At 39.7% G+C, this 72,089-nt stretch overlaps 1 protein-coding gene across 7 annotated transcripts; it reads right to left on the bottom strand.

Annotated features, from left to right (window-relative positions):
• Positions 1-14,238: 14,238 nt before the first annotated feature.
• Positions 14,239-62,299, bottom strand: CD47 (CD47 molecule). 7 transcript variants are annotated; one of them, XR_009213138.1, is made up of 12 exons: positions 62,086-62,299; positions 51,223-51,576; positions 42,342-42,431; positions 31,737-31,844; positions 30,442-30,534; positions 29,325-29,417; positions 28,468-28,560; positions 26,509-26,555; positions 22,642-22,673; positions 21,303-21,327; positions 20,347-20,379; positions 14,239-18,400 (listed from the first exon to the last, which is right to left on the bottom strand). XR_009213138.1 is itself a non-coding variant. In XM_032150237.2 (11 exons), the coding sequence occupies exons 1-11, from the start codon at positions 62,129-62,131 to the stop codon at positions 18,396-18,398; spliced, it is 972 nt and encodes a 323-aa protein (XP_032006128.1). In that variant the 5' UTR covers positions 62,132-62,299; the 3' UTR covers positions 14,239-18,395. The 7 variants fall into 7 exon arrangements, 4 of the variants coding, with proteins under 4 accessions (XP_032006128.1, XP_058293524.1, XP_032006129.1 ...); XR_009213139.1 differs by lacking the exon at positions 20,347-20,379; XM_032150237.2 differs by lacking the exon at positions 26,509-26,555.
• Positions 62,300-72,089: the final 9,790 nt, after the last annotated feature.

Raw genomic sequence — 72,089 nt, 5'->3', positions numbered from 1 at the left:
CAAACTCACAGTGGCTACTCTGCTCCCTACCATTGTCTCTGACGAGTTGAGGTCCCCACGAGGTCTCCTCATACACATTGTTCTTCCCTGATTGCCTGTGAGGTACGTCTTTCCTTTCTTTCCTATCTGTATACACAGCATGAGTTTTCATAAGCTAGATGGGACATAACATGATTGATTAACTAGGGGACATGTGTAGACCCTCTTATGACCCATACAGAAGTAGAGTGTGTGGGCAGAGAGAAAGGCCTGTTGCGTAAGTGCCACAGCCTCTTTGTTGTGCTAAAAGCAATGGAAATGTCTAAGAAGTATTGTGATGGCCTGAGACATCATTCTTGAGCAAGAGCTAGATGGAATCACATGCCACATTTTTAAGTTTACAATTTCAGTGTTCTAGCTATATACTTAAAACTATAAACAATGCTTTTGTTATAGAGATTTCTGCAGTCCCCATGCCCCTCTTTTTTTTGTTAACTGAAACAAAAGTATGTATAATGCTGTTTTTGTTAAGGTAAGGTTGCCTGGGCACACCACCCTCACATCACTGCAGAACGCACTGAAATAGAGCCTGCCGTCATTTGGGCCAGCCCAATGGAATTGCTCTCTCTTGTAATCATAAGGACCTAAAACTGAACAGGTAACATACCCAACATCTCAGATTCATTATTTTTAATGTATTTTTTTTTGGTAGCTTTAGTATGAGACAGTCACATCAAAGGTGCTTGTTATGACCTAAGCAATCATCATCAATAGCTGATAACATCCAAAGAGAGAGAGAACCAGACATTACACACCTCCTGATTATAGTACAAAAGAATGCAAACTAAGTATGCACAACCTCCAGCTCCAAGTAGCAATGCCAAGGAAAACACAGGAGAAAAGGAAACATACTAAACAATGTTATTATGGGAACGCCATTAACCAAAGCCAACATGTGGGAGACCACCAGACAAGAAGATTTAGTTCCTTTAACAGCATCAACAACACAGCAAACGGGAAAAAGAGGATGGAGTTTTCATGCCTCAGGGATACTGAGGCAAATAAACTGTCAGTAAAGAAAAGAGAGCAAGGTAGAAAGAGGCTATTTATAGGATAATCAGGAAAATGTAAATACTAAATGAATATCCGATAATATTACAGAATTATTAATATTGGTTTTTAGGGAGCTGTGATGATTCTTAGGGAGGTGTCATGATGCTGTCATAGTTGCTTTTGAAAAGGGCACTCTTTGTCTTTCACAGATCCACACTGAAACCTTTACTGATGAAATGCTCTCTAACATCTGGGATTTCCTTCAAAATTATCCGGGGCAGACAGGGAGTGGGTAGGGGCAGAGGAAATAACACAGGACATAAGTTGAAAATACTGACGCTGAGTGAAGGGAGTTCATTGTAATACACTCCACACTTCGGTATATGTTTGAAATTTTGCCTAATAAAAAAAATTCAGTGTCTATTTTACAGATGTATTTGTCATTTCAACAAACATATACTGAAATCATGTTGCACATTAGGGATTGGAGACATATACACAAATTAGCATTCCGGCCAGACTGCTTATCATTACTTCTTATTTCCTGTTTGTAAGATGCCATTTGTCTGGGCAAGGTAGCACATGCCTGTAATCCCAACTCTTTGGGAGGCTGCAGTGGGACCATCACTAGAGGTCAGCACTTGGAGACCAGCCTGGGCAACATAGTGAGACATTATCTCTACAAAAAATAAAAATAAAAAAATTAGCCAGGTGTGGCATAACGTGCCTATAGACCCAGCTACTCAGGAGGCTGAGGTGGGAGGATCCCTTGAGCCCAGGAGTTCAAGGCTGCAGTGAGCTAAGAAGATGCCACTGCACTCCTCCCTGGGTGACAGAGCAAGACCCTGTCTCTATGAAATAATAAAATAAAATAAAATAAAATAACATGTCATTTAAGACACACAATTATATTAATTGCAGCTTTTGAAGTCTCCCGAAGGTCAACGCTCACTTGGAGTGGGAGAGGGGAAAAAAAGACCACCACATTAAAATTAAACATTGATTTTAAGACACATCCTAATTTCAGACTATCCAAACTATATATCTTGAGATCAAGGAAGAATGGTCATTCTTACTTTCTTTTGGATCTATAGTAAATATCTGGTTGTAAAGTCTCAGGGCATCCTAAGGGAAAATATTGTGTTCAGTGTAACTGTGGTTTTGATCCCATAGTTTTTTCTTTTTTTTTTTTTCTTCAGTGTGTCAGAATCTAGCTATCAAGTTGAAATAGGTTAATCTGATCTTATCACCAGCAGACGCATCTCAGTCATCTGGAAGAAAGTGCTGTTACAAGAAGTAACTCTGGGTATGCGCTTCAGGAATGCAGTTCTGGAAACCATGTTTGCAGCTGCTTTAAACTGTTTCCCAAGAGTCAAGGAAAATTCAACAATCTGAGACCAAAAAGGTATCTTCAGCACAGTCTTCCTTGGCACAGCCATGGAGAACAGAGCCAGGGCTTTGAGTCAGAGGAAGTGGTTTGAAACCTGCCTGTATTGGTTGCCAACCTGGTGACCTTGGGTATCCTTTTTATTCTCTGAGCCTTATATTCCCCCTGGATAAAATATATCTGATGAAACCTGCTGTTGCGTGTTCTGGGATTTAAATGAATAACACCATACCTAAAGCATCTGGTGCAGCGTTAGGACGTGTAGAAGCTTAAGTTGTTATTCTTCTTCTTAACATTTTCCTGGAAACCGGGTGAGGCTCCCTGAGCGTGTGACTTTTTAGCTCCGTCTGACGACTGGTCCCTGCAGTTAACTGATCATTCTACAAAGCAACCATTTGCTGAATTCATTGCCAAAGAATCGATACAGGTGATATCTGAGCCCAAGCTGCTATATCAAAATACTATCGACTGAGTGGCTTAAACCACAGACATTTATTTCTTACAGTTGTGGAGGCTGGGAAGCCCAAGATGAAAGTGCTGGCAGATCCTGTGTCTAGTGAGGGCTGTCTTCCTGGTTGGCAGATAGCCGTCTTCTTGCTGTATCCTCACAAGGTGGAGAGAGAGATCTCATGTTTCTTCATTTCTTTAATGAGTGCATTCATCCCATCATGAGGGCCCCACCCTCACCCTCATGACTTAATCTAACCCAGCCCCTACCTCCAAGTACCATGAGGGTTAGGGTTTCAGCATATGAATTGAGGGGAGGAAGACACAAACATTTAGTGTATAGCAGGTGAATTGGCTGCTTCCATCCTGGCTTGGAACTTCAGACATAGAAGCCTTGGGACTTTCTCAGGACTTTCTCCAGATCTGACTCATGCTCAGCAAACAAGCATCTCTGTGGATCATGTGACCTTAGCCAGGGATGTCGGTGAAACTGTGTGTTGGTCTAGGTACTTAGCCCATGCTAGGTGCTCATAGAATAGCTTTAGTGAGTGACTGTGACTGAAGAGGCATCCTGGGCTGTGCTTTTGCACCACCAGTGCCAATGCTATGCATTTGCTCTTTTTCTAGGATTTTTTTTTTATATTTTTTTTGAGATGGAATCTTGCTCTGTCTCCCAGGCTGGAGTGCAGTGGCACTGCAACCTCTGCCTCCCAGGTTCAAGCAATTCTCCTGCCTCAGTCTCCCAAGTAGCTGGGATTACAGATGTGCACTACCATGCCCTGCTAATTTTTGTATTTTTAGTACAGACGGGGTTTCACCATGTTGGCCAGGCTGGTCTTGAACTCCCGACCTTAGGTGATCCACCCACCTCGGCCTCCCAAAGTGCTGGGATTACAGGCATGAGCCACCGCGCCTGGCCTTTAGGATGTTTATATGCTCTCTATGCATCATGATATTTGCACCCTGGGGAGCTGTCTCAGTTCCACTTCTGAGCTGGGATGAGTATTTAGCTCCTTCCCCATCCCCTCCCTGATGGGAACTAGGCAACACTACAGAGCCAGAGGCAGAAAACGGGAGGGGTTCTCACCTGTCCTTGTCCATGAATAGCCAGTGCTCTGCTGAGGACTCCAGGAACCCACTCTTCATGATCAGCCTCAGTTGGCAGTGGCCATCTCCTCTGGCAGCAAGCACAAGTGGACTTCTCTTCCTGCCCACATCTGCTAGATGAGGCTGACCCTCTGGAGAGAGGCTGGGAGAAGCTAGCCAGCCTGTAACCAGTGGGCTAGTGTGTGTGCATATTGTATGCATGCTGGGGGACAGAAGAGGGTGTGGGGAAGGGCTCCTTGCTTTCCCCAGGTGAAGGAGCAAGGAAATGTTTCCTTCCCAACCTTCTTTCTAGACCAGCTAATACTCCAGTTTCACCCTTTGGGCAAGTCATTTATCTGTCTGAGTCTGAATTTCATCATGTATATGAAAGATGGAGAAGAACATTGTAGAAATTCATGTTATTAGTATTCCAAGCAAAAGAGCTAAATGTTGGTCTCTCAAATTCTTACCCCTTTGAAGACTGATGGATAAGATTCTTTAAGTTTGCTGCAGGTGATTAAGCATGCAAGGGCTAAAGACAGCAGAACTCTTGCCAAAGTAGCGTGCCACGGTAATTCCGCCATGACTTACGTAAGCGGAAATGGGTGGATAAATAGTTGCAGAGTATCTACAGATTTCCATCCTCCAAGTCTTCCAGGCAGAGGCTACAGAATAAAATACCCTTAAGAGCCAGGCAGGTAATGAGAATGAGTGGTGCATGCCGGGGGTTTGCATAGTAAATATTAGCACTATTCCTTGCTTCCACAAAGTCACTTTCTGCACTTGCTGGTAAAACACACAGTCCTCTGGGTATATGTTTTGTTTTCTCACATTTTGTAGATTCATGAGCACAGAGAAATATTTCTCCACTACAAGCAAAACACTAAAATATAGGCTGAAGTAGCAACAGTGGAAGGAGCCCTGGAGAATTGGGAAGCGTGTACTCCACCCAAAGAGCACCGAAGCTGTGCAACTCCAGCTCGCCGTTCAGGGAGGGGAGTAATGTGGGCCCAGTGTAGCCAGATCCTCTACTTCTTTATTTAAAAGAAGCTGGAAATCCAGATTTTTAAAAATGTAGAGTCTCCTGCTTTTGCTGTTTTTCTTTTTCTTCTTTTTCCCTTTTAATGGTGCACATGTATTTTTTAAAACTTTGTGCACACCAAATAAAACTCACCTGCTGGTGGCCTGTCTGCCTCTTACCTTCCACATAGCACACTGAATTTTGAAGGGTTCTCGCTGAATCGCTCCAAATCTGACATTCTTCGTAACCCTCCTCATGCAGCTGGGAGCTTTTGGAATCTTCACAAGCAAGAGGGCCGTGTCTTTGACCTTGATTTAGGCCTTGTGTCTTCAGGGCATGCCAAGGGGCCGGTGCAGGCTACACAGAGGTGTGATCTCCTTTTCTCAGCATAATTTCCTCCCTGGGGTCTTCATATCGCCCTAAGGCAGGAGCTGGGGAGCTGGCTCCTTCCGAAGGTCACTTTCTGGCCTTTGCCTGGGTGGAGATTAGAGAAGAAAGGTGATCCTGGAAACCTGACCAGCTTCCCGGGAGAGATGATAGGAGAGTAGCGCTGGGTGAGCCATTGAGACATCTGGGCCAAGTCCTTCATTTTACAGACAAACAAGCTGAGATGCAGGAAGCCACAGCATCTTATCTGGGCCCCCAGTTCATCAGCAACAGCTAAGGGGTGAGATCCCATGTTTCCCGCCCCACCACCCGAGGCTTCATCCACTGTGCTTTTTGGCCTCTGCCTCCACCAAGCACACTCAGACCCTCTCAGCCACCTCTGGAGTTTAGTTGGGATTTGAACGGACTGAATGATGGGACTTTAGTAGTAAGCCTGGGGACCTAGGTAAGGCCAGAGGAAAAGCTGAGGAAGGGAGAGGAAGAATCAGAAACACTCATTTTCCTCTGGCTGTGAGCAGAATTCACCTGAGATCCACCCGGAAAAGGGTCTGTTGCTTATTTTGTCCCTAGGGTCTGGGGTCGCCCATGTCCACAGAGCCTATCAGATCATGAGGGACAGACCTGGCAGTGGCATTTCCATGGCTCTCTACCTATTTTCACTGGCCTGTTGCTTGATATTCAAATGAGCACCTTTCTCACTGCCAGTGAAGGGGCTGCTCAGCTGTGGAAGGTATCCTGACAGGGAAAGCTTGGCTTAAAGAATTGCTTGTCCTGTGATTTCTGACCTATGATTTGCTATTTAATCCTAAGTAGCTATTTTTTTAATCAAAAGTTTCAAGTTTCTCCCAACACCACCCTTAAGAAATGGGGAAATCTATGGATTTAATTTTTTTTTGTTTTCCTGCTTATGATTGGGGGGGAAAATGTATAACATTTGTTGAGCTTCTAGTTATATTCCACTAGGTCATTTTATATACATTATTTTATGTAGTCCTCAAAACATTTCCAGAGCTAGGAATGGTGGCTCACACCTGTAATGCCAGCAGTTTGGGAGGCCAAGGCAGGAGGATTGCTAGAGCCCAGGAGTTTGAGGCCAGCATGGGCTACATAGTAAAACCCAGTCTTTATGTCTCTGCCAAAAGTTCTTTAAAAAATTAGCCAGTGTGCAGGTGCAAGCCTGTAGTCCCAGCTACTTGGGAGGCTGAGGCAGGAGGATTGCTTGAGCCCAGGAGATCAAGGCTGCAGTGAGTCGTGATCATGCTATTGCCCTCCAGCCTTGGTGACAGAGCACTACCCTGTTTTAGGAAAAAAAAAATTCAGAATGTATGTACTACTATTTTAAAAAATGCCCTATGTAATAAATGAGGGGATCAAGGTTCAGAGAAAGTAAGAAATTTACTAAATTTATATACCCCATCTTGGAGGGACTGTGTCTGATCCTGATTGTATTCTTAGGCCTTGCATAGTGCCCAGCACAGAAGAAATGCTCAATAAATAGCTTCTGATAATGTTATTTCCAGGGTAAGAGAGCCAGTAAATGATGAGCCTTTCATGAAAGATTTAAAAAAAAAAAAAAAACCTTGTGAGATGAAGAAAAGAAAGACATTTGTATCATTAACAGTGAAATAAGAAATTACTTTGATTTGTAGGCCATCGCGTCTTTCTTTCAAGGATTTGGCTTTATTTGGTGTGGTATCTCACTTGTCTTTTCACCAATCCTGGCAATATTCCCGACAAGTGAGAGGAAGTGAGACAAGAAATGATACAGTAAGTGCCAAGTATGCAACTCCAGGGTCCAGGGCCAGGCGTAGTCATTGCCTGCTTGGGCCCCACCTCCTTCCTGCACCCCTAGGGTCATCAAAGCACACTCTCTCTTCAGATTCTTCTGGAGACAGGGGTTTCTGCCTCTTACCCCATCCCCTTCACCTAGGAGAGAACTGTCACTAAACTCAGCAAAGAAGATTATCTCACCTTGGGTGTTTAGTTAATGGGGGTAAACACAAAACAGCTAAGGACATCGACTGCGGTAAGGTATTTAGACAAAGCAGATAGAAACAACCCCTGCCCCCCAATCTATCTTCCCCACATCTGACCTTTAATGTGTACTCAACAAATATAGTTGAAAAGAAGCAAAACCTTAAGTAAACGTTTTGCTGCACATTTATGTATTGCTTTTATTGTCAGAAAAAAAATAACACCACACTGATACTTTTAGCTATAGCTCTAGATACAAGAGCTTATATTAACCCGACATGGTATCTTTTCATCAGAATCACAGAGTAAGAGTTATAGAAGTGGCTTTACAGTCACAATTCTTCTAAAAGATTTCTATACTCCCACTGGAGATCTATAGACCTGTCCACTGCAGGACAATGGGAAGTTTGCACGAGACTCCTACACACACTCCTACCGCTACCCATCTTAAAAGCTTGTGTGAGACACGGAAGTCTTGATTAAATGCAGATGACAGTGTCCTGAGTTGATTTTTCTCATTTAACATTAGACTGTCTCGATTTAAGTAGCTCAGTAAGAAGTGAGACATAATTGGGTCTTGCTTTTAATTAAACATAGACATATATTTATTTATTTGCTAGTACCAGTGAGATACTGCTTAACTTTCATTAATGCTGTTGACTTTTTATCTCCTTAGAACAACATTCTTGTTAATCGTGCGGCTGCAATTGTCCTGTGTTTATCTTTCCGGCTCCACAGCTAATTCCAATGTAGAACCAATTTATTTATAGTTTTCACTGCTCAGAACATCCTAACCACTGAAAATTCATTGATAATGCCATAACTCAGAGTGTCCTTTTATTTCTGGGAGGAAGGAAGCAAGGGATTGGTTTGGAGGCAGAAACGAGAGGGAGGTGTCAATAAGATCCTTTTCATTTGGTAGCATAGAACGGCAATGTTCCTAATGAAGGGCACAGGCATACGCTTTCTGATAGAATCACGGTGCTGAGATTGGCTCTCTGAATCACTTTCAGTTCCCTCAGAGGCAGACGACAGCCTAAGAAAGAACTCTAGTATAGTTATTACATTTCTAAACACCAAACAAACATAAACAGGGAAGCATCTTTTAATGGAATGTGACATATTGATTCACCACACATCTCTGGCCAAGTTGGGAGTCAGGAGCTAAAATGCCCACATATTAGGACAGTTTAGGTTCCCTCTCTATGGAAAATATATACTTCTGTAAGCATTAAAGGCTTAATAGAAAACCATGCCTTAAAATGGACTTGGGGCCTTTAATCAGGCTCTCTTAAAGCAAGTTTCTGCGCTCCACTCGAAGGACTTAGGCCAGTTAGCCCTGCGTGGTGTTTTATTCCGCCTTGAACTGGGCACCAACCGTGGCCATATGAGTAGGTGGAGAAGAGGTAAATAGAAGCCACTTCCAATTCACAGCATGTCACCAGCTGCCTTTTCTGCGTTCCACAGCCACTCAGGAGGACTGATGGAACAAGGACTCTAATCATTTTAGAGAAGAGAGCAGGCTGATTACAGTATAAACCTAAGCCGTATCAAAACCCCCGACTGAAATACTTCCATTTGCTAAATAATATTTACTAGGTCTCAATATTTCCAACATCCATCTTCACTCCCAAATACTTGGATTTACTTTCTGCTGGTTATTAGCCTAAAGACAGCTCTAAGTTCTTAATCATATTCTTTCTGGTGTGATTGGAGAGCCGGCTCTTAACATATTTTCAGAGGTCTTGAGAATCTGTCACTGACATGAATAAATAAATGAATGAGCTGAGTGATGTTGGCAGGACGTGCGGGGTCCCAAAGCCTCTTCATGTGCTACAGGAGTGGGCTCCTTTCCTTCCACCTTCTTTGCATTCCAGGAAAGGGCAAATAGGATTACCCAATGCCAAATGTCACCTTCTGTCCTCTGCTTTCACTAAGGGAACCAGAGGGTGGCCTAACATGAATATTGTGCTTGGAATGAACATGTCTGCAACTTAGCTGCACTTGTTTTATTATTTTATATTCTTAGTCATTTTGTGTCCTGTTTTCTTTTTGCCAATAACCTAGCATAGGAAAATACATATTCCAGCATATGTTATGTTCATCGCTAGACTGTGTCATGGTAAGCTTTTTCCACCTAGGCCAAAGTATAATAAGAGGAAAAAGATAAACAGTTTACAGGTATTGAGAGCTTACATTGAGCCAGGCACCATGCTACCCACCTGACACGCTTTCTCTCATTTGATCTCCATTTTACACATGAAGACATTGAGGCACAGAGAAGTCAGGTTACATGCACAAGGTCACACAGGTGGGGAAGTGCAGGCTGGGGCACTTGGCTCTGTGCACATTGCCTCTCTTCTAAGTGCCTGCACTGACAGCCAGTGCTTTTCATCAGGTGCTCAGAAGAGACGAAACCTAGGAGCACAGGAAGCACCTCTACTCCATGGAAAAAGAAGCAATTATCAGAAAACATCGAAGCTTCTGTGGCTGTCTTTCAAGGGCAAGAATAAATGCGCTGAACTATCCTTGAAGGCACTAATAACTGGGCTGCTGAACACCACCACGGCGATTATTGTTTTCCGGGCTTACACTTGGCCGTTTTTTTCTCTTTTTTACTTTCAGGCTAATAATTAGATTTAAATCCCTGACAGGACTCTAACCATCACCTCAGGGGGTTCTAGATTTCTTTACTATTGCTTGCAAAGATTTCATTTTAAAAAAGCCCTTTGAAACTATAAGTAAGTTACACTAGCAACAGCTTTTTAAAAAATCTATTATCTTACTGAGTCTTTTGAAGAACACATGCTGCTCTCTCCCTCCTAACCTTGAGAGACCATCCCTTATTTTTATCTCCAATTTGAAGAATAAAAAATGCCCAGGAGGACGAGTGAAGGCAGACTCATAAAATGTGGTTTTCACCAGCACTGGTGTCACTGCCGGGTTGATTTGGACAGCCCTCGGAATGTGTTGAATCAGGAATTTCGTTTCGTTTTTTGATTACAAAAATTTTTTTCCTATATATAGTGAAAATTATTATGGTGGCTTTGCTTCTCAGGGGTGGGGGAGAAAGAACTGTTCTTTATATGAGTAAATGACGCTCTCGACCTCTGTGGCGGGTTGCTTTGAGCAAGGCAGTTAGAGGCGAGGTTTTGCAGAGCGCATTTTACCAACCAGGGCCCTGCTCTCCTCGGATGCCCATGCCGATGCGCGAGTGCACTCACCTGGCTGTGACCCTGGAACGCCGCTTTTCTCAGTGTGAAGACACCTGGCCCAAACAGGGCACTTTAAACCCTTTGAGGAACAAGATGGAGTCATATAAATAAGTAACTGGCTCAGGTGAGGACCCACTGGCAACCTGGCCTCATTAGCACTGTTAAAACAATGGAGTCGTCTCCCTGGAGGCTCTGTCACACACGAAACAGCTGTTCTGGGGCCTTTCTGTCACCTTATGACTGCTCTGGAGAATCCCAGTTGCTTCTCAGGAGAAGGCAGAGAGCCTGTTGGTCTCTGTACTGAGTCTGATCTAGCCACACAATGAAGAAAAACGATTCTACCCAGAGGCCCTAGGGTCAGCTGTGGGAAACTAGTCCAGCCAAGCCCTACAGTGAAGGTTTTTCTGGGAGAATGTATTTAATACTTTTCCAGAGACATAAAAATAATACAAGAATATTTCATTTTACTTGGCTGGGCGCAGTGGCTTACGCCTGTAATCCCAGCACTTGGGAGGCCCAGGCAGGTGGATCACCTGAGGTCAGGAGTTCAAGACCAGCCTGGCCAACATGGTGGAACTCGGTCTCTACTAAAAATGCAAAAATTAGCCGGGTGTGGTGGCAGGCGCCTGTAATCCCAGCTACTCGGGAGGCTGAGGCAGGAGAATCACTTGAACCTGGGAGGCAGAGGTTGCAGTGAGCTGAGATCCTGCTATTGCACTCCAGCCTGGGGGACAAGAGCGAGACTTCGTCTCAAAAAAAAAAAAAAATTTAATTTTACTGTAATGTTTTTGAAAAAACTAAAAAAAAAATTTTCAGTATAACTTCAAGGATAATTCTTTTAGGCAATTAATAAATGCCCCATCTTCTATCATCATCAACTTAAAGCAGGAAAGTTCCATAATTTTCTGACAACTTTCCTTGAGCAGAAATGAGAAAAACTGATTTTTGTGGATGCTTTCAAACATATTCCCACATGGGATCCATGGCAATCTTTTCTGTTCCATGGAATAATAGTTGTTAGCAGACAATTCCCACTGATAGCTAGGCATATAGCTAAAGACAGGAAGAGGCATGGGCTCTACTGAATCCATGATAATCAAATTAAAAAACCTAAGATATGTACCTAACCAATTCAATTGTGAGAAGTGAATACTTGATAGTATTGCAATAAAGAAAGGTTTACTCGGGTTACCAAATATATGCAACTTGCACAAGTGACACTTATAAACGTCACATTCCAAAAACGTTTGGTTGAGCTGTGGATGGAAACTCCCCAGAGAATAAGGAGCATTCTTAGAATGAGCTGCCTGGGAGGCAGGGGCTGGAGGCAGCCGCCACAGGGCTCTCATCCCATGTGGTAGGGCCACTAGTCCTGCAACTGCTGGAGGAGGAGGCTGCAATGGTAGGGAGAGCAAAGGTTCCAGTTGTTTCCAGTTAGCATGCCAGAGACATATTTCCCCACAGAATCTGTGACATATATGATGATTGGTAGAGACACAGTGGTCCCCTCTGCCCACAGTGCAGCTTAACTACAACACCCTCCACAAACAGTATTTTTAATAAAAATGAGTAAAACTTAAGAGAGCTCCACGAAAGACATATTCCATGCTTTGTTATTTTAATTATTATTTTTTGAGACAGGGTCTCGCTCTATCTCCCAGGCTGGAGTGCAGTGCTGTGATCATGGCTTCCTGCAGCCTATATCCAGGGCTCAAGCGATCCCTCCACCTCAGCCTCTCAAGCAACTGAGACTATGGGTACCCACAAGCACCTCCAGCTATTTTTTGTATTTTTTGTAGAAGCAGGATTTTGCCACATTGCCCAGGCTGGTCTCAAATTCCTGGCTTCAAGCAATCCACCCACCTCGGCCTCCCTAAGTGCTGGGATTATAGGTGTGAGGAAGTGTCTGGCTGGTGTTATAAACAATACATTTAAATTTTTCAAATAATCCACTTGTTTAGAAAGTCAAACCACTTACAGGCTGTTAGTTTAATCTTGAAGAATTTCTTAGGCAACCCAGAGGAAATTAGGAAGCAACATTATAGTTTTGTTTTTTATTAAGGGAGGCCTACGATCAGATAAGATTATTTTCAGTAGAGGCTTCCAGAAAGCCTGTCCATTAAGTGAGCAATGGTAGCAATCTTGCAGTCTGGCTTCAAAACTGACATAAGATTGCCATCTTTAGACTTACAAATCACTTCTCTCCAAACTGGACTTCTTACCAAGCATTTCTCATCATCCAGATTTGGAAAATATGCCTAGTCTTTCACAACTGGCTATCATCAGAGCTGAAAAGTTGCTGCCTGCTATTCAAGTGATTAAATAAATACTTGCTAAGTACATAGAGTTCTAATCATTAAGTCCATTACTCTATATTGTCATAGATACACAAAATAACCAGGCCAAGTATCCATAACTTAGGGGTAAATACCTCATTTCCCTCTGATTTGGTGAATGAGTACTTAGTATGAAGCTTACAAAAAATAAAGATTACTTCTAACATCAAACACTGCCAATTGTGCTTAAATCTCTGAGCTACTGGTAAAACCATGTCTTACCTGCATAGTGTTACCATACCCATTATTTTCTAAAGCTATCAAAGCTAAGGCCTTGAGGCAGAAAGTTGCTGCACCAAAATGAAATTCAGTTGCGTTTGGAAGCCTACCCCTCCGTGGGAGTTCAATCAGGTTGAGTACAGTTCTGTGCTGCACAGAGCAGCTTTCAGTGCAGGAGGCAGGCCATTAAATGCTTTCTGAACTCCATTAGTTACCCCTGCTGAGAGTGAAAAGTTCTCATAAGTGCATAAAATTTAAATTGCCTATGAGGTAAGGAACAAGATGGTATTTTGCTGCCAAATATTATTTTCCGTTCAAATGGTCTACGATCACACATATAATGCAGAATCATAGAGTACAGACCTGAAGGAATGAAGCGTTGACTAGGAATACTGTGCCCCAAATCAAATGACATCTCATCATCTGGAAAGACCCCCAGAGTTTGCTTCAGGTGAACTTCCCCTCCGCCTGGCACCTCCAGCCAGGTACATGTGCTCAGATGGAGCCCAGCACCTCCACTCCAGTCTAGACTAGGGACTCAGCGCCAGAGACGCTTGGCCTCAGTGACTGAAGGAGGCATGGCACGTGACCCAGTCAGAGCACCGAGGTGAGGTGCAACCCAGCGTGGACAGGAATATTAAGAGGGAGACATGCGCTCTTTTTCACCCCTCTACTCTCCCTGAACCTGGAAGAAAATGGGTTTGGGATTGCAGCTTGCCATTTTCCATCACAGGAACCTGGGAGGGTAAAGCCACACGAAGGACAGTAAAGCTGAGAGCTGGCAAGACATTGTGGCCTTATCACACTTTTTGGAGGCCCAGGATCCAGCTGTGTGTCTGAATTTTCAGGTTACGTTAGCCAATAGATCCCATTTTTCTTAGATTTAAGTTTTCTTTCACTTGTAATCAATAGTCCTAACTGATAATTAAAATGGAGAGCCATACATTTCAGTCTTGAAGAGACTTATCTCATTCTACAGGCAGAGACGGACACTGAGATCCAGGGAAGCAGCTTTCCCAGGTCCTCTGCTAGCTGGTAGTGTAGCCAGGACTAACACCCAGGTCTCCTGCTTTCTCATGTGACGTTTTCACTGCACCATGGAGAAAATTAAAAAATAATTATGAAACACATTGGACTGGTTTAAAACTTTTAATTAAAACTCTGCACTAATTAAAAGCTTATTGGGTATTATACTCAAAAATTCATAATTAATATTTTAAATCATTCTTTACATTGTTACCTAGAATATAAGCAACTTAAAAATACATTAACAAATTAAATTTTTCAGAAATGTGCTTGTGGTCTGCTGTAGCAGCAATAGAAATAGCCCAACAAAATAGCTTAAAATGTTTTATTAAGTATATATAATATTACAGGGTAATATTTACAAAGTTATTTTTTTTTAAATAAAAAAGTACCTTGGCAAAGATTGCAGATATTCAAAGCTTCAAACAGTGATAAATTGATTTAATACATATATAAAAAAAAAAAACCTTTAACGGTAACACAGCTGTAAAACAACTTTGGTCTTCAAATCACTGCAAAAAAATGGCTACTGACAAATAGCACACCTTTAATTGCTATGCAAAAAAGCTCCCAAGAGAGGATCTTGCACATAGCAACACTGGAGTTCTCTTCATTTAGAATGGTTAATAGATATTTATAAGATGTGGGATCTAATTCTCAACAATGGCTTTTTGTAAATAACGCTCCATTTAATAAAAACAAAATGTTTTCTTCTCTCACCAGCCATGATAACAACACTTTTAAGACTTAAGATGTTGTCTTACAGAGGAGCTTAGTACAAATGCTTTCTTTTTTTCCAAAAAGAGAAATTTATGAGAAAGCTGGTCTTCCACGATCATAATTAAGAACTGTCAAAGCTAAAGGCAGAAAAACTTCCTGGTCACTCACTGCTCATCTCTTCAAAGTTACCTGGATTATCCCTATTAGTCACTGAAAATGACCTAACAAAGGACCCCAGCAGGTGATGGCAGTTAGTAATTTTAAAATATGACACAAGTAAAACCGTTTATAAAAAAATCCCTCAACCAAATAAAATACAATAAAAGATAAACAGTTGCCCGACAATCATTTCTCCAGTTTCCAACAACAGGTAAATTAAGGAGTATGTGTTTCCATACATACACCACAGATCCCCCTTTTTGAATATCCATTTTAAGACAAGAGAAACCTAGAAGGTTGATTACAGCTTAATTTTTATTACTGAGATGGAGGAGTAAACTTATCGTGTTTTGAGCTTTGTTAGTGCAAATAACAATTTGGTGGTCACTTACTAAATTGACTATAGCATCCTGAAAAAAAGAAATATTTCCAATTATGGGATAGCCCTGTTATTTTAATTCTGACATTCTTAGGGATTTAAACAGAATGGACCTGGAGTTTCCAGGAGAAAAATAATCACCTTTGAAGGTTTTTAGAGCATGTGAAATTTGTCAAAAAAAAAAAAAAAAAAAGAAAGAAAGAAAACTCTTAAGCTCACCCTATTAAAAAGTGATAAATCTAAATACAGCCAACTCTCAATCATTTAACTTATGTACCTAGCTTCTGATGTATGCAAAACACTGCAGGAAGAGAGCGGAAGAAAGAAAAGCTCTAGCTATAGAAGGAATTTTAAAATCAAGGGAGAAGAGCAAGACCAAAAAACTAATAGAACTAAGCAGAGATGCATAAAGTACTATAGGAATGGTAAGTTAAGAGATAAAAGAGCAGCTACACAGATGAAGAGGAACTGCAAAGGAGAATGTTTTGAAGGAGAAGACAAATAGAATTTGGCAAAAGTAGCTGGAAAGGTTGTTGCAGAAAAGAACAAATGGTGTCACTGTGAGAACAGACAACAAATAAAACTGAATGGAAGAGTCAACAGCAGAAACTGGGATCAGGGAGTAAAAAGCGTATTATGGGACAAAACAGATACATGATGTGCAAAACACTGTCTGCAATTTAAATGTGATGTGATGGAATTTGGGAGCCACTACAAATCTGATTTAAAGAGAAGGAACTGGCCCAATGGTGCCCAAGCAGGAGGACTCCTGCTGCTGTGGTCCCTTATCCAGAGAAGCTGACAATTAGTGAGAGCAAGAGTTGGTTTCATCTGGCATTTCCCCCACTACCTCTGGTGGCATTGTCTAGGGCAGTGAATGCCTCAAAAGGCAGGCAGCATTAAAGAGAACACGATGGATGGATGAGATCCAAGAGTGAACCCCAAATAAATGAGAGTTTACTACATATTAAAAGGTAAAACTTTAGTTTATAAAAAATTTTACTATAAATATTTTCATACCTTTCCTAATAGGAGCTTGGATCTTTTTCAAGTCCATCTGCTTTTCCCTCCTTTCATCAAAACTGATTTTTAAAGTAACAAACTAGGTTAGCAAAATGTAAATATTTTCAGAAGGAAAAAGTGCTGCAGGAGCCATCAGATTTGTATAAAGGAATACAGCTCCCTCTGTATATGTTATTATTTCGGACAGCTACACAATCAAGGAAGAATATACATGTATGTATATATATACACACATATATATAGATACACGTGTATATAGATATACGTATATATTTGTGTATACATATTTTTTTTTCAAGAAGAGCTGTCTTGCTAGCATGTTCAGTTTTCTGAGAGGCCTCAGCAGGTCATAGATTTAGGTTTGCCATGGGCAAACTACTTGGTCCCAACATGAAATATGACAATTAATTTGGCATAAAAGAGGCACACGGGAACATCTGATGGACTAAGAAATAACTATTATTAATGCAACTACAAATATGAATATCTTATTACACAAACAGGAAGAATTACGTATTTTTACAGGGTATTGGTGAGCAGTCAAAAAGCGTGGCGAATTACCTAGAAGTTTTAAAAGTTTTAAGTGATCAAATATTTGCATCAAATATAATTCCACCCAATAAAGAACTTTGTATTTAAATGTTTTTACTAAAAGCACAAAATTAACCTTTGCTCTACTGTAGGTACTCCACCTTTGTCCATACAGAAGATGCATGTGCCTATCTCATACGTTTGCACATACAAACACACATCCACAAACAGGTAAAAAACGAGTGCTAAAAGTCTAAAAGTACTCCAGGCGATCACAACTGTCAGAACGTTAATTTTCTTCTAACCAGGATAGGAAATGTGGGTTTTGTTTACTTTTCAATCATAGGGGAAGGGGAGTACGAGGCAGGACTACAGGAGGAAGGTGATGAATGTTTATCATGCAACATAGATACAACAGTAATAAACCCCGATTCAAGGGCTGGCCTGTTGGCCTGATGGTGACACACATTTTGTTGCCATGCAGGAGACTCATAGTTCAAATTTCAATCTTGCTTTTTCATGCCCCAGATCAGAAAAGAAGTGAAGAAACACTGTAGATTTTTGCCTTCAAATCAGAGGAAGGGAATACATATGTTACAACCATAGCTATTTTTGCTGAAAAGTGTGAACACAGTGCTCTGAGAACAAGTCTGGCTCCTTCCTGCAACTGGTGCTACCGTGTCACTAGACCATGTTCAAAGAGGAGAAAAGGTGCTACATCTTGTACAGCAGAAGCAAGTAACAGGAGGACAAGACAGGGTTTCAAGGGGTTGTGTGAATAAAAGGAAAACATATCCATCAATAAAAGTACCCTAAATCTGGGAAGGACCTGTTACACTGTTTGTTGAAGGGGGAATGTGGGAATGGCAACCCCCAAGAATGAGGACCACTATCTCCATCAATATCACATCATACAGAGATCATACAAGATGCTCCCAACCAAATTCCTGCCTGAAGTGGCAGACACATCTCAGCTAATGCCATACTGCCATAACTGCCCAAAGCTGCTGTGAACCTGGGTTGGCAAAGGTTTGATGGAAGCCACTGGTTTTCATAGATATCTCTGGGTAATCACCAGGGCAGTGCTAAGTAGTTATCACCCTGAACCAATTTAAACTGGTTACCTAGAGGCCAGAGGCCCTAGGACCTGAAAGGCATCATTCTTGGAAATTGTCCATTCTACTATTGCCCCTAATTGATTAAAAATAACAACAAAAAACTGGATCTCAATTGGGCAAACAACATAGATCATAATTATTTTATTAACTAAATTACAGCTGCTTTGAATAAAAACTTAACTAACAATCACGTAAGGGTCTCATAGGTGACAACCAGTTACTTTTCTTGTTTCTTCTCCCCAACAGTGAATCATCAAGGCCATGGTGCTTAAACACAAGTGTATTCCTTTCACGTCTTACTACTCTCCAAATCGGAGTCCATCACTTCACTTCAGTTATTCTGGAAAATTGAAAAATGAACACATAATCACTATTTGTGTCTATTTTCTATCCATTAAAAAGTTGACGCATTAAAAAAAGTTTCAGATATATAGTATCTGAAAATTAAGAAAACAGATCTGCAAAGGTCAGAGACAGAAACCAGGCAAATCATTAGCCTTTTTAATTTCAGTAAGAAAAAGGCCAATGCCAAATTAAAGTAAAAAATCAACAGAGTCTGATAATCTCTGTTTGCTGGGTTGGCTGAGGAAAAGCCAAGAGATGTTGATTTTTCAAAGCAAAAGACGTTGATCCTAGAATAATATTCTATAATATTCACTTTGGATCTCCACCATTCATTTAATGTAAGTAAAATAAACATCTGATCAGCTGTAGGTGAAAGAGAAAAATGGTACTGACTCTGATCCCTAGGAAGCACCCTGAACCTCATTCATTGACAAGGCAGACATACTGTGAGCAATAAGCAGTTGTCAGTGGGAAGTACCCACCAGACAGACATTTTAAAAACAAATTCTGATCAGCTGAATATTAGCAAAATTAAGAGAATCTTGAAGATCATCGTAGATTTCATCACAAATATTCAAGGCAAAACTGTTTTACAATATTTCCTGATGCAGTAGTTTAAAAAAGTCACATCTTAAGAGAAATTAACAAAGGAAGAGGCACTCAAGATTCTTAGGTTGCTTTCCTGAAAATGGAGAAAAGTTTAGTTTCTTCATACAACTACAGAACAATGACACCACCAAAGAAAAGGAAAGGACATAGAAATTAAAAAAAAAATAGGACGTCAGAATGTAAACATGAACAAACCATGCCACAATTCCTGGAACAAACCATGCCATGCCACAGTTACTGGAACAAACCATGGCCACAATTCCTGGTACCAGTTCTTTTACGTTTTGTTATGTCTTTTAATTTATTCCTGTGAACTATAGTCTTTTTTAGAAGGGTAATGGCTTATATAACAAAACATACTTTTAAAGGCTGTGACACAAACATACAAAAGTAGGATCATTCTGTGACTCCATGTTGAATACACGTTGTTTTAAACTTTGTTCACCAATGCATGATTGGAATGTTTTTAATCTTATGCAAATATAGCTTCCTGAGTTAAATGCTGCACTTTGCTACAGAAGTGGGCAGGTAAGGTCACAGACTTTAAAACAGGAAAATATGAAGCAAACTATTTACATGACCGAGGAGTGATAATAAATATCAAAGGTAAGAAGATATTTTTGATAAGATAAAAACATAAACATAGTTACTAAATGCCAACAAAACTGAGGAATCATAATATGTTAAGGTAAAACCAAAATAAATGCTTGTAGCACTCAATATCTCAAACCTATGTATCTTTAAGAACAAATATATGTCTTTGAAATATTCTATAAAGATTAGAAGTTATTAGCCCAGAGTTCTTTTAAAAAAAAAAATAGAAGCAAAAGCTGAGGACGAAACATCTCTCTCTCTCTCAACCTCTATCTTTAATCATCTCCCAGAAGGTTAGAACCAAGCTCCTGATTGGAAAAGCAGAGATGTTAAGTCCCCATGGGTTAAATGCAACAAAATCACCAACACAAGCATAAAAGAAACGCTGTCAAAATTATAAAGATTAGTGCCAGATTATTTATGTGCCTTATAAAAGGCATTTTAAAGTTACAGTCACCAGACACTGAATCTGAAAAACGTTTTACAAAAAGTGGTAATTTCTCTTTGCTGGGAGCCATATGACTGGAGTCTGATTCGTGACACTCTACAGTTTTTACAGTAGTAGTTTTGCAATTTTTAGCAAAGTAGATTTAAGTTGTATACATCAAGAAATGTGAACCTTTATCATCTGACAGTGTCCCTTTTACTAAAACAGAGCCACATTTTCAAGAAGCTTTTTTGTTTTCCAATGTCCATGTTTTAATTGATCTATAATTATTAAGTGCATTTTATACTTACCATCATTCATCATTCCTTTTGATTCTTTGAATGCTAGGATTAGTAACAAGCCAAGCAGGCAGTTAGTGAGGTTCCACAATTGGAAATCATTTCTAAATAAATAAATATGCAATGATATGCTAACTAGTCTACAACTCTACAGCCAAATTAATTGTAAAGCTATCATTTTATTATGTAGCCTTTCTGTGGATCATACCCACAGCATTTACAAAGGAAACAGACTTAGTTGGGAAATCAGATCTAGGTTTACAAAGAAAGAAAATGAGATGTTTTGGTCTCACTCTGTGGCAATAGCCTGTATCTTTCTAAAATGTGTACATCAGAAATTGGAAGTAATTGGGATCCTTCTCTACTAGGGGGTGCCATGCTTCGTCTCAGCCAGTACCAAAAGGCAATGATCCCCTTGCCCAAATATCACTTGGTTAAGGTAAGCAGGTACTTAGACACAGAATAGTGCATTTTTCCCAGCCGTGAGTATATTATAAAAGTAATATTCATAATTTTTTATTTTTTTTGAGACGGAGTCTCACTCTGTCACCAGGCTGGAGTGCAGTGGCATGATCTCAACTCACTGCAACCTCCGCCTTCGAGGTTCAAGCAATTCTCCTGCCTCAGCCTCTTGAGTAGCTGAGACTGCAGGTACACACCACCATGCCCAGCTAATTTTTGTATTTTCAGTAGAGACAGGGTTTCAACATGTTGGCCAGGATGGTCTTGATCTCTTGACCTCGTGATCCGCCCGCCTCGGCCTCCCAAGGTGCTGGGATTACAGGCGTGAGCCACCGCGCCCAGCCCATAATTCTTGATGAATAATCAAGAGTAGAGATGCCAAGGAAAGAGAAAAAGAGGAGAAAAACCTAGATTCTTCCCAAGGCATAGACGGGGCATTCTAACTGTTTTGTGGGCCAGTTCAAATTATGATCTGGTAAGGGATTAAGAGTGAAATAACCACATACCATTAAGGGGTTCCTCTACGGCTTTCTGAAAAATATTTAAAATATATTTACATAATGTCATATTATTTTATAGTAAAACTTATATATGCTAATATTTAAATTATGTAGTAAGCAGTAAATCCTACAGTCAAAAAAAAAAAAAACAATGAAATAAGGCTGTAAATGTTAAAGCAAAGCTTGCCAAGTCTGGTTAATAGTTTAATAATAACTGTATTATTCTCTTAATATTATTTTTCTAAACAGAATATCCCACTTCACCACTCTCAGCTCAAGAAATTCTAGCTTCTAAAAATATGAAAGTACAAGCATAAATGGCAACAACAGAATAAATAATACAGTGAAGAGGTGGAAGCAAAACAGAATCATCTTTAAGTATCGCAAATTGAACTCAGTAACCAGGAAAGAAAACATGTTAGGATTTACAGGTCCAGTTAAGTTGCTGGCCTCTTGTGACCAACATAGCTATGGCACCAATCTTTCTAGAATATACCCCTGTGGTAGACACACATACCTGCCCCGCCTGCCCTTTAGGCACACTGAGGCTTATCAGACTTAGAAGCATATGTGACCTCTACCTCCGGCCACAGACAGAAGACTCCCTTTGGCATTCCAGATAAATCTATCATCACTCCATTACAGGAAGCTAAGTACAATATAATCCTTTCCAGAGTTTATCTCCACAAAATAGCTCTTGGGCCTGTCACTGTGATAAGTCTATGTTTATAAACATGCTTTTCTCTTCATTTATGCCCCCCTAAAATTACTCCTTTCTTGGAATTTTCTCAGATGGCTTAATAAAGCATCTAAGGTACAATGAAACCTTAAGCACAGTTTTAAGGAAAAAAATGTTTATAAAACATTTGTATGGCAGAGGGTCGAATCATAACTCCGAATAGAAGTTTTCAGCAATATTTACATTTATTTTATAGATAATTTTTAATGATGTCAATTTAGTATAGATTTCTCCTCATTTTTAAGCCTGAAATTGTCATTCAGTGTATGCACATCCAATGAATCCAACAGGTCGAGGTGATATATTGGAATCAGCTTCCTTCTGATTGCAGAGATAATATAGCCATTATTCCTACTTTCCAGTTCTGGGTGTGAGAAGTCAGTACAATCTTAATAAATCATTTATTCCATCCCATTAATATTAAAATGACCAAACACAGGTTTTAAAATAGAACTGGACCCATTCATGCAAAGGTCATGCAATGACTTCAACATTCTCTTAATTTGACGTGACACTAAACAGATAGCAAAATATCTCAATCACCAATTTCCTCAGTCTAATCCCTCAAATGATCATTCACAATTCACTTAATAAGCTTTAACTTACCCTAGGAGGTTGTATAGTCTTCTGATTGGAAGCTGATATAAATAACAAATAAGAATATAAATTTAATAAATGAAATAAACTAAGGCATTTGGTAATGTTTAATTTTAAGATAAAATCTTCAGGGCTAAAACTAAAGGTGCCAGAGATGTTAATGAAAGAGTTCCAGCTCTGACAGTCTATTCAAACATGCTGAATATTCTTGATTATATATACTGATTTGAAAAATGAAGCAAATAACCCACCTACATCAAATAGTAAACACATTCTCTCATTTGTTCATGCCATCTTTCCCCCAAATCAGCCACTTGTTACACTGGCTGGTGGGAAAATGCTGTCACCAACATACCCCACCATGGGCGCTCCATCCTCCCTCCTCTATCTACACAGGGTGTAGACAGAATGTGCCAGAATTTGTCCCCACTACTCCATCTCCCTTAGCTCACTGCTCCTGTTTCTTACAGCTCAGTCTCTTTCTCCACACCACTCCCTGGGTCTTTCCAGCTTCAAAGCTCCAAAGAGCTAACAAACTAAAGAAAATACTCAGATCGCTCTGAGTATTCCTCTATGTATTTCTTCTTAGCTTTCTGACTTGCCTTTTTCATTGCTTCCAAATGGATTCATTAATGAAGCTGAAGGAATACAGGACATGAGCAAAGTGATGAAAGGGAAAAGAATACCCTAGTTGGGTAGGGAAGGAGAACGCTTCCTTATAAAAAAACAAATGAGAAGGCCGGTGGTGGTGGCTCACACCTGTAATCCCAGCACTTTGGGAGGCAATCAATAGATTGCTTGAGCTCAGGCATTCAAGACCAGCCTGGGCAACATGATGAAACCCTGTCTCTACCAAAAATACAAAAATTAGCTGGCGTGGTGGTGCATGCCTGTGGTGCATGCCTGTGATGCATGTAGTCCCAGCTAGGTGGGAGGCTGAGGTGGGAGGATCTCCCTTGGCCTGGGAGGCAGAGGCTGCAGTGAGCTGGGGTCGTGCCACTGCACTCCAGCCTGGGCGACAGAGTGAGACTCCGTCTCAAAAAATAAAAAAAACCTGGGCCGGGCGCAGTGGCTCACGCTTGTAATCCCAGCACTTTGGGAGGCCGAGGCGGGTGGATCACGAGGTCAGGAGATCGAGACCACGGTGAAACCCCGTCTCTACTAAAAATACCAAAAAATTAGCCGGGCGTGGTGGCGGGCGCCTGTAGTCCCAGCTACTCGGAGAGGCTGAGGCAGGAGAATGGCGTGAACCCGGGGAGACTGCGCCACTGCACTCCAGCCTGGGCGACAGAGTGAGACTCCGTCTCATAAAAATAAAATAAAAAAAATAAAATAAAATTTAAAAAACCAAATAAATACAGAATAAGAATTCTACAGACGGAAAAGCATTGAACAGAAACATGTCATGAACCACTCAACAGGAGGGGGATCCTACTGAACAGAGAGGTCCATTCGGCTGGGACCTGGGCTGGACGACAGCACTGGATTTTCTCATCAGCAGATGGAGGCACGCCTCCAGGACTGCTCTGTGCTCCTTACTATTTATTTACCACCACTGCACACTCGCACTCTGTCAAGCTTCCGAAGCTGGCAGGGAAAAGGGTGGGTCCTGACCCAAGGAAAGCCAATCTGTGAGCCAGCCAAAAGCTGGTGAGTCTTTCTCAAACAGGAAAAATGGCAACAGACTGGACTGACAAGTTTCTCCCTGCCACTGGACTCTAAGGAGAAACAGAAAAAAGACCAGAAAGTTGGTGATGGGAAGGGAAAGTGAAAAAGAAACAGAAAGGAGACAAGGACGAGCTCAAAGCTGTAGGTAAGAAAAGCTGTCTGTGAGAAGGCATGAATAGGATAAAAAACAGGGGCATAAAGAAGAGGGTGAGCTAGCTGGCTAATAGGCAAAGAATCAAAGACAGAGGAACTCAGGAAGTATAACTGACAGGGGCATCACCTTACTCTTGCTGCTGAGAGGGCAACACGATGCTTCAGTTCTTTGATATGGAACGGATCCTTCCAATTCCTAGACTACATACTGTCCCACCCCTGTGAGGCCCAGTTATGTATCTGAGCTCATAGGAGTCCAGTTTCTGTTATTGCCATGGGCGGCTTTAAATAGGCCTCCCTCACTGTGGAGGAACCTGGCGGAGTGATTTCGTCCTTGTATCCAAACAAGAAGCCAACCTCTTTTTAAAGTAGAACAGGGTAAAATGGGTTGGGATGCACTACATTTAGCAGCCTCCCCAATAAACCAAGCAGAAATACAGAGCTTTATTTGGGAACATCAAGATAGTTACATGTATATACGACTGACTTCAATGAAACCATGCCTTATATCTATGTTCTACAAAGAAAAAGAGAACTAAACAGCTATCTAAATTTCTGATGGTAATATGAAAGGTCAGAGATAAGGTTTTAGAATTACATTTTTGAGCTCATAAATTTATTTATCAGAATAAACACTGCCAGGTGTAGTGGCACATGCCTGTAGTCCCAGCTACTTGGGAGGCTGAGGTGGGAGCATTGCTTGAGCCCAGGAGCTCGAGGCCAGCCTGGTCAACATAATAAGACCCTGTCTCTAAAAACAAAACAAAACAAAATAGAATATTGCTAACTGCCAAGTAACTCCTTTTCTTCCCTAATAATGTATAAATAATAGTTTCTAGTTCTAAATCTCATATCCAAGGGATGTCACATTTGGCTGGCCCATTCTGAAAAAAGAGATTTATGAAGAATGGTACTTCAAAGGGACATCAGTCAGTTGTGATCCCTCTAAATATTATAAAACCAAACAGTGTACAAGTTAATTTCACCTGAGTTAATTCTCTCCAATATGGATATAACCCATGTGACAAAAGAATTATTACGATTTCTGCTGCTACCATGAGCCTAAGACATTGACAGCCATATATATATTTTTTTTAACCACAAGCCTTAAGCATTGCCTATGAGCTTACTTGCAATGCTTCTTGATTTGTTCTTCTCTCCCTGAAACATCTGACTCCATGCCATAAATATATTTCCAGGGTTTAAATTTTTCAGAAACATTTTTTCTATTGATACCAAATTTACCTCTCCTTAAATTGAACAAGAAAATATCTGAATTTATACCTATACATAGATATAAATTCTATGTATATATTCTGCATCTGCATCATTCTAAAATATCTGGGATGTTCTGGTAAATATGGTTCTTACTGCTACCAGATTGATTTGTATCAAAACACTATATGCCCTTATATTGAACTAACTGGTAATGGCTTCAAAAATGAGAAAGTATCGACCCTTATAATTATATAAACGTTCTCTACAAACAACAAGCCCAACTTTAGTGAGTTTGGTTAGTTTCTTGTAATCTTTTCTATGCTTTCACATTAAGTTATTGTGCCCAGTCCTTTGTCTCATCTTATAAAATTAAAATGCTTCCAATAAAAGAAAAAAAAATACAACACAGTTTAAAAAGTTAAAAAATAGAAAGTCACTTTCACAGAAAGTTGTAGAAAGTGAAAGTGAAAGGCCTACTCTTTAAAATAGCAAATTAAGGCTACAAATTTAAAGTTGGAAATAATAAAAATTATAAAAGTTAAAAATCTCATGGTGACATTAACTTCTTCTTGAAGGGAAATCTTGGATTTTTAACTATCTGAGGATTTTATTGCATTTAAATCAAAACACAATCATTAGGCTTTTCTGAAACAGAACACGTGCAATGAGTAAAAATCATTTGGGAGACACTTAAAATTTTAACTTCCTAATATAAACGCTCAAATTTGCAACCTTAATGTTACACAGATTCAGATTTACACAGTCAGATTATATAAGCAAACCAAATTAATGTTCCTCCTAGTCTACTACGTTATCTAAAGAGCAACTTTCCTGTACCTTGTCTCTTCTTGCCTTTCAACTGACCGTAGGTGTCCCTCTGAACCCTGGCATCAGACATGTTGATTTAAAAAGTTAATTTAGGATACTATCAATAAAATTAGGACAATATCAATAAAATTGCACTAAATGTTAAACATATAGCATAAATTTTAGCATATAGTATACTTATATGCTAACCTATGACAAAGAAAAAATAATTTGGGGTACTTGTCAGGATTTAAGTCATTTTAATTTTAATGTCAGAACAGTGACAGGTACAGTACAGTGGTTTCACAGGCTTGGAGGAATGTAAGTGACAGAGAAGGCAGGACAGTGAGGTTAAGGAGGTGGCAGATAGACAATGCTTAGTTCCACTTGAGGCATTGTCACCAGACCTGCTGGCAACTGTACTGAAGATCATTCTATGCTAGATATGGAAGGCATGGGGTGGCATGGGAGTAAAAGGGAGGACAACCCAGATAGTGAGGAAAAAATAAGAGCGTGCTGCCCATCAGCCAAAATTATCTAATACTACTTCACCAGAGTTGTATGGATACTGCAAATCACACACTATTCTCAGGCATTTGTGGGGAGCAACAAAACCAGGAGTGTCATCTTCCAGAACCAGACACATGGTGATTGGAAGATGTAACAAAAATAGAATATGCACCAACATTCAAGATGTTCACTGTAGCTACCACATGAATTCCATTCTGCTTTAGATGTCTCCATTGTATTTTATGGCATTATGTGGTATAAGATTAGAAAATTTCATTGAGCAACAACTAAGACTTATGAACTCATATGCTAAGGACAGGTAGATTTTGGTTAAGCATTTAAATTATTTATCTAATAAGCATTAATTAAAGAAAGACACAGCATATACGACAGAATTGAATTCAATTAACAATCACCAAGAACCAAAGTTCAGAAATTAAGGTAAAAGTTTTTTGAAACTATTATGTGAGTCATATGAGAAATTATTTGACTATAACAATTCAAGTTTTGTATTAAGTTTTAGAAACACATACAGCAAAGTTTACCTAAAGCAAAGCAGAAACACTATATTTTTACTCCATTAATTTATAACTTTTGATTATTTTGATAGGTGGTTAAGAGTATGTTTTATTTCATAAAAAATATAGATTTTTTTAAAAAACGGAAACTAATATAAATTACATTATTGGGAACATCTTGAGCTTAGGTAAGATAACATTAGTTTCAGGCACAATTGAAAATATCTCCCTGTGTGCATATATCCCAATAAAAAATAAGAATTTATGCAGAAATGTTACTTGAAAATTGGCAGATTAAATATACAAGTTAGAAACAATGAAGTAAATTCTATACTTATTAATAATTGATTTTAAAAGGAGTAAAAGCCTAAATTTTGAAACTCAATATTTTCATTATATTGGTTTTAACTAGAACTGTTTTAAAGTCATGCATTAGAGGTAACTGCTCTTTAAATGAACAAAATTGATAGATTGTGAATTTTAATTCCTGTCTAGGGGTGTCTACATCTGCAAGAAAAAGAGCAAGTGACAAACAAACAGGTCTCTGCAGGAGACCTCTATCACAGAAACACTGGAACAATTAAAAATCCTATTCTATTACTTAAAATGGATCCTCAAAGATCTCTCCCCTTTTACTTAGCATAAAAAGATACACATTCTAATAGATAAAGCCATTTTCTTTTAAACTACTTTGAAAACCAAACTTTTCATTAATCCTATACGTCTTCTACCCTCTTTAATTACCCTCAAATCATTCCAATTGTATTTTCTGACTTTTGGTCCTAAACTGGAAGAACCAACTAAAAATCCTATGTCTTCTACCCTCTTTAATTATCCTCAAATCACTCCAATTGTATTTTCTCATTTTTGGTCCTAAACTGGAAGAACAAACTAAAAAGCATTTTCTAAGTGATATATCTGAAATTATTGGCATAGGTTAATGAAAATAAGATTGACTTACCCACAAATTTCATATAAACTAGTCCAAGTAATTGTGCTAGAGCTAAGATACTCAAACCTGAAATCAGAAGAGGGCCATGCATTGGTATACACGCTGTAAAAACAAATAAAATTCTGTATTAGAAGAGCATATGAAATAACTTATTAAAAAACAGTAATAATCCCAACTTTTAAGAGAGTTATTCTAATGATAAAAAAACAAAAATTATTCATACATGTTTATTAACCAGTAAACTGACTCAAAATTATTATAAGAACAAAGCCCTCCTTTGCATAACACATACCTTATCATATCAAGAAGTGGGAACTGGTGTTTCAAGTCTAAGGCTCCAACCAATTTGAGCCCAGTTATTTTAAAAGCTCTTCCACAAATACAGGCATATCAGTTTGGGTGCTAGAACAATCAGCCACCAAGCCATATACACAGCTAATATCTTTGTAGCAAGGAGGAAAGCACTATTACCACTGGGGTAAATTGGAAGTTTAAAAAGAAAAGCTCAGAATGCTAAATGCTGTCAAGTATATGAATAAACAAAAACTCTTATTTATTGGTGGTGATAATACAAAATGGTGCAGCTGTTTTGATACAGAGAGTTTGGCAGTTTATTACAACATACTCTTTACAGTCCCGTAATTGCACTCCTTGGTATTTGCCCAAATGGAATTGAAAACTTACGTCCACATAAAAATATGTATGTGAATGTACTTTCCAAATAATTTTGCCATGAACCAAAAACTGCACTAAAAAAAAAAAAATCAAGTCTATATATTTTTAAAAAGAGAGAAAGAAAAAGAAAAAGGAAGAAGAGCTCTGTCCAAGAGTAACCCGAATTAGGTCTACAGAAAGATGACTCTTACCCGCAATACAGAGACTCAGTCCAACAACAGCGAGGATATAGGCTATCACCTGAATAACCAATATGGCAATGACGAAGGAGGTTAATCCAATCGCTGGAGGAAGGAAAAGGATGTAACAGAAGCATGTCAAGAGTATTTAAAAGGCAATCACTTCCACTTGCATTTGGTATAATCAGGGATTTCCTAAGACCAAAGACTGACTCTGGAGTTCATTGTTTGATGGTAGATGTTAACTCAGTGATATAACCCTTCCACACAAGTAGTCAGCTCCAAATTCACACATTCAGCAGCCTTTAATTTTCACAGTCAGCTAAGCTGGACTGGAAGTTTTTACCCTAAATCTTAGAACAATGCTGCTTTTACCACACTTGTGCATTTTACAATATGAACGGCTATTATGAATGGCTTCCCCACATGCACACAGAATTGCTCTTGCTGAGGGAACCATTATGCAAATATGTGACTGTAAACATCATGCTCTCTATCTCTAGATCTGTCATTTTATAACAAACTAATACCTTTCCAATGTACAACGAGCCAGAGATAGGCTCTAAGACCAAGTGTTAAATGTGACTCTTTAATAGCAATAAATAAATATGGTAGTGATCTACTTTCAAAATGCAGTGAAAATGATACTGATTATAGTTTGGATATCCATACCATCTTTTAAAACTACAGTATTAAGGTTTGCTACTAATTAAAACAAATACGTGTCTACTATTTGTGATTCATAATTCCATTTTATAGAACCAGTCTTCTTAATGCAGAAGCAGAAGCTTAGCAAAAGAAGAGAAAGACTGTGTTTAACATCCACTTATAACTTCAAAAAACTGAAATTAGAATATGAAAATAATCATTAAGAAATTATATGGCATAATTTAAAATTATGCTGATTGGCATCAAATACATATGAAAATCACTTTTTACAAAAAAGCTAACCTAGTATAACCTTAAAATTAATATGAATGGGAAAATGTCACTAAGAATAGCATGAAAAATCTTTTAATAAACCTACTCTTATTGAGTTGTAAAAAAATTATATGAGTATTTTCACCAAAACTGCTGTTTTGTAAATGAAAAAGGTAGGCAAAATCATACTGTAACAACAAAAACTCACCTGTACTAAACACATAGTAGTGAAGTAATATTAATATCCCTGTAGAAGTCACAATTAAACCAAGGCCAGTAGCATTCTTTAATGAATATTCACCTGTCAATAAATAAAAACATTTAAAATATTTTCCTACATACTTTTTAAATGTACTAATCTAAATTCTGTGCTTGACAACTGTGAAAATTTAAAAAATATACGTTTCCCTGAAAACCTCGCACAAAATTAGTGACTATTTTTTTATTAAGACCAAACTTAAGACATCTAAATCTCAACATTTAAGTTTTAACATGCTGAAACCTTGAATTGGTTCTGCCTCCTTCTTAACTAGCTTACAGAATTCCAGATGAGAAACTGTGTATTCATCTTTTACCGTTCCCTTCATCTGCTGTATTCAGTATGTCCCAAAGTCAAATCAATTGTTCTTTCAAGTTGTCTTCTGAATTCACCTCCTTCTTCCCGCTGTCTTCACTAATTTCAGATACCAATAGAGCTGCCAAGCCCATGTTCCTAAATATTACACCTGTACTGCATTCTTCTCCAGAAACGATGGTGTGCTGTAGTTATTAGGTGGAGTCCCAGCCTTCCTTTGCTTTTCTTTACATGTGCTACACATCCTCATTTCCCACTCACATTCCCATCCTCCAAATGCAACTGCCAATTTCCACAGACTTGGTTCCCACATTCATTCCACTTTCATGTCTTGGCCAATGAAGTTTTCCTCTGTAGTGAGTTGAATGATGGCCCTAAAGTTATTTCTACCTCCTAATCCCTAAAACCTGTGAATATTACCTAATACAGCAAAAAAGTGAATACTGCATTATATGGCAAAAGATATGATGAAGTTAAGGATCTGAAAGGAGGAGCTTACCCTGGATTATATGAGTGGGCTCTAATTCCAATGACAAATGTGCTCATAAGAGAGAGGCTGACGGAGATTTAACAAAACACAGAGGCAAAGACATAGAGGAAGGAGGAGGCAATGTGACCAGAGAGGCAGAGGGTGGAGTTATGCTGCCGCAAACTAAGGAATGATAAACACTGTCATTCTTCAGCAAATTCCAGAAGCTAGAAGAGGCAAGAAATGGATTCTTCCATAGAGCCTTGAGAGGGAGTGTGGCCCTGATGACATCCTGATTTCAGACTTATGGCCTCCAGCGTGGAGAGGGAATTGCTATTGTTTAAGCCACCTGGTTTGTGGTCATCTGTTCCAACAGCCCTAGGAAACTAATGCAGGCCTCCTCACCTTGGAATGCACTCATCTACTTCCTGCGTTCCTGCCTAGGAACTGCACATCTTACCTGGGACGAAAAGAATGGCTCCAACAATGACAATGACAGTGATCATTAGTCCAGCAACAAGTAAAGCAATCGTTTTCTCATCCATACCACCGGATCTATATTTAAGTGCTTAAAAAAAGAAAAACAAAGAATTATATGAACTCAATCACAAGTGAAGCCATTTTAATAACTTACAAGGTACAGAGACAAACTCACAGAAGTACTATAATGTAATAACTTCTGAGGAACAACTCCTTCATATCATCAAGTCACCTCACATCTCCTTCATAAGCAAATGGATAACGTCACGGCAGTATAAATATGGATGGTAAATTTATAGGTGACACCTTATTTTCCTACACTAACAAATGAGGTTCTATACATCAGTCTTTCTCGGTTGATGTATTAGTAATAAATTGAGCTAGATAAGTTTTCTGGGGGGAGGGGGGACACTGCTCTGCATAATATAGAATGTTTAGGAGCATCCTTGGCCCCTACATACTAGATGCTAGTAACTAGATGCCAGTTATGTCAATCAAACTGTTTTCAGACATTGTCAATGCCCCTGAGGAGCAAAATCACTCCAACTGACAACACAACACTGATGTACATAATACTAATGGGAAATAACGGGTTAATTAACAATATTGAAAAAAAGAGAATTTTGTTCCACCTTATATAAAATTAGTAAACCATCTGGAAATCTAGTTATTTTAAATGACAGAATAAAACTGGGCAAATTACACCCTTGTGAAATCCTGATGAAGAAAAAAAGCTTAAATTGTTCAATTAAAATATTTTAATAAAAATAAACTGCAGACTCAACAGGATTCATCATACATGTTATTGTTTCTGCTGCTAGCTCTACCGTCAAGTATCTCTTATCTCCTCTGAAAGAAGAATGGAATGGATCAATCTGCAAATATTAGTTCTTTTACTATATATGAATCTTTTAAATTTTGGTTAATATTGAAGTTGATTTTTTCACCAAGGAAGTTGTTTAAGGCAACCCAAAAGCAAACTGAGTAGCAGAAAGAAACAGCGTGTGATTGAAATGCTGCTGTGTGTCATCCACATAGAGATATTCTCCATGACAGTAATCAATGGGTGACTGTCATGAAGGGGAAAATATTTTAAATGTTATATTTACCATTTAGTTTTTTTTCTTCTACAGTGACAAACATTAAATAAAGTAAAGGCAATAAATAAGCCCCTAAATGCTTGTGATAAAAATCTATGTTTAAGGTATATGACAGGTACCTAAATATTTTTGGAATTTCTATCTACCCATACTTTATAACCTCAATTTTAGTCTCTTTATGGGGAGATAAGTCCTAAGCAATAAATACCCAATTTATTAATGTGGATTTCAGTTACTCAGCTTCAACTGAGTAACTGAAATCCATATTAATCAGAGAAAAGAAACTCATATTAATCAGAAAACATCCTATGGCAAGTTCCCCAAGTTTTTATTTGATTTCATTACTTCCGCCCAGCCCTGGGACTTATGTGCCTAATACTCAGTCATAGCCTTGCCTTCTTATAAGGCACAGAGTTCTCATAACTTCCCTATTTTCTAGGCTCAAATGCTGGCTAGAATGAAACTGAGTGTATAAGTCACAAAAGGCACATACACAGAAAAAGGAACTTTCTCTAGACATATGTCACATTTTCCATTTTAATCCCATATATATTATTATCTAAATAGAGCTTGAAAGTTCTGCAAGGGGTTATAAAATAGAAGCTGTTTCAAATGCACCTCACAATCAATCAAACATTCATAAGAAACTCTTCCAGGTTTAAGTCAACGCACAAAAAAGCTACTAAGATCAAGCAACAAGAATTTGCCTTAGAGTACAGTATAATTTCATGGAAAAAGGTTGACTTATGTTCTTCTTCTATATTTTTTCTTTTACTTTTTTTTGAGACAGAGTCTCTTGCTCCATTACCCAGGCTGGAGTGCAGTGGCACAATCTCGGCTCACTGCAACCTCTGCCTCCCAGGTTCAAGTGATTCTCCTGCCTCAGCCTCCCGAGTAGCTGGGACTACAGGCATGTGCCACCAGGCCTGGCTAATTTTTGAATTCTTTTTTTTTTTCAGTAGAGACACGGTTTCACCATGTTGGCCAGGCTGATCTCGAGCACCTGACCTCATGATCCGCCTGCCTCGGCCTCCCAAAGTGCTGGGATTACAGGTGTGAGCCACCATGCCTGGCGACTTACATCCTTCTTAACAAAAATAAGAGTTTGAATCTCATATAAAATTTATCCTCTTTAGGCTTAGAAGAGCTGTTGTAGGAGAAAACAGTGCAAACAATAGCAACAAAAATAAAACACCACAAAATACTACCACAGACAAGGTTCCATCATAAAATGGTCTGTCTCCCTTTGAGTGTAAGTACACTATATATTGAAAGTAGTTTTGGTTCCTGTTGATTAGTTCAACTACTACTTATTTTCCAGGCCACCTTAAACTTTTCCCTAAATTAAGTAGCCATTTCCAACAAACACACACGTTGAGGATCCCAAGTGTGAAAAAATCTGAAATCCAAAACACTTCTGGTCCCAGGCATTTTGGATAATGGACACTCCACCTGTCTCTGTGGGGTCTGGGTCTACCAATGAAAGAGTATCTCCAGGTTTTCTTCAATGAATCTTCAGAAAGAGTTTCTTTTGGCTCATTTTCTTTGCTCACATGGCCACATTTCAGCAGGTACCACAGCAAATGTGGGGTAGGTATCTTGTTGCTAGCCCAGTTGTCAAACTTCTCAGTATAACAAAAGGGCAAGGAATTTGATATAATAGACGCCATAGAACCCAATAACCTCAAGGATCTCTTATTGATCTTTTCTTGTCCTTCAGTAAGTGGATTTATCCTTATTTATTGAATGTATCAAAACATTAAATGCAACAAAAAATAAATTCAAGTAATTCTCCACTTAGCATTAAGATAAAAATAACTTGTGTTCTTAACAGCAGGCTCTTATCAAATTTTCTAGTATGATTTTCAGAATGCTTGGCAAGGCAATCTATATAATTTTTGAAATCTGCGTGCTCTTAAGGATTCCCCTCAGCTACAACTACTGAAATCAATACACAAAATAAAGTACATGAGAAATAATAGTAATTACATGCTTAACAAAAAATTTATAACCTTAGTGCTCAGCCTGACACAGGAATATCAAGTATCAGAGGAGACAATATAACATTTTTGCGAACAAATTAGGCATTCTAAAATTTTATTTTATATGTTCTATAAAATAATTAGTAACCAAAAGCAGGCTGCTTCTCAGAAATCTGTTGGGTTGGTTCATTCATTTGTTCTACAAATATTTACTGTATACCTACAATGTACCAGCCCCTTTTGCTAGTCTAAATCAAGGAACAAGTAGAAGATTACTTTATTTGACAATAATTGATTGAGCACTATCAATCTATATGACTATCACTATTCTAAATGCTGACAGTGAACACAAAAAGCAAACACAAGGCCTGCCTCAAGGCCCTTACATTCCAATGGGTGAGCGTGTGTGTTTGAGGGGAGGGGGGTGTGAGTGATGAGTATGTTACTCCCAAAACTTCTTTCCCAGTTAAAGAGATGGTGAAGGCCTACTCTAGTCTAAGAAAATTCCTTTATGCATTTAATCTTTTGAATTCATGCAGATGAAGCAATGACATGTCCCTCTAGCCACCTGAAAAAACAGCTAATGTTATGAATGGACAAGAAGGTTTTCTGATTTTGTGACTGATAGACAGCACATACAAGATAAAATGCAGGTTGTGACTGATGAAATCTAATGAAATTACCAAGTCAACTTGGAGATAAAATCAAGTCTATCATATTAAGTTTCCATGACACCCCAAAGACTGGATTTGACACACCCATATAGGCTCACACAGACTGCAGTCCATCGAACAAAACCCAAAACCCAAGAATTTAATGCCTGCCCAAAGACATGACATTTGGAGTGATTGGTAAGTTAAGTAGAGAGACAGGAAGGCTTACCAGGCTGATGAGTATCAGACTAAGAATAAATCATAAAGAAAGACGGGTTTGATTTCATTCTTATAGTGCTGTTTTCTGATAACTCTAGGAAAGTAATTTTAGAATATTTTTGGTATCTGTTGAGCTGTAAATGAATATTGTTTTCAGTGCAGAATAAAGCACATCTGACACCTTCACACATAAAATTACAATTTCATTTTTTAAATTGTTTAAATTTAAATTACTATTTTTCAAATGTCTAATACACTTATTTAACACACACATGCATACACAAATGAAAGCTTCTGAAACTGGTACTGGAAAAAAATGAACATTAATACCAATTATAAACTGGTTACTTACAGAAGGCAAGTTAAATAATTTTATAATAAACTCCATACACTATCCAACTTGCTCTGATGAAACAATTTTGTCACAATGAATACTGACTAGACATCAGTCTATAGGACAGAGATAAAAGAGCCCAGGCTTTGTGCATCAAGTACTTTGAACATAAAAGATGAAAGAAGAGGATGTCCAACAGACCAAACTTCCTTTTTTTCATTATCAACTTTCCCTGCCTTGTGGATTTCACAATTTTAGAGTATATGGAGAAAGTTGTGATGTCTGGATTTGGAAAGGCTCAAGGGATTTCTACAAAAGAGTAAAATGCTGAGCTATAGATTTGTTCAATTCCTCCTACAATAAAATCAGCACTTAATCACATTATTTAATAACAGAATGTGATCATTATATGGACAGGACCAAGGGAAAGCACTGGGAGTTCAAGATTATTGAATAGAATTCACAGTAAGGGGCCAGGCACGGTGGCTCATGCCTGTAATCCCAGCACTTTGGGAGGCTGAGGCAGACGGATCACAAGGTCAGGAGTTCGAGACCAGCCTGGCCAATATGGTGAAACCCCGTCTCTACTAAAAATACAAAAATTACCCAGGCATGGTGGTGTGCACCAGTAGCCTGTAGCGACAGAAGAATCGCTTGAACCCGGGAGGCGGAGGTTGCAGTGAGCTGAGATCACGCCACTGCACTCCAGCCTGGGCGAGAGAGCGAGACTCCATCTCAAAAAAAAAAAAAAGAATTCACAGTAAACTTAATAACAAAGTCTTATTATCAGGGGCCATCAACCAGGTCACAGAATGATCCTTTGTGATAACATTTATTGTATATTTTACTTTCTTGGATGGAAATTTCCTAGTCCAAGACAGGATATGTCTTCACTTTTTCAGAATAATTTTTCTAATCTATGAAGAAATTTCCTGTTCCATTACTTATTTTAAATATGCTTTCATGGCCAAATTACTTTCATTATTAAGCTGTCCTCAAGTCAAAACTCAAGGACGTAGTAGGATCTCAAGGTAGTGTAATGATAACTTTTTTCCTTGAATTTTCTAACAATGATTTCTACAGGAACATCTACTCAAAGACATCTGAGCCGTAACCAAAATCTCTGGAGTAATTTTGAGCAGGGAGGGGAAAGTTGAAAAAAAAAATTAAAGATGCCTAGAATACACAGTTTTGAGTTTGGAATCAATTACAGCAGTCCTCACTTTGCACTATTCTGATATGAATTCCAGTTACCATGGTTTAATCAAATAAATCCCTCACAAACAGTCCAAATTTCAATTATCACAATATATTAACTGAGTAACTGCATAAAGTACAACTATACTGCTATTTCTTCAGTTCAAAAATAACTATGTAAATAGCAGATGCCCCATCATGATCAGTGATCAAGCATGTCACTTCTTTTGAAGACTGTCAGTGACTAGTCACTGTACATCTGATATTTAGGTCATGCACAGACAGCAAAGTATGGAGTTTTGTTACCTCCTTGTTTCCCAGTGATAAACCCATGTGACATTTTATAATGGATAAATCAAAAGAGGAAACTAGGCAAGAAAGATGAAAGAGTAAAGAAATAAAAACTGACAAATGCTAGGAGTGAAATTTGAATAGACCATAAATGGAGTAAGAGAAGAAATAGCTGATTGTGGGAATGTTGACATTACTGCAATGCAAGAAACTCTAGAGACGAAGCCAGAAGAACTCAGCGAAGGTGGACTTACTGATATAAATGAGGAAAGTGAGGAGGATGTAACAAAAAGAATAAAGATGTCCCAGAGGAAGTGACTGGCAATAAAATAAACTTTAAACATTCAAAAACATTAAAGGAATTCTTTCATGACATTGAGAGTGCAAAGGATAAAACGGTAGAAACTGATCCAAACTTAGAAAGGGGCATGACAATTCACCAAGCCATAGAGAAGATGCTTGCTCTGTATCCAAAGTCATGCAAGAAGAACACACAAGTGTTGTTCAAACTACTCTTGATAACACACTTTCATTCTCGATGTTTCTAATGATTTAATTTACCACATACTAAATACTAGCTTTACTATTTTTCATTTCCCAATGCCGTTGTTATTGATAATAACAGAGTTTTTAAGGTTTTAACAAAAAAAAATTTTAATGGTCATGGAACAATACAATAATAGTTTTTCCCATTCATCATGAAGATTGTTTTACAGAGTTTCAGCTTACATGGTCATGTTTATGGTCTTGCAGTTTTGTGCGAAGCCAGTATTGCCTGTATAAGACAAAGTTACAAAGGCAAAGAAAGAACAGATAGGCCTATCTCAAAGAATTTCAAAATGTTAGCCAGTTCTTTACATACGGTTGGATCTTAATCCTGCAGGAACTGGAGGACTAGGTGGACAGCACTTAAAATGCTATCAAAGAGTGAGAAAGAAGAATCCTGAAAATCAGCCAGGAACTTAATTGTCAGTAGAGTGGCAAACTGAGTTGGTGCAGTTTTCAGAACACAAACAAAGCGTCTGAAATGCAATACTATCAGTTAAGTCTTAGTGTTTGATTCTAGCGATCTCTGAGCTGTTTGCTAAGCATAGAGATTCTGCTTAAAAGTTCCTAAGTTACAGCTAAGCTAAAGATGAAGGTATTTAGGAACATTTCCCTGTAAGAGGCCTTTATCTTTGAAACATGGTCCAAGGCTCACCAAGTCCCGGGTGAGCTCTGGGAGTTTAAGAGTCTTCTCGGGCTTCTTCCTCAGTAGGACCAATGGCATCCTGAGACATCTTTTAAGACACAGCTCTGGTATAAAGAAACTCTTTCTCCTCAGAGTGAGCAAATGAGGGCATAACCTGCTGTCTTTACTGAAAGTTTAGCCTGGTAAAGGTCCAGGTTTGTCCTGGACGACAAAGACTCACATGCAGAGCTGGAAAAACCACTGAGAGAAATCCCCTGTAGCCAAGTACAGACCATAAATGGTAATCAGGAAAAGTTAAGCAGAACTAGAAATCTATAAAATAAAAGTCATGGGTCTGAGTTATTATGAGTGCTTTAGGAGATTTGCCATACGGGATTCTAAAAATTATACATCTAAGCAGGTGGAAAATAGAGGTGCTTTCTATTTCTATTTGGTGGAATGCTCAGGCCATCAACAGAGGCACTAACAGAACAGTTAGATTTGGATCCATGACTATCTCAAAGATGTGACAAGGCACAGGATGCACATACATTCATGTCTCCCTGGCTGCAGTGACTTAAATGTGGGTGCTACAAAGCCAGGGCAATATGCACATCACACCCACATTTCAGGCATGTAGCTCGGTGCCCAGCAATCGGTAGGCACTCCGTCACTAGGTATTTGCAGAATAAGTAAACAAATTAGGTCAACATTCTGCTCTCCTAATAAGTTTTAGCTACTCAGTATTATGTGCTTAGATATAGGTTCACCCTTCATGGAAATAAAATCCTCAAAATAAATGCAAAACGGGGAGGCAGTACAGTGCAGTGGTAAACAGTACTAGTTCACATCCCAGTGCTACCAGGAAACGGCTGGGTGATTGAGGGCAAATTGCCTAATCTATCTGTGCCTGTTTCTTATCTACAAAATGGGAATAACAACAGCGTCTATGCCCATAGAGTTCCTGGGAGAAATAAATGTCCTTTCAGATATAGAGTACTTTGCACAGAACCTGTCATGCAGAGCAAGAGCTCCACAAATGGTTAGCTACTATTATCACCAACACCTTTAAATGTGAGCACAGGCTGGGTGAATCATGTATAGACATACCTCTTCCATGCACATACACACACATCTACCTGTTTCAAGATGAGCCAAAACAAAAAATTCCCACCAAAATATTTCTTTTTTTTTTTTTTTTTGAGACGGAGTCTCGCGCTTTCACCCAGGCTGGAGTGCAGTGGCGCGATCTCCGCTCACTGCAAGCTCCGCCTCCCAGGTTCACGCCATTCTCCTGCCTCAGCCTCTCCGAGTAGCTGGGACTACAGGCGCCCGCCACCATGCCCGGCTAATTTTTTGTATTTTTAGTAGAGACGGGGTTTCACCGTGGTCTCGATCTCCTGACCTCGTGATCCGCCCGCCTCGGCCTCCCAAAGTGCTGGGATTACAAGCGTGAGCCACCGCGCCCGGCCCAAAATATTTCTTTAGGTTTATAAGCACGTTCCTTAAAATAAGACCAGTACAAAAAATATACAGAAGAACATTCCACCTTACTAACACAAAAATTACAATTACAATAAGATACTTTTTCACCCATCAAATTTGCAGAGATTTTAGAGTTATAATATCAGAATTATAACTGAGGTGAAAGACAGGTATTCTCATCTGCAATAGTAGTTGATACAAACGTTTCTGGAAAACATTTTGGCAGTATGTATCTAGAGTCTTAAAATATCTCTGCCATTTCCAGGCTTCATATCTTTAGCAGAGTTATTTTCATAGTATCAAAAAAAATTGGAAACATCCTTAAAATCCATCAAGATGAGAGTTAAGTAAATTATAGTGCATCCACGAAAGTAGAACACAGGCAGCTATAACAAGATTTCTGAAGACACGGGGGAAAATCAGAATGTACAAGCATATAAGCTGTACAAGTCCATTTATGGTTACCTTTTTTTAAAAAAAGATAACAAAAATGAATAGAAAAAGACAGAAAGGGAAATAGGAAATTCACTAGAATACACTAATAGTTTATTTCTAGGTTTGGGGACTACAGATGAGCTTTTTTTTTTTTTTTCAATAACTCCCTACTTTGTACGAGGTGTTCTAAAGTGATATGTATTACTTTTTTAAGTCAGAAAAAATATTGTAAAGCTTATTTTGTAAAAATACAGCCAACAGTGAACAAACTCACTCCTGGTTCATTTCACTAAAAATAATGTCACCAATGATAACGTCTGGATCAGCAAACATCCATCAAGCCAAACTAAAAAAATCGCACTATGTGAAATAATTTCATGGTCTTTTAAAAAGGCTGTTCCCTGCCCAAGTCATACGACTTAGCCCTTAAAGTCTGGCTCTGCCAATATGGTTAAAAGCTTTCCCTAATATCATTGATGCCAGAATAGGTCTTAATGCTACATCAGTCCTTTTCTTGATATAAAAAAACTAAGAAATTCTAAGAAAATTTCCAAAAGAAGTCTAGACACTATCTTGAAAGTAAAAGTTATAAAATGTCTTGACAATTGCCACTGCCACCCCTTTCTTCCCCCTTTTTTCCTTTCAGACAAAAGTTGAGAACATTTCTGAAATCACTAAGCATTTCCAGAATGCCCTACATTGAGAAAAGCACTTAAAACATATAACCAATCAGTCATCTCCCTTCCATGTTTATACATCACCATAGATACAGACAGCTTAAACTGCTGAGTAAAAGTAAAATTCATAAAATATACAACAGGGCAATCCACTGCAATAGTTTACTAGCTTTTGTGTGTTTAAAGGCTGCAGAATAAATTAAATAAGCAGTATTTATTCCTTGCCTATATAAATGTTTACTGGTCTTCAGGGTGCTACAAGGAAAGAAGGAATAAATCTTGTATTTAAAAAGCTTAAAAGTTTAGACTGTCACCTCAGAACTTCATTTTGTAAATTTTCTTTACCAAAATATGAAAATATGGTTGATTAAACATTAACCATAATGCATATTGCCTATTTGCCTAGTAATGACAATTCTATATTGTTGAAGCTAAATCTAATGCAGCATCAAGATCTGCCCTCAGAAGTCTGCTTATGTTACTATTATAGGAAAGCAAGATCAAAGAACATAACTCTCTGGTGGCTGCTTCTTTAGAGGTTGCAGAACTGCACGGAGAGGATGACAAAACATGGTTCCGACTGGACTTTTCCAAGGGTGCACACATGTACACAGAGAAAATCAAACTGGGAAAATAAAAAGAGGAGAATCTAAATGCTCCAAAGTATAACACCCTATCTTAAAACTAATGCAGGCTGTCACCATCTGTTTACCTAATAACATAATGTGTGTGTAGATGTTCTGTGAATATTAAAATGTGACATGAGTTTTAAGGTGTTGGTACTAATATTCCTACTATTCATTCGTAAGAGATTAAAAAAAACACCAAGTAAAAACAACCTGCTTAGGAATTAAAAGTGAACTGCAGCAAAATGCGGGCGACAACATATACTTCAAGGAGACTAGTAGTATTCAAATTACATACTCATATTTATCATAATAGCACTTTTCCTAGTACAACTTTAAATATTTCACTGATAATGTCTCATAGAAATAACTATATCATCACTGAAACATAAATGAAAAGTGAAATAATACTTACTTTTAATACCAAACTGTCCCCAGAACAGGAGTATAGCAAAAATTGGGAAAATAACAATGAGAATATTTTCATTTGGAGAAAACCATGAAACTGGGGAAGAAGAAAACAAAAGTCACAATTAATATTTACTATGACACTTTAAATTCTGCTAATGGTCTATAATACATGCTTTATTATGGAGATGGAAAAAAAATTAAAACTGTGGCCTTATTTTTACATGTATTTATTTATATATACACACATATACATAAAACAAATTACACATAATGTACTTATGTAAATTTTATTTGTGAATAAAAACTACACTTACTTAAGCATTTCTCAAATTTTTCTTATGTTTCATGGGAGGGGGTAGTGCAGTGCAGTGGCTGAGAACAAGGCTCTGTGGCCACACTGCCAGGGTTTGAACCCAACTCTAACTTAACACTCTATGGAACCATGACCACGTGTCAACACCTCTTTGTTCTTTGGTGTCCTCAACTGTTACACCAGTATAACACAGTACCTGTATCTTGAAGGACTGTTGTAACTATTAACAAAGTTAATAAAGTACATGCAAAGGGCTTAAAACAAAGCTTAGCACTCACCAAGTACTCAGTTAACTAAAATAAGTATGTACTCATGTGTTGAGTGGCTGGGTGTGTAAAGTCCCAAGAAGGTACCTTCAAGTAACAATGAAGTATTCCTGTAAAGACAGACTCAGGGAACCTAAGCGAGGAAGATGCACCACTGGGTACTCTCTTCTCACTGTGGTTAAAATGGAGAGAGATGTGCCCGGTTGGTCTTTTCTGAAACTCACTCTGCAATGATCCACGCATAATTAGGCTTCAGAAGGACTGTTTATATGTAAAGTAGGATGAGTGGCTTTAGGATATTAACGAAGCTGTTATTAAGTGGGACACATGTTACTTTTATCATAAAAATATATCCACATATCCTATATAAAGGAAATTAAGACTTCAAATAAGATTTGTGAGAACTTTTAAAAATTAAGTTTAATTGCATCTTATAAACCCCTAAGACCATAATTTTAGCTGTGAAATTTCTGCTCTAACAATAAAGCCAAGTAAATGTACTGAAAGTATTCCGGAGTTTGCCTGTACAAGGGGCTGTGTGGTTGGAAGAGTTCTTCTGAATACTGCCCTAAGCAAGCACTGGCATTCCTCTGAAATCAACACTTCTTTCGAATTCTACCATGCACTATCCCTCGGGTCAGCAGGTGAGGAATTTTCCAGCCTTTCACTCCATAATGATAGCCACATATTTCTTGTGTTAAGCTTATAATGCTATAATAAGTCCTGGTAAAATGCTTACATCAATCCCCAGAATGTAACAACATTATAAACTCTATTTTACAGATATTAGCTTTTCAGAATCTAGCATTTTGCTCTATATGTAATAGAGACTCCATATGTTTGCTGTTGATGGTTGCAATGGTCATAAGACAGTTTCGAGAGTGAATGGAAGACATTTTTTTTTATGCTTCTTTGGTTGTGGATCTCTACTGAGAGATGTTTTTGGATACTCTGAATCAATACCTTAATTTCCAACTGTATAACTGAATATCTTCTTATACCAAAGAAAAGTCACTTCAGTATAGCCTAAAACCCTACCAGGAAAAAATTTTGGAGATCATGCTTGGATTTTTGTATCTAATCCCCAATGGATTTGGTAAAGCTGTATGGTCTAATAGCCATGCTTAATCGATGTATTTTTCCTTATTTCCTCTGTGCTTTTGTTTTTAATTGTGTACCTCAACTCCTCAAATCCTCACAATTATCATGTGAGAAATTATTCATCCCTCCTTATAGTTGTAGAAACTGAGGAACGGTGAATTCAGGCTCTTCAGTTATCTTAACTGTTCATATTCCACAATGAATCCTGATATTTTCATCACCCCATCCCCCACTAAACTCCCCCTCTCATTTTCCTCATTTCAGTTGTGGTGACCATTTTCCTCATTTCAGTCATGGTGACCCCATAAACTTCAGTTGCTTGAGGCTAAAAACCTTGGAGTTATACCTGACTCCTTGATTTCTCCCACATCCCACTCTAGTTAAACAGCAAATCCTGCTGACTCTACCTTCAAAATATAGCCAATATCTGATCTCATAGTCAAGATGAGCTGACAATGAAATGTTCTTTCATTGGTCTCTGCCCCTATACACAAAAAAATTTTAGGATACATTAATAGAATATTAATATATTAATATTAATTTGAATATATTAACAAAAGTAAGAGGTGCATTCGACCCTGGTGTGACCACTCATTTTTCACTTATTCCACAAACATTTATTGAAAGCCCACCATGGGGAGGAACTCCTTTAGGCTTTTGAAGGCCAGCAGTGAACAATGCAGAGGACCCTGAGTGTGCAGAGTGGGAGAAGCTGAGGCAGTAAGGAAAGGCCTCTAGGGAGAGGAACGAAACTAAGCCTAGGATGGGAAGGAGCCTACATTGTGAAGACAGGGAGGAAGAGATGCCAAAGGAATGGCAACTTTGAGAAACCAAAGGATGGCCACAGTGACTGGAATTCAGTTACGAGATCAGATGGGAAGAGTTTGCTGGGGCAAGACCATGTAGAGTCTTAAAAGCTTGTTGGGAGAGTTTGGATTTTATTCTAAGAGCAATGACAAGCAGCTAGAAGGCTTTAAATAGGGAAGAAAAACAACCTGACTTATTTCAAATCTTCTTTGGCAGCCACATGGAGAATGGATTACAGGGAAGGAGGACCTGTCAGAAAGTTACAGCAGCAGTAATTTGGAAGGGAGAAGGGTGTGACCAACAAATGCAGTCCTGAGCTCAGTTTTACTCATCACATTTGAAGATCTAACAGGGAATTGCTCCAAAGGAAGATGACTAGAATGGGGATCCCGAAACCATGAGCAATGGCTAAAAGAACAGAGATTTTCATCACAGACAGGAATCAACTTGAGAGAAATACTATAGCCCTCCCAGTGAGTGAGAATAGTAGCAAGTTTTAGCTTGATTTAAGGAAGAACTGAAATTACCTGATAACAGACCAAGATCCTCTGGGAAGTAATAATGTCTCATCATGTCAAGCTTTCAGTAAAAAATCTGAATCGCCAGCTACTTAGGGTGTGATAGAAATAATTCGTAAATTAGATGATGAGATAGACTAGATGACTACTTGATGACTCCCAGATTCTACGTGAAATAAGAAATATGAGACATTTCAATGACAGAGAGGAAGATTACAGAACAAAAAATACTGTCTAAGTGATTCTTTTTTTTTTTTTTTTTTTTTTTTTGAGATGGAGTCTCATTCTGTTGCCCAGGCTAGAGTGCAGTGGTGTGGTCTCAGCTTACTGCAACCGCCACCTCCCGGGTTCAAGCAATTCTCCTGTCTCAGCCTCCCAAGTAGCTGGGATCATAGGCAGGCGCCACAATGCCCAGCTAATTTTTGTAATTTTGGTAGAGACAGGGTTTTATCATGTTGGCCAGGCTGGTCTCAATCTCCTGACCTCAGGTGATCCACCTGCCTCAGCCTCCCAAAGTGCTGGTATTACAGGCGTGGGCTGCCACACCTGGCCTAAGTGATTCTTAACTGGAACTTATCAGTTTGTCACTCTCCCTTCTCATTATTGTGCCAGGATTTTAAATTGTTCCCTGGTGTTGGGGGGGGCGGGGCACGCAATGGAGAAGGGCATCCAGGATTCTCTCAGTTTGAAATCACTGCTGCACATTTCTGCTGGATTTGAACTACAGTCACTGATGAACGTGTCCCTCCTCTCTCTAATTTGTTACAGTGGGAAAAGTTTGAGGATCATGGAATTAGATATTTAAGAACCAATTGAGATGCTGGGGGAAAAAAACAATGTTTTATATAAAGCCACTTATATGCCTATTAAGCTATTGATTTGTTATGGTGGTATTGTCAGATGACGTCAACTCTTGTTCCTCCAAGGGAGAGTGAGACATGATACTTCTTTCAGCTCTGAATTTCTATGCCACTAAGAACATAAATTAAGCTTAAAATGGACTAAGAAAAATGTCAGATATTTTTCCACCACAAGATTAATAAAGATAAGCCAAGGACATTCACATCCTTATTCTACCCAAGCTGTGGCTGACAACTGTGTCTATCACTCTCCTCCAATTCCTAGACAGGCAGAATGGCTTCCACGAAAACGAACTTCTTGCTAGTGGAAAGGCAAAGAAGTGATATTACAAGGGTGTAGTCTATGAATGAGTGTTTAATTTTTGCTTCCAAGCTTAAGTGTTATTAAAACCCAGGACCTCATTTGTCTTATCACTGTACAAAAATGAGACAACCTAAAAAAGTGAAGACACCATTCCTATCAACAAAATGTCTCCTTCAAACCCCCACAAACACAGGGAACACCAGGTTACACACACACACACACACACACACACATACACACCCCACAGTAACATTTACAATACTAAAATGCAAACCAAATTTTTACTTGATGTTTCAGGATTGTGATGGCTTTTTTGATGTGTCGACTTGCCGGGCTACAGTCCCATTATTTATTTAATCAAACCCAGAATTCTAAAATGGTCCCAAGACCCCTGCCCTAGCCATGCATCTTTTATAATTCCCTCCCCTTGTGTGTGGGAGACTGGGACTGTGAATGTATTGGATTTCATTTCCATGATTATATCACCCAGCAAAAGGGAGTTTGCTGAGGTAATTAAGATCCCAAATCAGCTGACTTTAAGAAAGAGAGATTATTTTTGAGGGAGAGAGAGCTGACCTAATCAAGTGGTCTCTTAAAAGGGTCTGGGTTCTTCCTGGCAAAATAAACTCAATATGTGAGAGGGATTCAACAAAAGGAAGATTCTCCTTTGCTGGCTTTAAATATGCAAGGGGCCATGGGGCAAGAAATGAGGGCAATCTCTAGGAGCTGCTAGAATTCCTTGGCAGATACTTAGCAAAGAAACAGGGACCCCAGTCTTACAATCACAAGGAATTGAATTCTCACAATTATGTCAGCCTAGAACAAGACCCCAAACTCCAAATGAAAGTATGCCCTGGGCAACACCTTGATTTTAGTCTTTTAAGACCTTGATCAGAGAACCCAGTCATGCCATGACCAGGCTTGCCACCTACAAAACTTTGAGCTAAAAAAATGGGTATTGTTTTAAGCTGCTGTATTTGTAGTTGTTATGCAGCACTAAAAACTAATACAAAGATCTTGCAATGCCTTCATGTCTTCATTATGAACAGATCATATATCCTGTTGATAATAATGGAATTGGCAACTCCGCGGAACTTGAACTGACCTTTCTAAACAAAATTCTAATAGCTTAGAGAAAAATAAACTTTAAGTTTTCAAGATTTTGTATTGCTAATAGAATGGAAATATTAATGACACATTTTATGATTACTATTATTTGCATTCAGTATCTAGTTATTTACAAGGTGTTTTCACATGAACCACATACTATGGTGGTAAAAATACTGGGTTTTGATGCCAAAGAGATCTAGGTTTAATTCCTGGCTATTACTCAGACCTTGAACAATACCTTGAATATCTTTTGCTTCCCTATTTGTTAAATGGTAAGACCACCATCTATCTCCTAGAGTTCTTGAGAGGATAACAGGACACGACTTACATAAAGTATGTGGCACATGTGCAAATAAATGTTAGGTCACTTCACTCTTCATATTTGTACTGCAACCACTTCCTTGAAATCAGCAATAATGTCTTATTCATCACGGAATCCGTGACGCCTAGCACGGTGCCTGACACATGGTAGGCACTTAGTAAAATTTTGTTAAGTAAGAGAGGTATTATTTATATCTCAAACATTTCCATGATGGTGATGGCATCTTTATTGTACTAAGAAAAATTTGAGGGCCAGATAGGTTGAGTTTCTTATCCAACTTTTCTTAAGCTATTAAACAGTGAAGTCTAGAAAACAGCTTTCTAAATTCAAGTCCAGTGCTCCTTCTAATGGACTATATGCCATACATAGGCACAGAGGTATATAAAACTACAACTTACAGTGTTTCCATGTATTCAGTCCTAGTCCTCCAAAAAATTTAAAAAGGCACAAAGAATGGTCACTATTATCTGCATTCTATTAAGTAGAATTCACTTCTCTATTGAGCAAATTGTTTTTCATTTATGCCTGTATTTGCAAAAATCACAACATAGTAAAAATGGTTTCTAATGCCTAAATCCTCAAAGTCCGTAACAAGTAAGTATTCTTATTAGAAATAAGCTTATACTCCATAGTAAGAGTCCTGCCCCATTTAACCTTTTTGTGCAGGTAAGTTTTTAACTGGTTTTTGTTTGTTTGTTTGTTATTTTTTTCAGTTAAAAATGGTTACAATATAGTGGCACCAGATACTGGTGAGGATGTGGAGAAACCAGATCACTCTTACATTGTTGATGGAAATGTAAAATGAAATAGCCACTCCGGAAAAGTCTGGCAGTTTCTTTAAAAACTAAGCATATACTTACCATACAGCCCAGTAACCATACTTCTGAGCATTTATCCCAGAGAAATGAAAACTGTGTCTACACAAGAACCTGTACACAATTGTTCATAACAGTTTCATTTGTAACAGCCCAAACTTGGAAACAACCAAAATGTCCTACTATAGGTAAGTGGTTAAACAAACTGTGATATATTCATACTATGGACTACTACTCAGCAAAAAAAAAAAAAAAGGAAAAAAAGGACTATTGATAGATGCAACAACTTGGATAGATCTCAAGGGCATTGTGCTGAGTGAAAAAGCCCTTCTCAAAAGGTCACATCCTGTATCATTCCATTTATATAGCATTGTTGAAATGACAAAATTATAGATATGGAGGACAAATGGGTGCTTGCCAGGTTAGGGACAGTGGGAGGTGGCGGTATGACTAGTAAGAATAAGCATGAGGGACATGTTTGTGATGATGGATAGGTCTATGTCCTGATTGTGTAGGTAGTTATGCAAATATACACGTGATAAAATGAGAGAGAACCATTAACACACACTGCAGTATTGTGAACTTCCTGATTTTCATATTTTGTCACATAAGAGGAAACCATTGGGGGGACTGGGTGAAGGGCACATGGAAGCTCTCTATCTTTGAATCGTCCTGTAAATCAATAATTATTTCAAAAAATTAAAATGGATGCAAAGCCAAATGTCTCAAACCTCTGGTAGAATTTTCTACGTTCTCTACAATAAAACAATACTTTTTCCTTTTAATGGCCCCCAAAATAAGTCTAGTTCTTATTTTTATAGGGTATTTTGAAAACAAAGATAAAACAACCTTTCAATCACATGAAAAATAATAAACTGTTTTTATCTCAGATCCTGGCATTCTTTTCTCTTCCATGTTCATTTTATCTTTTGGCCTTTCAAATCTCATATCTTGAGTTTTCCAGTTTACCTCTCAGTGATCTACATTACCCCCCAAAAGTTACTGTTCCCCCATATCTTATTCTTTAATTTCCACAAAATTGTACATTACCTTAGAAAAATTTCAACTAGGTATTAGATGATCTAACACCAGTTAGCTGCAGTGGATATGATTGACTGACTACACCCTTCCTGAAAGGTATACTTAACAACAACAAAAAAACCTCCTTTGCCCAAATTAATATCAATAGTAAAAGCTACAATGTAAGAGAGATTTCTGAGCAGAAAGACCTTTCAAATTCTCCTTGCCTACTCGGAGCCATCCCCTCCCCATTCCTCACTGCACACAAATCCCTCTCACAATGCTCCAGGCTAACTTCAACAACTTGATACCTTACTTCATAAAATAAACATCCCAGGAAAACAACTAACATTTACAACACACTTTGGTTTACAAAAAAAAAAAATTCACCTGGGATCTCATGTGATGCTCATTAGACTGTAGAATACATAAAAGCAAGTACAGGTGAATAGTAAATTGCTGAACAGGGTATAGCCGCTATAACTCAGACCTCCTTATTCTCAATCCTAAGTAATGTCCAAACATTTCATCAAACCAAACACCCCATTCCTAATCTGGTAGCAGATTATTTTATAAAAGCTAGGCAAATAGTTGATCCAACTGAACAGAACTGAACCTATCTAGAGTTAAGGTTCTCAAAATGTGGTTAAGCCATGATCCGTAATATGACAGGTTATTCTAAATAGAGATTTCACAACAGGAAGAACGTACTCATATGGGGTTGAGGAACTCAGCTAGCACAGCAGGAAATAGCAAAGAGAGGAGACTACTTACTTCAGCTAATTTTACTACCTTCTACACCTCAGCAACCCAAGTTTGTGACAAAAAGGGCAGAATCATGGTGCTATAATCAAGTCTGAATTTGAATAAATTAATTTGAATCTCTAGTTCTGTCATATTTTGGCCAACAAAAAGAAGACCAAAGCACAGAAAATCTGAAGAAATCATCCATGATAACGTGATTTACCTCCTGATTCTCCTCTATTCTCTCCAGAGGGAGCATGGCTGGGACTTGCCATCTCTTGGTCAAAGTGTAAGGTTAAAAAAAAAAAAACAAAAAAAAACAGAAGGCTGAATAATTGGAAAGAGACTTGAAAATTAGTCACAGGAAAGCAAGCACTTGGATGGCAGCAAACAGAAATGAAGAGTACATTACCCCAGGACCAATCACCCAAATAAAATAGTCCTTAGACCAAAAGTTTGAGAACCACACAATATACAAATTAACAAGTAATACAAATTAAATAGTAAATGTGTTTTATTGTGAAGAGTAGATTAACAAATAGGATAGAAATCACAATCTTAAACTTGCTAAACATTACATCAACATTTATTATTAACAGCCTGCTTTTTGATTCAAAGGAGTACCTTCCCCATTTGGCCTCCTCTCGAAAGAGGATCGGGTTGTACCAGGACAAATAAAAAAAGGAGCTTTCATAGAAGTCTTACCAACACGATATTTTAGCTCGATGATTGTTTCACCTTCTCTGGTTAATTCTGTTACTTCGCAAGTGTAGTTTCCTGTGTGTGAGACAGCATCACTCTTATCCATCTTCAAAGAGGCATCTCCTTTTAGTAATTGTGAGACTTCAATTTTTGCACTACTAAAGTCAGTGGGGACAGTGGACTTGTTTAGAGCTCCATCAAAGGTGTAAATATCTCTTCCTTTAAATTTCCACTTTACGTATACTTCGGTAGTGTTTTGTGCCTCCATATTAGTAACAAAGCATGGAATGACGACAGTGTCATTACAAAATGTGAATTCTACAGATTTTGTTTTATTAAATAGTAGCTGAGCTGATCCTGGAAAGCAAAAAGAAAAATGTTTCATTAATTATAGAAGTCTGTACTGTAAGATCTTGGCCATGTTACAAATCCTTAAGATCAACAGCAACATTTCCATTGTTCACTTAAGTAAACAGGATAGCAATAAAGAAGACCTATTAGGTGAAATATGGAAACAAATTATATTTTAACATTAACTTGCACAGCTGGAAGGCATCATTATGACTTTTCTTTATTCATTCTCAATAATACAAAGTATACATTACATGCATCTTGGGAATAAATTCAGCAACTATGTTGGAACATGCAGGTGTAGTATCTGGCTTTGGAAGCTTTGAAGTAATCATTACTGCCTACTGATATATGTAGAAAAATATTGTCCTTATCAAGGTAAAATTTTGAACAGAAAACCAAACCAAATATTTTATTTAGTCTCAACTTCAATACACTGCTAAACAGAACTTGCTGAACTGATATGAAATTTATCTTTATCCTTATGCCGCATTTCCAAAAAAAGTGGCAGGTTCTACTGTACTTTAATATACAAAGTAAATAGGATGAATCAAATCACATCTTTCCACTAGGATGGAAAATCTCAAAATACTAAAGAGGAAAAAAAAAACCATTATCTGTGGCTACTTTCCCATTGCAAAATATAGGCAGCAATAGACATTTTGTATGGGAGTCTTGAATGACATTTTCACACCCCCACATTTCATTGACACTACAGAACAACAGTCTCCAAATGTATATTACAGGTATTCTTCCTCCAAGAAACCACAAAACAGTGAAAAAGCTAAGTAAGATGCAAGTTGAAACCAAGAGCAGTTACTGCTAATAAGCATCCTATCTACGCTTCTCAATAGGATAAACTACCAGTTGTTGCCTTATAGAAGAGGCACTGGGTAAATAAATGTAATCACTCGTTGTTCAACTAAAATGTACAAGAATGTGTAGGAATTGTAGTTGTCTTCCATATTCTTCAGCCACTCAGCAACTCTTTTATCTAAGTAGCTACTTGGCCTTCCCCTCAAAACATAAACAAAAACAAAACACAAATTACTAACAAATATAAATAAAATATCAACTTTGTTAATAGTTCACACTTAAGATTTACTTCTACATAAACTGGAATAAAAATCAGAGGCATAGAATGTTTCTACTGTAAGAACACTATGTTTACTCAATAAATACCCCACAAATTGAATGCAAGGATGCATAGTGGAATATATACTGGACAATGTTCAAAACACCTGAGTAAAAATCCTATTTCTGCCCCTTTTTAATATGTTGCCTTAAGCAACTCACTTTCCTATGCCTTGGTTTACTCTCCAAAATAGGAGGATCTCTTAAACAGGAGGATCAAAAACAAACACTGGGCTCCCTCACAGAACTGTGTTGGGCATTAACATGGAAAACATAGTGGCAAGTGCTCTCTGAACAATACTATGCTGTAAAAACGTAGGGTGATACTATAAAAACTAGATAATCTGGCATTTTAATGTAATGATATGGGCCTTCTTTGACTAGTCCAAATTGTTATATTTCTGGGAAATTGCAGTCTGAACCTACATTGTGGGCATCCACAGCTCACCTCTTCCCAGTTTTCTACGTTTCTAGCCACCCAAATATTAGGAAGCCCAAGGCAAAACCTGGACTTCTGTTGCATTCTTTAAAACTTTGGAATTGTGAATTATTTCCCCTGAGAGAGAAACACTGAGGGAGAGAGGACATAGTATACAAGAGAAGAATAAAGGGGTGAAGATGTTCAAATTATAAAGGAAGGAAAGTATCAGAAAATATGGTGAAGATTTTGAAAGGGATACAAAGATTACTGGGTATCCTTTCAGTGAAGTGCTGGGCAATGTCTAGCAGACCCTTTGGAATTATCTTACTCTATAGAAGCCTGTGCCTTTCACTGACTTTGACTGGGCTGTTTTACAGTTTCATAAGCTGTAGAAAACTGATGGTAATTCAAATGGATTGGTGTCCATAGAGATAAAAATAAATCTTGTTCCGCAATCGATTTCCACCTGGTGGAAGAGAGGATTCCAAAAGACTACATTTTACTGCCCTGAGGATATTGACCAATTTTGCATTTATTAGCAAATTCATTTAGGCATTCTTGATTGCCTATAAATGTGTCTGTTTTTCCAATTTCCTTTTAAAAGGGTTTTGCCTCCTTGCTGGTTTGCTTGTTAATTAATTAGTGAAATAAAATCTTTGACACATGTTCATTTTATATTTGTATGAATCACGGTTTGACTTTTAAGAGATTATTCTTAAAAAAAAGAGGTACGAATGAAGAACTCAGTCATCCTATGAAACTTTTTGCAAAGGCCTTAATTAAGTAAGTAAGAAGTAGTTGGTGAACAATCCACAATTTCATAACATATGTTTAGAGAATGAATTTTCAAAGGAATACAGAAAGCAATAATTATACTGCATTATTTGTTATAATAAAAACATTTTATAGCTGAAGCAATTTAAGTAGAATAAATGCTATTAGTAAAAATAACAGTAAAATTGACCTGGATAAACCACAATTTGAATAACCTTTGCACTAATAATTAATAAATAAGGGCAGGCCAAAAATATCACTCTAGCTGTTAACTACAACTTCGATCTCTATAAAGATGCATTAAAAAACTATTAAGTAGTAAAATTGTCTGATTTGGGGTTTTTTTCCTTTTGCCTACTCCCTTCTCATAAAACAGCAAAGTGAAGAAACTATTTAAAATGTAGAGAGCAAATAAAGAAACACAGATGATTAACATGAATAAGAAAACTCTGAATAAACAAGATATGCTTATAGCAGTCTAAATCAGATAGCAGCAGACAAATGTAACCAAGAGTAATGCCAGAGTTATAGATAAATTAGCAAATAAAATGAGAAAATGATTTTATATCAAATGCCAAAAGTATTAGACTTGAAACCTTCACTGGAACCGTACAAGTATTGGTGAATATAGACTATCAGCCCAAACCATCTCATATCATAGTCTAGAAAAGAGCTTTGTAGTGGCAGAGAAGACTCAATCCATGGTGGTCACAGCACACAAGTTCAGGTTAGAAATTTTAAAAATGCAACCAACATTTGTCGAGAATTACCTGTGATGAAATACTGTGATAGGATGTGGGGATATAGTGATGAAAAAATATAGTTATTATCTTTTAGGAGCTTACAATTCTCATATGGGCGATGATAAGTACTTTATATAATACAAGGTTACAACTGTTATCTTTTCTGCATGGACAACGTCCTTATGGATGGGCAGAAGAGTAATTGGTCTTACAGATTTCTAAGAAAATTCGTGTTGCTAATAGGCAAAAACAGAAGAATGTCATAGTCCCTGCTCCTCCAGGCCTTCAATCTTTATCCTTTTACATGTTTCACGTAAATGTTCTCTTCTTTTTAACAACTCTTAAATTACTCCCTTTTGCCCTTTATCCCATACTCTCCAACAGTCCTCTCTCCCTATTTCTTAATACAAACTGAAACCTTCAGAGGAGAATCCTGAAGCTTCCAATACTCCTTCCCTATGAACTTACTTGTAACCCCAACTATCCACACCTTTTTTTTTTTTTTGCTTCCTTTTCAGAAATGAATTCCATCACCTGAGAGCTAGTTTCCATTTCTGCCTCCATACCCATCAGTCTCCTCAAGGACTTTCCTTACTTAGTTGATTATCAGCCTCCCACACCCCCCACTCCATTTACAAGGTGTTGTTTTTGTGTGTGTCTTTAAAAATTGCTTGAATATTTGCCAACTTAAAAAAAAATCCCTCATACTTGTCTCTCTGTTCCCTAGCATCCCAAATTAACAATCTATAAGCATTTCCTCACTTCCAATTCACTCCTTAAGTCTGTTACCTGGCCTCCACCCATTCACCCCTATTTCTTCCAAAGTCACCACCAATCCCTTGTGAAAAATCAAATATGCATGGTTCACTTTCTGTCTTGACTTTTCCACAGTTCTTGAGCCAGTGGGCGGTTTCTTTCTTGCTCTTCTCTCTTGGCCTCCATGGTATCTCCTGATTATGAATTTCCTCCTGCTTTGTCCACCCCATCCTAGTTTGCTTTCTTTGTTGAAATCTACTTCTTGACTCACACTAAATGTTACTGTCCCTCGGGTCTTCAGATTCAGCACCCTCTGCCCCCTAGTATTTTCCCTGACTCCCATGGTTTTCTTCACCTGCAAACTTTTAAATAAAAAACTTAATCATGCACTGTCTTTCTTCTAAACTGCAGATGTTGGACAGCCAACTGTCTGCTGTGTACTTCCACTTGGATGTAATACAGTTACTTCAAAGTCAGTATGCCCAAAAACTTACATACCTCCACTTCTTACCCTCAGCCTAAATCACTTTGCTGAAGTATTTTCTATCATCTACCAGTGAACCAGAACTGGACCTAAGAATCACATTAGATTACTCCCTCTCTTTAGCCATGGAGAATTCTTAGTAGGTTCAACCTAATTAACAGTTCCTAAATCCAATGTCTGTTGAATGAATGAATGAATGAGACACTCATCCTCTCCCTCGAACTACTGCCATACCCTCCTAACCAGCTCCCTGCCTCCATCCTCAAGGTTTCTCCATCCTGGCCCTGATGTATTTTCTAGAGTTCCCAAAATAACTGTTCTAAATGCAAATGTGCACTCCTTTGCCTAAGATACTTTAACAACACCCTCAACCCTTTTCAGGCTAAATTCTAAGTACATTAGCATGGAATACAAACGAGGTCCTTCAAGATCCTTTCCAGCCCCACCTCCTGTACTCCCTCATTTCCACACTAAGCTCCAATCATAATGACGTTATTGCAATTCCATGACTATGCAAACGCACTCTCATCCCCATGCCTTAGCACATACTGTTCCTCAAACCTAAATAGCCTCTTAACTGTTATACACTATTACCCCACTGAGTACATATGGTGTATAACAGTTAAGAGCACACATTTAGGGGTCAGACCCTGGTTTAAGACTCAGCTCATGCACTTAGCTGTATAACCTTAGGCAAGTTACTTACGTCTGCTCCTCAGTTTCCTCATCTATAAAATGTTAATAGTGATGGTATATACCTCATAGAGATATTGCTAAGATTTAACAAGATAATGAACATGTTCTTATACCACCTTTCACATATACAGCAAGTACTCAATAAATGGCAGCTACAGTTTGCTAACTTTTGCTCTTCCTACGAAAGCACAGTTGAGTTGTTCAGTCTTGTTCCCCTTTCCTACCATTACTCAACTGTATTCTTCCCCTCCTCATTGCTCCCATTGCCTTGTGTTCAAATGTTGTCACTGTACCTACTACTGTATAATTACTATTTTACTTAACTGATCTCTCCAGGCTCAGAAAGTAAGACACTGTCTTCATTTGGTATCCTAAGAATCTAACACAGGGTCCAGAAAGTAGGATTCAACACATTCCTTGTGAATGTAAAAAGTTTAAAGTACAAATTCCATAGAAGAAAAATCTAAAAATCATGTGGGAGAAGATACACTTTTCTTCCGTATTTCAAGAGAACCTGCCACTGCTTCTCACTTGTATAGACTTGATTATGAAATCATGAAGCTGCACATTTTCACGGAAAATCTCAAGTCACTTGTATGGTTGGATAGAAAAGCTCCTTAAAAATCACAAGAATGTGTCTATGAATGATCTTCCTAGAGGGCGATGTTTAAACTGGGTCTTAAAGGATGAGTAAGAATGTTATGGGAAAGAAGGGGCTTTCTGGGCAGAGTAACATGTACAGCCAGATAAATAAAGTGAAGAACTGAAAGCAGAGAATTATTTAGGTGAGCTCCAGGAAATGAGGTTGGAAACGATGATTAAGAAAAATTCTAAAGGGCTTCCTTGAATGTCATGCTGAGTTTAGACTTGATAACATAAACAATCGTAAACCACTCAGATTTAATTTCATTAAAAACATAACATTGACAGCAGTGTAAAGGAAGGACTGAGGGCAGCAAGGGAAAAGAGAAAGGGAGATCCATTAAGAGACTACTGCAATAGTCCAGGTAAAGAACAACTAGAGAGAAGACCTAAAACTTACAGTAATCAACAGAAGTTAGTTGTGGAAAGCAGGGGAGATAAAGAGGGGAAAATTAAAATTGTGAACGAAAATAGTATGTGTAGCTAGTTAGATGGTAGGTTAATTATAGAGAAAAGAGGCTAAAATATTTGGGGAGAATACCTTTCCATCTGTCAATGGACTAGTGAGATCTGATGCACACTACGTTTGAGAAATGAAAGAGAAAGAAGATGGCTTTATCAAGCACTTAAAATATATTAAGTGGCAGTGATTCTTTTACAATAAATTTGGCAGTGTAAGAAAGCAGAGAAGGCAACAACTGACAATGTGCAGGCAGGGACAAGGGCAAGGACATTTTGGTTCTTGAGGTTTTGTTTTATTTTTTAATATGGGTTAAATTTGATCCTGTGTGCAAGCTAAGGGGAAGGAGTCAATGGAGAGGGAAAGATCTAAGATGCAAGACTGAAGAATTAAGCTGACTGAGCAGGTCTCCAAGATGGTAGAAGTGAAAAGGTGGTAGACAGGTTGTCCTTTCCTTGGAAAAGTGAGTAGGTTTTCTTCTGAAGCTGGATGAGGGAAGAGAATGAGATGAAGGTTATCTAAGATGTTATAGATCAGTTTAGTAATGGTGGGAGGGAAGCAGAGGGAGTCCAAACCACACACCACTATTTTTTGCAGTAGAGTAGGAAGTTAATTATCTGCTGGGAATGGATGTTCAGGAATGGAGTAAGAAGTCTCAGCAGCCTCTTAGGTAAAGAAGCAAAGATCATCAGTAAAGATACATGCCAGAAAGGAATCCTACCTACTTTTGCCCTTAGAACTAGTGTCTGGCTTGAAGAACTGGAGTCTCTAGCTACATTGGGTTATGTACAAAAAGGATGAAGTCAGATCTCTCCTCAATGGATGCTAAAATAAAGGTCTGGGGTAGAGTGGGGTGTCCACAAGTTGTATTTAGTTCTGACCCAAAGCAATCCCCATAATGAATTTAAAAGTGGCCTTATAAGAATGGAAGAGGCCAACTTAGAATTAAAAGGGGCAGGGCAGTTTAAAGTCAGTAACATCCAGAATTATGGCCTTAACAAGCACCTAAGTACCATGAGGGGATAAAAACAAGATATCCCTACTGTCTATATACTACATCTTAAGTCATTAAGAGACATACTGAAATACTGTCTGAAATTTGTCTATATGCCAAAGAGGGCTTTGCAAACTGCTTGGTGCGTTGTATAGGCTCATACTTGCTTGAAATGGAAAAAAGTAGTTTTGAGAGACCTTGAATTTGCCAAACCCCTTGCTTTACCTTTTAACCTACAAGTGTGATATATATTCAAATATGCACATTTATTCTCCTAATCTGAACCTCAAACCATGAGATTGACCAGATTCTGAGTCTTATGCAACTGCTCCATGGATTTGGAATGAAATATTCAGGGGTGGGTGTAGCTTGATTTCTGTTTCAACACTGTATAATCATAAAGAGGAAAAATCCAGATTCTACTGTCTTAGTCTAGGTATATCAGAATCAAATTTCCTGGGTGCTCTGTATTTTCTACTTTAGTACTACAATGAGTTTAACAAAACTGATCCTACACTATTATTCTTGTTCTTTTTATCACAGAAGAAATATCTACACTAGTATACAAAGTGAAAGTAACTTTATGATAACCCAAGACAATATTATTAAAATCAGACTGAGAGATAAGATATGAAAACAGAAATGTTTATCTTGTATAAAAAGATAGGCAGAAACCTAAGACAGGGAAAGTGATTGAAAATTATGTCACAAAAAGAACATTACTATATTAAAAGCAATTCCTATATACTAGCTATAGCTGAATTCATATTATGAAATGCAAATCTAGTTTTGCTAATATGCGTGATTATTCTGGATTTAGAATATGTATCAATTTGGGGTGAAAGTCATCTATCTCTCGTCTTTAGAACTTGGCCTTTCAAATCTCCATGAACAACTCAGTGGCAAAGATAAAACATCTGCCAAAACACAGATGACAGCATGAGCAAGTGTCCTAATGGTAGGCATTTAGTGTAATGCTTTAAAAAACACTGCCTCTAGACTGCTGGGGCGGCCCCATAAATACGTACTTTTAAATAGGCATTTACTTCCTTAAAATGGCAACTTGTATTCAAAAATAATATATTCTTTAAGAGAAAACATTTTTATTTAAACAAGCCAAATTACTACTAGACTTAGACAATGGAAAAAAATTTTATTTAATCATATGTACCCTGATTAAAAAAAAAACTCATTTTGAACAAAGACGAATCATTCAACCACTAAAAAGACAGTTCACAACACCATCATTATTTATTTAAGGTTTTATTTGCTAGCTAATAAATACCACTGAAACTATGCACTTTTAAACAAAGTATAATTGTACATGAGTGGGGGCAGAGTGGAATGCAACATAGTAATTCATTTCATATCTTGCAAACCATTAAGGTGCCTTGCAGTTTGCCTGTAATTGCATGAAATGAGTATCTGAGATAACTTCTTTTACCACAAAGGCCACTAACACTGTAGAGGGTGCCAGGAAAGGTCCCTGATTCCCGGGGCTTAATTAATGAAACTGAAAGCAAAATCAAACTTCAATACAAATGAATGTACAGATGCATGACTTTCTTACTCATTCTAGATTCTAAAGTCAGTCTCTCAAATCCTTGGTTTATAACTACCTATGGGGTGAGACATCTTTCTTCATATATGTCCTTTTGAAGCTATATATTAAACACATACAAAAACATATTTTATAACAAATATATCACTTCCTGTTTTACAGTCCACACTTAACACAACTCAATTGCATAACGCCTGTATTTTGCTTTTTTTTCAGGTTAATATTAACCAAGTACAATAAAATACTATAAATTCTGAATTCTATGACTCTAGGGATTCGAACACATTAAGATAGTGTGTAAACGAATGCTAATTACATGATATTAACTATTACTAAAGAAGGCCTCACATAAATCCTATCACTCAAAGTACCATTCCAACAGTTCTAATCTACGTGATTTAAATCTAACCTGTTTTAAAAATAGTATATGGTTTATACTTTTCACTTTTTAGGCAGTTTGAATAAGTGATATTGTATCACTTCATATCTGGTTCAATATGAAGGCGTTCTGAAATTATTATGCGATTATACAACACATCTCTGAAAGCGGTATTATTTTAGCTATAATGATAGTAAAGGCAACAAGCATACTAAACGTGACGACAGGAAACACTAACATCAACCATTTAGATAACGGAGATCTGGATTCACAGTCCCAACATCCAGGATGCTTGGGGAGGGAGGAAAGTGGTAAGCAGAGCCTTAAGGGCATCTTGAAAATACCTAAAGTCACAAGCCTTTAGGAACGGCACACTGTGGCTAATAATCAGTTTAAAATCCAATTAATTTAGCATTCTAGAATAAATGTAACAATTGCTGTTACTGGTATTCAAGCTGAATTCTGAATCTTACAAAAGTTCACAAAAGGCTCTATAGATGTGAAGTGTGACAGGCACTCACTGTAGAGCTACGAATGTTTCTATTCCTTGCTCAGTTTTTACAGACGAAGCGCACGTTTTACAAAAGCGAAATGGATTCCAAAAGCTTGCGGTGGGGGTGGGGGGGTGGAGGTTCTTTGGCGTCTAAAGACACCAAATCCCATTCTGTTGCACATGTTTTGACTGGAGGTTACTGTCTTCCTATTTCAGACGAAAACCAGATTACTTTTAAAACGGTTCCCCCAAATAAAGTGGGAAAAACTTCAACGTACAATTTAGAATGTATGCAAGTGGCTGATGGGGCGTGAGGGTCACGAGAAAGAAAGAGTTTCCAGCAAGCTTATTTTTAGGATTAAAAACGACAGCAAAAATTACACGGCCGGAAGATTCTTCTGATTGAATGCTGAGTTGAAAATGAAACTTAATTGTGTCCTTTACGTCCTCTTCGCTCCTATGTTCGTGTGGGAGGCAAACGGCAGAAACCCCTTCTCACCGACTTCGCCAAAATGCGCACTTCCATCGCAAGAGGCCCGGGCCCTCCCACTCTCCCTCCCTCAACCCCAAATGCGTCTAAGCACTGAGAAGGGAGAGGGGTGCGAAAGAAGGGGATCCCTGGCAGCTGCAGCCCCTCGCCTCCGATCGCGCCCTTTCTTGCTAGTTAATTTTTGCGCGAGGTGCGCGGTTTGGAGTCTTCCTCTGTGTGTGCATTTGGAGATGGAGAACGGGTGGAGGAGATGAGCCCCGCTTTCACCCAGGGGGAAGAAGACGACCAGGGAAAGGAAGGGAGGAAGAAGGGGGGCGCCCGATTCCCCGTGGGGCCCTCCCACGTCTGCACTTCGGGCGCTCAGGGCCCGAGCGTTCTGGCCCCGGCCACCCTCTTCAGGGCGCCGCCGGGCTGGCTGGGGCGCAGCCCACACGCCCGCGGGGGCGAAGCGACAGCAGCCGCAGGGCTGGGAGCGAGGAGCCACTCACCGCAGCACGCCGAGCCCAGCAACAGCGCCGCTACCAGGGGCCACATCTCCGCACCCGCCGCGGGGTCGCCGCCGCCGCCGCCGCCGCCGCCGCCGCAGGTGTCTGGAGCAGCAGCCGCCGCCGCCGTTACAGGCAGGACCGACCGCCGCCACCCGTCACAGGCAGGACCCACTGTCCAGGCTGCACGGCCGCGCGCACGCGCGCTCCCACTGCTTCCCGCCCGCTCCCCCGCCTGCTCCCCGCCCGCGAGAGCCGCGCACGCGCACTCGGCCCCGCCCCGCAACCGCTGCTGTTGACGCGGCGCCCTCCCCAGTCGCAGGCTCCAGACCCGGGGCCCGCCTGCCCGCTCCACGGAGGCCGGATGCCTGCTCCAGGGCGGTGGCACGCGCCGGGCTTCCAGGTCACGTCCTGTCGCACCCGCCCGCCCCTGGGGTCCGCGTGCTCGCCCGCCGCAGGAGGCTGAACCCTGTGTTCCCACGCTCGCCCGGGACCTCATTGCACCCGTCCCTCTCCGCGGGTCGGTTCCTGCCTTTCGCGCGGCCCTGGGTCCCAGTGTCCTCTCTCTCACCTTTTTCCCTCTTTGCTTTCACTCCCACCCTCGCGCTTCTGGGGCCCGGTCCCGCCCCGCCCCAAGCCGCGTTTCTCCCTGGACCCGACGTCCGGCTGCGCGCCGTGGACCCGGACACCTAGGCTTTCACCAGCTCCCATTTCCCCTGAACGCGGCCCTCTAGCCGCGAAGCGCACCCCGCGTGGGGGCGTCTCGCAGCTTCCAGCGCGTCCCTGAGCCCGAGGCCGCCACGCCCAGGGCAGAGCGGTGGCCGGGTCCGTACCCGCAGGGAGCTTCCACTCGCCCCTCGCGGGCTCTGCGTTCGGCCCGTCCACTCGCTCTGCTGTTTCCTTTGCGGTTCTCTTCCCTCTTGCTCACTTGGTTCTTTAGTGTTTTCATCCTCTGATCAGGGTTAATCAAACAAGTTCCATTCACGGTGGTAAACATTGTTACCTGTGAACACCGCCACCACCGGGACTAGCGAGCATTGTCGCAAACAGGCATTAGCAGCGTATCCAACACATCCCCACCAGCAAGGTTGCTGAGCTTGGTTTGTGACTGCCCCATGTGCAGCCCTCTGCGCTGCGCTTGGATTTAACATGCTTGAAAAATGGGTTCGAAATGTGGCCGCAAGCCACAATAGGGACAAGGCTGTTGAATTTATCGCTGAATCACACAGGCCACATCATTCATCCTGAAGCAAAAGTCTTTTAAAGATACTTTTAACCGTTATCCTAACTGATGTACTCTGTTATCAAAAAGTCAGGCTCTGGTGGCTGCTGTAATGGAGTGCACATCCTGTCCACCTCCTCGATTGTTTTCCTCCTACCTGCTGGGAAAGAGAGCAATTTCCCACCACGATACCCCACTTCTCCAAATCCTCTACACAGTGCGGCTCCTCCCAAGCACCCCATTGCCACAGAAATAAAATCCAGCATATGAAAGTGGCACTGTCTATGACACTGTACCAGTGTATTGTATACTATTGAGCTTCTTCCTGTAATTGCTTTTTTGTGTGAACCTCTTCCCCACAGCATTATCAATTCTTTTAAATCCGAGAGTATTTTAAGTATTCCCTCCTCCAAGACTTTCCATTGAGCTCGGCAAACAGAAGGGGTTTAATAAATGTGTTGATGCGGCGTGAGGCAGGCATTGCTCTAGTGAAATTTGATTGCTTTTTTAATGATTGAAAAATAAAGAAAAACAATTGTCTGGCAGACATCTCACTAAAACAATGGTTAATAATTATGGTGGTAATGATTTGAATGGCAGCCTTGACACCCCGAGGCAACCAAAGGGACTCATCGATTCTCCTCCAACTGCTGCTTATGTGGATACAAAAGAATCATCCACCAGACTTTGAGCATTAGGGACACTGTGTATCACAGAGCAGCTGGTTGGCTAAATAAGGCTGTCAGCTGTCCCTGATACCAACCAACCCCCCTAAAGCTGAAGAGTGACTAGAAAGGACTGTCCCCAACCTTCAGAGGTAGAGATCGGGTGATGTTCTGTTTTACACTGGGAGCTACTGAGCTATATGCTTAATGTCTTTTTGTGCAGAAAATGGACTGAGAGGCCACCTGGGTGACCACTGCTGATCTTGGGAATCTAGCTGGGGTATGTTTTGGTGGTGGGGCAAAAGCAGGCCTATCCCAGGAGAGACAGTCCAAAGCAGCCTGCCTAGGTTTGATAATCCTCTCTCTGAGATAACCTTAAGCTCTTTTCAGTATTTAATCATTTTAAAGGTTTGGCTTTTAACTTTTCAAAGCATTTTAATTTGGATGTTGAGCTCATCTTATCTGTATGTAAGGAGTTTCTTGGGTGGAGAGGGAGGGGATAATACATATTAGAATGGTTTGAACACAGGAGGTACACATTAGCTATATCACCTAAGTTAATCTTCATAACAACCTCAGAAAGGATAAATGTTATGATCTCCCTTTTTGAGATGAGGAAACAAAGGGAAAGAGGAATGGTGATGAGCACTTTGCCCACAGTTATATGTGACACTGCTTTCTGTCTTGTCTCTCTGCCTTGTTCTTGTTTTCATCCTTTTTTCTTTTTACCCTATAATATCAAAGTTGTTACAGTTTCCCCTTTACAGATAAATAAACTTACAAAAATCACTCTTGTCACTTTTATAGATAAGGAAGGTGAGGCTTGGTCACAAGCTCAGGGAGGGACTGTGGTTGACCTGAAGTCTCCCTGACTCCATGGCCAGCGAAAAAATTCACAAACTTCCTCTCTCAATGCATAAAAAATTTCCCTTGCCCTCATTTCTGTCTCAACGATACATCTACTTTTATCTTCCTCCCCACACAACATCAAGATCCTACCACATAGTAGGTATTGATATGATAGTATCTTTAAACGTTTATGTAGATACAATTGTATCCTTACTGTAACTTCATTCAGCAAATGTTTTGCCCCATGGTGGTGTGTCATGCAATGACATGAGACAGTGCTGTCTCCTGGTACCCCCAGGGGTTGGCTTAGAACTATATGTGCCTACCTACTCATAGTCTGTGCTTTGTGTAGGGCCAGATGCATCTTTCAACATAAGGGAACATAACAGCAAAGGATCCCACAGTAAATCAAGACCCATGATAATGCCAGTATAAGTTAAGTGCACTTCTCTGTGTTTTAGTCTTACTTTGGTGCATATCAGTTACCATCTTTTATTGAAATTATCTGTTTATATAGCTGTCTTCCTGCTCAGTAATAACTCTTTTCTATACTGTAAGCTCAATGAGGGGAGGGACCATATGAGTCTTCTTTACTGCTAGTCCCTTTGACTGACACATAGCATGTACTCAACAAATGGTTATTAAAAGAATAAATAGAATAAGTGAATAAATGAATGACAGAATGAGTAAATAAACCTCTCAGGGTCAGGAACCATATCTTCCATCAGTGTCTGACAAAGCACCCAGCATAAAAGGGTGTTGTGTAAACATATGTGGATTTTTTTGTTTTTATTTTTTGTTTGTTTGTTTGTTTTGAGGCGGAGTCTCGCTCTGTCGCCCAGCCTGGAGTGCAGTGGCGTGATCTCCGCTCACTGCAAGCTCCGCCTTCCGGGTTCATGCCATTCTCCTGCCTCAGCCTCCCGAGTAGCTGGGAATACAGGCGCCCGCCACTATGCACGGCTAATTTTTTGTATTTTTAGTAGAGATGGGGTTTCACCGTGTTAGACAGGATGGTCTCGATCTCCTGACCTCGTGATCCACCTGCCTCGGCCTCCCAAAGTGCTGGGATTACAGGCGTGAGCCACCGTGCCTGGCCAACATATGTGAATAAAACTACTGAACTAACCTTGGAGCTGACCTGACATATTAGAGGTTCTTAGCGTCATTAAGTTCCTAATTTTGACTTATCAGTCATCAGCTGGTTGTAGTTTCGGAGTATTATCTCTTTCTTCTTAGTGTCTCTGAATATGTGCTTTTTTTGTAATTAAGATTTTTCACTTGTTAATACTTCTGGCCAATGGAATGCAAACTAACATCTGTTGCATGGTCAGGCAACACTAGCAACACTGGATTATTCCATGCCTGGACTATGCTACTTTCAGGCTTTTGTGCTTCAATTACGCTGTTTGCTCTGCTTCTCATAATTCTCCCTCATGTTTTCTTCTTTGCTCCTCAACTCAGAGAATTCCAGCTCATTCCTCAAGGCCAAGATTAAATATCACTTCCTCCAAGAAGCCTTTCTCAACCCTACTTTTCCTCTTTTCCATGATTCTCCATCATTTCATAGGTTTAGTTATCTCTCCCATGATGCTTTGTTCATACTGCTAACAAAATGTGTCAGTAGATACTTGTTTCTACATAATAGTTTCCTCTTCTATCACATTAGCTTGGAGAAAATGAAATTTGTCCTGAGTATATTTGCATGTCTGTATTAGGGTTCTCTAGACAGACAGAACTAACAGGATAGAGAGACAGGTGGATTGGCTCATGTGATTAAAGAGGCTGAGACGTTCCTCGATAGACCATCTGTAAGCCTGGAGACCCAGGGATGCCAGTAGCATGGTTGTCCAAACTGGAGGGCCTCAGAACCAGGGAAGCCCTTGGTGCACCTCTCACTCTGAGGCTGAAGACCTAAGAAGCCAGGAGGCCACTGGTGCAAGTCTCAGAGTTCAAAGGCTGGAGAACCTAGAGTTCTGATGGCCAAGGACAGGATGAGAAGGGTGTCTCAGCTGCAGGAGAGAGAGCAAGAGAGCCTTTCCTCTGCCCTTTTACTCTATCCAGACCCCCAGCTGGTTAGATGGTGCCCACCCACATTGAAGGAGGATCTCCCCAACTCAGTCCACTAACTCACATGCCAATATCCTCTGGAAATACCCTTATAGACACACCCAGAAATAATGATTTAGCACCTATCTCTTAATCCAGTCAAGTTAATACCTAAAATTAACCATCACAATCTCCAAAGTCAAACATAGTGCCTGGTGGAGACCTACGTGTGTCGAATCAATCAAGAAAACTTAACAGTGTGGTATGTAATATAGAGTCACTTTAGCCTAGGTCTGAGTTATAGCTCAAGCCACTTACTCCCTGTTAACCTTGGACACATTATTTAAACTTTCTGAGCCCTTGTTTTCTCATTTGTAAAGCGAGGATGTTAAAAATAATATAAACTAACTTTTGAACATGGCTTGAGAATGTAATAAGTTAACACCTTTACAGTTATGTAGAGCAGTGCCCGAGGCACAGTAGGCACACAATAAATATTAGCCCTTATTATAATCATCATCTTATATAGTGAGATTGGTTTCCTAGAAGGGCAGTGAAAATATTATCAAAAGAATCACCAGTTGCCGCTCAGGAGTGTTGAAGGAGCACCTTGAGTTGGAGAAGTGTCAACAATTTTGATTGAAGCTAGATGCGCACGTCTGTGCCTAGTGGGTAGGCGTTAATTTGCTTGTTCTTCACATTTCATTGGCGATTAAATGCTGAGGGACCCATGTCTCTGATACCTGGCTCAGAGCCCAGTCTCCTAGGATGCTGTTTCAACATGACCCAGCTATAAAAGCATAGGAGCCCCAGTCATCAAATAAAGCAGTAGAGCAACGAAGGTCTGTTCTGTCTGGTCAGGGGTTAGATTTGGATGGTTGGGGAGCTGGAAGATATTGGTATGGGATTGTGGGGCTGGAGAGATGGATTTGGCTTAGAAGAACAGAAGGAGGCCTCCAGCAGCAGGAAATCATTTTCTTGTTAGCCTGTGTTCCAATTAGGGGCAAATATTAGAAGCAAGAACTGCCTCAAGGTAGGAGGATAATAGGACTGAGGGTTTTAGGTAAGGGATATCCTGCCACAGAGATAACAATGTGATCTGGTATGCGTTTTCCTCTGCATGTCAAATGAATAACAAGGATTCATTTGCTTCCACCACAGGATGCACAACATTCTCTACTCCCCCCTCTGCTGTTGCTGCTGGAGACCACTCATGTAGGGCACCCATATTCATGACAGCTTGAAAGCACTAGAGAAAGCCAGCTTCTATATTGCATTGCAAAATCGCAGTAGGCTTATTTCTGTGAGAGCACGTACTGTTTTGAGTCCTGAGAAGACCCTTTTGTATCTTGCCTACCTCTCCTCTTTGAGAGCCTGTAACATACGTGCAGTGGGCATAAACCATGCACCAAGACCTCGCTGTGCTAGTGGATTTACTTTCAATTGCTACTACTACAAATTACTACAGATTTAGGGGCTTAAAACAACACCCATTTATTATCTCACAGTTCTGTAGGTCAGAAGTCCAGTAGGCTCAGCAGGTTTCTCTGTTTCAAGTCTCACAAGACTGAAATCAAGGCATTCGCTGAGCTGCTTTCCCTTCCGGAGGCTCTAGGGGAGAGTCCATTTCCAGGTTAATCCAGGTAGTCGGCAGAAATCAATGTCTGTAGGACTGAGGTCTGTTTCCTTGCTGGCTACCATCTGGGCATCTCCCTTGGTATTTAGAGGCCTCTTTTGAGTCATGGTAGGTAGTCTCTGCACACCCAGAACTAGGAATGGCATATTAAATTCTTCTGACCCTGGTTCTCTTCTGTCTCCGCTTCTTGTACTGCAGCTCTATGACCAACTCTTCTGCCTTCTACTTCTGCTTTTAAGTGATTAAATGGGCCCCCTTGGTAATCCAAGATAATCTTCCTATTTTAAGGTCTGTAATCTCAATCACATCCACACTGTCTCTTTTGCCATGTAAAGTAACATATTCACAAGTTCCCAGAGATTAGGGCTTGGAAATCTTTGGGGGACATTATTCTGCCTACCACAGCTAGGTTATTTTCATATTTTTCTCCCTTAATCCACACAACAGCCTCGTAAAGGAAGCATTGTTATACTCATCATACACGAATAGTAACTGAGGTTCAGAGAGGTTCCTATTACAGCTGATAAACGGGGGAGCCGGGGTTTGAATCTTGCTTCAGAGCTCACACTCCTTCCTCTGCCAGAGATGGAGGGGTGGAAGCAAAGCCATCATGTGACCTGCCACTCTCATTGCATTTCCCACCATTGTTTCACTAGGGCTGCTTCTCAATTTAGCAAGGTCGTCACTGTGTCCACCAAAGATTTCTAACTGTCCTCCTGGGTATATGGTATGTGTGTCTGCTGGGTCTCAGCAGAACACAGATGGAACGCTCAAATGAAGTTATTGAGAAGAGATTAATAAAAGGACCGTTTACAAGGTTGTGAGTGGGGCAACGCGAAACCAACAAGGAATGACAGAGCACGTTGGCTAACAACAGCTATTGCACCCCACGCCCAGAGGAGTATGGGGAAGAAACAGTTACTAGCACCCCGAGAGAAAGGAGAAACTGAAGGAGGGGCTGCCTGGCTGGAGCTGTGGCCTTCAATAGTGGAACACTGCTACAACCAGCCTGGCAGGGAGGTAGGTGGCAAACTAGATGACTTCACTCTCCTCCCTCCCTCTGAACTCCCACTATTGGCAAATCTTAACCAGGAGCCAGAGGAAAGGGGAGTCTGTTTATGCAGTTCTTGAATTTTAACTTTCCAGGCTCAGAGCAGAGTATAGAAAGGTAGAGGGTGGATCTGAGAGAGACTATCCAGTACTGTGAGACTGTCCTTCCCTGTGTCGTTGAAATCGGGTATGGCAGTGGGATTCGCTTGGGCCAGTGTGTTAGTTTCCTAGGACGACCACAGCAAATTACCATAAACAGGAGGCTTAAAACAAGAGAAGCTTATTCTCTCACTATTCTGAGGGCCACGCCCTCTCTGAAGGCTCCTGAGAAGAATCCTTCCTTCCTAGCCTGGCAGCCTTTGGCATTCCTTAACTTGAGCTGCATCACTTCAGGCTCTGCTGCTGTCTTCACAGGGTCTTCTCTGTCTCTGTGTGCGCTCATTTTCGTATAAGGACATCCATCATTAGATTTAGGGACCAACCTAGGTATCATCTTGAGATCCTTAACTAAATATACCTGCAAAGACCCTATTTCCAAATAAAGATCACATTCTGAAGTTTGGGGTGGACATGAATTTGTGGAGGGAGGCGATGTGGATAATATTCAGCTCATGAGGCTGGGCACAGTGGCTCACGCCTGTAATCCCAGCACTTTGGGAGGCTGAGGCAGGCAGATCACGAGGTCAAGAGATCGAGACCATCCTGGCCAACATGGTGAAACCCCGTCTCTACTAAAAATACACAAATTAGCTGGGCATGGTGGTGCACGCCTGTAGTCCCAGCTACTCGATAAGTACTGTGGTACTCAGCTACTGAGGCAGGAGAATCGCTTGAACCCAGGAGGCAGAGGTTGCAGTGAGCCGAGATGGCGCCACTGCACTCCAGCCCAGCGATAGAGCGAGAGATTCCGTCTCAAAAAAAAAAAAAAAAAAAATTCTACTTACGATAACCATGTACATCTGGACCAAAGTTTCTAGGCCTAGCATGCAATTTTTTCTTTTTTCTTTCCTTCTGCCATGGCAATCAGCAACGCTCAGACAGCAGCTGACCCCTCAGCCTGGGTCCTGGAGTGAGATGAGGCAGAGCAGAGCCCTAGCTGACCTACAAAGGAAACATAACATAAATAGAAATAAATGTGTCATCTCTTCTGAAGTATGCGGTGTACGGTAGTTAATGACCACAGCCCATCCCTTCAGAGATACTGCCAGCAGCCATAGTAACTCCCTAGTTCCTTCCTTTCACACAAACACCCTTGAATTGACCGAAACCATCCTACAGACTCATTGTTTCTTTTAATCCCAACCCCATTGGCAACATTTTACTGCACCGTAATTCCTCTCTGGGGCCAAGGTGTAGAAAGAAATAGATCTCCAAAGACTGCCTTTTGTATCCTCAGAGGGACCAGTTTTGTAGGAAAAAGAAAATGAAGGCTAGAGCACATGGGTGTTCTCTGAAATGAGCTGCAGAGTAGCTGTCTGCATTTCAGACTGACAACTTCAAATGAATCCTCCACCAGAAGCAGCCAGGAATGTCTGCTGAGAAAACTGTTTTCTGCCTACACAGGGCTCTCTACGTGCACCCTTCCCTGCCCTGCTAAGACCACTTGTGAAAAACCACTTGAGAAACTGCGCCTCATGAAGTTTGTTTATTGATGCTACTACATGAGCTCTCTGAATCCATCTGCCAATCTTCTTTTCTCTAATACTGATCTCATTGCTATGGGTGTGGGCCAATGGACTCAAACTATCTTTAGGGGGGCCTTAAAAGTGAAATGGCTAAACTAGGTTCGAACTGTCAGACAAGACAGACAGACTTGTTTGGAATCACGAGAAAGATTGCCCGATTCCAGGCCCCGCCCACCGTGCTGATCCATCTTGAACAGTCCCTGGGTTTGACTGCTCCCACATACTAACTGCTGCTGCAGAAGCTGCAACTTCCCTCATCTCGTCCCCAACCACAAGCCCTGGGAACCACAATGGTAGCAAGAAAGAAAAACGTTATACCAACACTGAACTTAGAGGGGTAGTTCTCAAAGGATGCTACTGGGGTTTACAGCATCTGCAGCACCGGGAAACTTGGAAATGCAAATTCTTGGGCCCAGCCCTAAACCTACTAAAGGAGACACACTGGAGTGGGGCCCAGCAATCTGTGTTTTATCGAGTGTTCCAGGTGATTCGGGGGCATGCTAAAGTTTGTGAGCCACTGACTTAGTGTCTGACCTCAGAAGACAAGTGGCCTGCCTGTTACATGATTTATCTTGGTAAAAGTCTCACCAGTTCCTCTGTCACCTTTGCTTGGTCAGGAGGGATCCACCTGTAGTAGAGTGGAGAATCCCTGTGAACCCAAGTTGTATCCCGGCCTCCTGGGTGCTTTGTATTAGCTTCAGGTCACAAGTGCCAGTCCGGGTTGTGCAGCACCCAGGAGACAGAAGCAAGTCAGCTACAAGTGAAGCCTCTCATGTGGACAGCAGGGTCTCTAACATCTCCTGTTAAAGCAGCACATGTTCTACCTTTGTTCTGATAGAAACCAATGTGTACTT

Source organism: Hylobates moloch, unplaced genomic scaffold (genome assembly GCF_009828535.3).
Source record: "Hylobates moloch isolate HMO894 unplaced genomic scaffold, HMol_V3 SCAFFOLD_4, whole genome shotgun sequence".
NCBI lineage: Eukaryota > Metazoa > Chordata > Mammalia > Primates > Hylobatidae > Hylobates > Hylobates moloch.
Note: the sequence above shows the minus strand (reverse complement) of the source record. Positions and strands in the feature narration are given on the sequence as shown.

What these genes read in the sequence shown, in the direction of transcription:
- CD47 (XM_032150237.2), bottom strand. Translation starts at nt 62,131, where the DNA reads ATGTGGCCCCTGGTAGCGGCGCTGTTGCTGGGCTCGGCGTGCTGCG. An exon ending in GCTGGGCTCGGCGTGCTGCG is followed by an intron (nt 51,577 to 62,085) that starts GTGAGTGGCTCC and finishes TTTGCTTTCCAG; the next exon opens with GATCAGCTCAGCTACTATTT. An exon ending in CGAGCTAAAATATCGTGTTG is followed by an intron (nt 42,432 to 51,222) that starts GTAAGACTTCTA and finishes CTTCTTCCCCAG; the next exon opens with TTTCATGGTTTTCTCCAAAT.